Source organism: Aquarana catesbeiana, linkage group LG11, assembly GCF_042186555.1.
Source record: "Aquarana catesbeiana isolate 2022-GZ linkage group LG11, ASM4218655v1, whole genome shotgun sequence".
NCBI classification, from domain to species: Eukaryota; Metazoa; Chordata; class Amphibia; order Anura; family Ranidae; genus Aquarana; species Aquarana catesbeiana.
The window spans coordinates 220,935,389-221,007,477 of record NC_133334.1 but is presented as its reverse complement, the minus strand read 5'-3'; the positions used below and the strand labels follow the sequence as shown (position 1 = coordinate 221,007,477).

Sequence of the window (72,089 nt, the reverse complement as noted above, 5' to 3'; positions counted from 1 at the left end):
TCACTGCCTTCAGGATTTCTAAGGGCGTACATTTTTGATTTTACTCCTCACTACCTATCACAGTTTTGAAGGCCATAAAATGCCCAGATGACATAAAACCCCCCCAAATGACCCCATTTTGGAAAGTAGACACCCCAAGCTATTTGCTTTGAGGCATGTTGAGTCCATGGAATGTTTTATATTTTGACACAAGTTGCGGGAAAGTGACAAATTTTTTTTTTTTTTTTTTTTTTTTGCACAAAGTTGTCACTAAATGATATATTGCTCACACAGGCCATGGGCATATGTGGAATTGCACCCCAAAATACATTTAGCTGCTTCTCCTGAGTATGGGGATACCACATGTGTGGGACTTTTTGGGAGCCTAGCCGCGTACGGGACCCTGAAAACCAATCACTGCCTTCAGGATTTCTAAGGGCGTACATTTTTGATTTTACTCCTCACTGCCTATCACAGTTTCGGAGGCCATGGAATGCCCAGGTGGCACAACCCCCCCCCAAATGACCCCATTTTGGAAAGTAGACACCCCAAGCTATTTGCTGAGAGGCATGGTGAGTATTTTGCAGCTCTCATTTGTTTTTGAAAATAAAGAAAGACGAGAAAAAAAATTTTTTTTTTTCTTTTTTCAATTTTCAAAACTTTGTGACAAAAAGTGAGGTCTGCAAAATACTCACTATACCTCTCATCAAATAGCTTGGGGTGTCTACTTTCCAAAATGGGGTCATTTGGGGGGTTTTTTTGCCACCTGGGCATTCCATGGCCTCCGAAACTGTGATAGGCAGTGAAGAGTGAAATCAAAAATTTACGGCCTTAGAAAGCCTGAAGGCGGTGATTGGTTTTCGGGGTCCCGTACGCGGCTAGGCTCCCAAAAAGTCCCACACATGTGGTATCCCCATACTCAGGAGAAGCAGCAGAATGTATTTTGGGGTGTAATTTCACATATTCCCATGGCATGTTTGAGCAATATATCATTTAGTGACAACTTTGCGCAAAAAAAAATAAAAAAAATAAAAAATTGTCTCTTTCCCGCAACTTGTGTCACAATATAAATTATTCCATGGACTCAACATGACTCTCAGCAAATAGCTTGGGGTGTCTACTTTCCAAAATGGGGTCATTTGGGGGGGTTTTGAACTGTCCTGGCATTTTATGCACAACATCTAGAAGCTTATGTCACACATCACCCACTCTTCTAACCACTTGAAGACAAAGCCCTTTCTGACACTTATTGTTTACATAAAAAAATAATTTTTTTTTGCAAGAAAATTACTTTGAACCCCCAAACATTATATATTTTTTTTAAAGCAAATGCCCTACAGATTAAAATGGTGGGTGTTTCATTTTTTTTTTTCACACAGTATTTGCGCAGCGATTTTTCAAACGCATTTTTTGGGGAAAAAACACACTTTTTTACATTTTAATGCTCTAAAACACACTATATTGCCCAAATGTTTGATGAAATAAAAAAGATGATCTTAGGCCGAGTACATGGATACCAAACATGACATGCTTTAAAATTGCGCACAAACGTGCAGTGGCGACAAACTAAATACATTTTTAAAAGCCTTTAAAAGCCTTTACAGGTTACCACTTTAGATTTACAGAGGAGGTCTACTGCTAAACTTACTGCCCTCGATCTGACCTTCGCGGCGATACCTCACATGCATGGTGCAATTGCTGTTTACATTTGACGCCAGACCGACGCTTGTGTTCGCCTTAGCGCGAGAGCAGGGGGGACAGGGGTGCTTTTTTTTTTTTTTTTTTTTTTTCTTTATTATTATTATTTTTTTATCTTATTTTTAAACTGTTCCTTTCATTTTTTTTTTTTTTAATCATTTTTATTGTTATCTCAGGGAATGTAAATATCCCCTATCATAGCAATAGGTAGTGACAGGTACTCTTTTTTGCAAAAATTGGGGTCTATTAGACCCTAGATTTCTCCTCTGCCCTCAAAGCATCTGACCACACCAAGATCGGTGTGATAAAATGCTTTCCCAATTTCCCAATGGCGCTGTTTACATCCGGCGAAATCTAAGTCATAAAATACTCGTAGCTTCCGGTTTCTTAGGCCATAGAGATGTTTGGAGCCACTCTGGTCTCTGATCAGCTCTATGGTAAGCTGGCTGAATCACCGGCTGCATTTTCAGGTTCCCTGTTGAGACAGGAGAGCCAGAGAAAAACACGGAAGACGTTGGGGGGGGAGGGGCATTCCCTCCCACTGCTTGTAAAAGCAGTCTAGAGGCTAATTAGCCGCTAGGATTGCTTTTACATGAAAGCCGACCGCTGGCTGAAAAGAATGATACCAAGATGATACCTAAACCTGCAGGCATCATTCTGGTATAACCACTCAAAGTCGTGAATGGCGTACCTGAAGACACAAAAATGGTTAACAATAAAGCACAGTAAACGGTAAGGTATAAAAAATTGCATACCTGAAAAGCAAACATGATAAAACATAATAACAATAAAACATTGCAGAATAGAATACAGTAAAAAAGAACAGAACAAGAGAGAGAGAATAGAGAGAGAAAGAACAATAAAACGACAACTATTTTTTTTTTTTTTTATATTTTTGTATGTGTTTTTTTTTTTACACTTTTTTTTGTAACTAACTTTTATAACTGTAACCGGTTCCAGGTTCGGGTCTCTCAAAATGCGATGGCATCTTGGGAGACCCTGTGAAAGTGTGCCTAGTCTGTGCAATGCTGTACCCTACGCTAATACTCAACTAGTGCATGGTAGCGTTCAAAATATTCACCAATGCAAAGACCAGGATTGTCAGGACAGAAGGGACAATAATAGCGGGTGTCACGCCTATATCCGCACTTGCTGCAGACACGACATCTTTTTGGGGGGGTTCGTTGGGTAGGGGTACTCGGGAGGACATAAAGAAAATGCCTCTCATGCAGCCGACTGCATTTGGTTGGGGATGTGAATGGGGGAAGTACGGGCGCTGCAGAAGCGGTGGGTTCCCAATTAGGATTGGCGAATGCAGCAGGAAGGGCACTATGGGCACGACGGGCCTGTGTTTGTCTTTTTGGTGGCAGCGGGACACTACTTGTGCTTGCCACCTCACCAGCTTGAACTGCACTTATGGGACTCGCCACGTCACCAAGTGTTACTGCAGTGCTGGTTTGACTACGACCGGGGTGTACTAGGCCGCTGGTGCTTGCCAGTTCACCAAAACGCTACCAAAAAAACTGTTAGCGATCGCAAGGATCAGGCCTGACTCTGCGAACGCTGCAGTTATGCGTTTAGTGTTTTGTAAGTGTCAGTGATCGATCGATACTGCACTTGGGTGGGCTGGGCTGGGCCGGGCGGAGGGGCAAAACGCAGGTGCTAGCAGGTATCTGGGCTGATCTCGCTAACACTGCGTTTGTGGGAACCCTAAACTGCTGGGGACGCTAGTATAGATCTGATCGGATCAGATATTGATCCAATCAGATACTATACCACTAAGGGAGGCGTATGCTGCGTGCGTGGGTGTTAGCGGTACTGGCGCTAACCTGACGCTGCCTGGGGCTGGTGCTTGCCAGTTCACCAAAACGCTACCAGAAAAACTGTTAGCGATCGCAGGAATCAGGCCTGACTCTGCGAACGCTGCAGTTATGCGTTTAGTGTTTTGTAAGTGTCAGTGATCGATCGATACTGCACTTGGGTGGGCTGGGCTGGGCCGGGCGGAGGGGCAAAACGCAGGTGCTAGCAGGTATCTGGGCTGATCCCGCTAACACTGCGTTTGTGGGAACCCTAAACTGCTGGGGACGCTAGTATAGATCTGATCAGATCAGATATTGATCCGATCAGATACTATACCACTAAGGGAGGTGTACGGTGCGTGCGTGGGTGTTAGCGGTACTGGCGCTAATCTGACGCTGCCTGGGGCTGGTGCTTGCCAGTTCACCAAAACGCTACCAAAAAAACTGTTAGCGATCGCAGGGATCAGGCCTGACTATGCGAACGCTGCAGTTATGCGTTTAGTGTTTTGTAAGTGACAGTGATCGATCGATACTGCACTTGGGTGGGCCGGGCAGAGGGGCAAAACGCAGGTGCTAGCGGGTATCTGGGCTGATCCCGCTAACACTGCGTTTTCGGGAACCCTAAACTGCTGGGGACGCTAGTATAGATCTGATTGGATCAGATATTGATCCGTACAGATACTATACCACTAAGGGAGGCGTATGCTGCGTGCGTGGGTGTTAGCGGTACTGGCGCTAATCTGACGCTGCCTGGGGCGACGCATATCACCGCCAGGCGATCAGGGGCTAAACCTTTATTCGGTAATAAACGGCGGGTGCCCTGACACTATAAAAAATAAACGAACTAACCAGCGTCACCCGTAACAGTTATACGGTGATCAGTGGTGAAAGGGTTAACTAGGGGGCAATCAAGGGGTTAAAACCTTTATTAGATAGTATATGGGGGTCCCTGTCGCTATAAAACGCTGACGGCGAACCTAAATATTTACCTCCCTAACTAGCGTCACCAGCGACACTAATACAGCGATCAGAAAAATGATCGCTTAGTGACACTGGTGACAGGGGGTGATCAAGGGGTTAAAACTTTATTAGGGGGGGGTTAGGGGGGTATCCTAGACCTAAAGGGGGGTAATACTCACTGCCCTAACACTGTAACTGTCACAAACTGACACTATGCAGTAATCAGAAAAAAAAAAAAAAAAAAATACTGCTAATGTCAGTTTGTGACAGGGGGGGGGGGTGATTGGGGGGGGATCGGGGGGCGATCGGGGGTGTAAAGTATGCCTGGCATGTTCTACTGTGTGTGTTTGTGTTGTGTGGACTTACATGTCTTCTCTCCTCGGCGCTGGACGGAAACTGCCAGACCGAGGAGAGATGACATCACATCCTCTGCCTGTGTGAAACTACACACAGGCAGAGGAGGATTCCCATTGGCTGGGAGCGATCGCGAGGGGGGGGCCACGATCGGATGGTCTCCCCCTCGCCTCCCGACGCTCCCAGTCAGATGCCGACCGCCGATGGCACCGGGGGGGGGGTCCGATCGGACCCCCCGCCCGCGGGAGGCAGATCACGTACAGGTACGTGATTCTGCCTGCCCGTGCCATTCTGCCGACGTATATATACGTTAGGCGGTCGGCAAGTGGTTAAGGTAGCCCCAATTTGGTGGAAGCAAGGTCCCAAATACGTCTGTAGTGATAGATCAGGGATTCAACGTCTCCTCTTGGTTCAGTTCCCTTGCAGCCCGCCAAGATTGCATAAAGCGAATCACCGGTGAGCTGTGTTCCTTTCGTGCCTAGTAGCATCTGGAAGCGTGTGTTGTCTGTCTTATCTATGTGAAATAATTGAGATAATTGGGATGCAATATAATAGAGATTGAGATCTGGTAGGGCCATGCCTCCCATGTCTGTTGGGTTTTTGAGCGCTTGCCATGCGAGTTTATGGCTATTGTTTCCCCAGACGAAAGGTTTAAGAAGAGCTTCAAGCGATTTAAAGTATTTTAATTTGAGATAGATTGGAGTATGCCATAATACGTAAAGTATCTTGGGAAGAAGGACCATTTTAATCAGATTTATACGGCCCCATATCCCCAATGGAAGGCGAGCCCATATGCGTGTTTTAGCTCTGACTAGTGTATAGAGGGGTTCAATATTAAGGGAGATATAATCGGCCAGGTTCCTAGATATGTAAATTCCTAGATATTTTATAGTGTTTATAGTCTGTGGTTCTGGTGGTGGAAAGCTGTCTATGGGGAGGATTTGAGACTTTTCCCAATTGATTTTTAATCCAGAGAACGTTCCAAAGCGTTCTATAAGCTGAAGTGCATTTTGGAGAGAAGGGCCGGAGTCTGCAAGATATAATAATGTATCATCAGCATATAAACTGATTTTTTCTATCAGGGAACCCATCTGCAAGCCTACAATCTCAGGGCATGTTTGGACAGACACGGCTAAAGGTTCTGCAGCAAAAGCTTAAAGTAATGGGGAGAGAGGACAACCCTGCCTCGTGCCTCGACTGAGGTCGAATACCTGAGAGGGCCATCCGTTCGCCACCACCTTGGCCGTAGGTGCTTGGTAGAGTAATTGGACCCACCTGAGAAATCTGGGGCCGAAACCAAATCCCTCCAGGCATCTCCATAAATACTTCCATTCTACTGAATCAAATGCTTTTGCCGTGTCAAAGTTCAAACCTAAATCCAATTGAGAATCTGTGGCAAGACTTGAAAATTGCTGTTCACAGACCCTCTCCATCCAATCTGACAGAGCTTGAGCTATTTTGCAAAGAACAATGGGCAAACATGTCACTCTCTAGATGTGCGAAGCTGGTAGAGACATCCCCAAAAAGACTTGCAGCTGTAATTGCAGTGAAAGGTGGTTCTACAAAGTATTGACACAGGGGGGCTGAATACAAATGAACGCCACACTTTTCACATATTTATTTGTAAAAAATGTTGAAAACCATTTATCATTTTTCTTCCACTTCACAATTATGTGCCATAATCATTGTATTAAGGTAGCCCCAATTTGGTGGAAGCAAGGTCCCAAATACGTCTGTAGTGATAGATCAGGGATTCAACGTCTCCTCTTAGTTCAGTTCCCTTGCAGCCCGCCAAGATTGCATAAAGTGAATCACCGGTGAGCTGTGTTCCTTTCGTGCCTAGTAGCATCTGGAAGCGTGTGTTGTCTGTCTTATCTATGTGAAATAATTGAGATAATTGGGATGCAATATAATAGAGGTTGAGATCTGGTAGGGCCATGCCTCCCATGTCTGTTGGGTTTTTGAGCGCTTGCCATGCGAGTTTATGGCTATTGTTTCCCCAGACAAAAGGTTTAAGAAGAGCTTCAAGCGATTTAAAGTATTTTAATTTGAGATAGATTGGAGTATGCCATAATACGTAAAGTATCTTGGGAAGAAGGACCATTTTAATCAGATTTATACGGCCCCATATCCCCAATGGAAGGCGAGCCCATATGCGTGTTTTAGCTCTGACTAGTGTATAGAGGGGTTCAATATTAAGGGAGATATAATCGGCCAGGTTCCTAGATATGTAAATTTCTAGATATTTTATAGTGTTTACTCTTTGGAGTGGAATTTCTATCTGTGGTTCTGGTGGTGGAAAGCTGTCTATGGGGAGGATTTGAGACTTTTCCCAATTGATTTTTAATCCAGAGAACGTTTCAAAGCGTTCTATAAGCTGAAGTGCATTTTGGAGAGAAGGGCCGGAGTCTGCAAGATATAATAATGTATCATCAGCATATAAACTGATTTTTTCTATCAGGGAACCCATCTGCAAGCCTACAATCTCAGGGCATGTTTGGACAGACACGGCTAAAGGTTCTGCAGCAAAAGCATAAAGTAATGGGGAGAGAGGACAACCCTGCCTCGTGCCTCGACTGAGGTCGAATACCTGAGAGGGCCATCCGTTCGCCACCAGATTGGCCTTAGGTGCTTGGTAGAGTAATTGGACCCACCTGAGAAATCTGGGGCCGAAACCAAATCCCTCCAGGCATCTCCATAAATACTTCCATTCTACTGAATCAAATGCTTTTGCCGTGTCTAATGTCACTATCACCCGGGAGCCTATATTTTCGTCTGTGGCTTGTAGGTTAATGAACAGTTTCCGTAAATTGAAGGATGTGTTACGGCCTGGCATAAACCCTGCTTGATCTGTGTGAATCAGTGAAAGTATTACTTGGTTAAGTCGGAGAGAAAGAACTTTGGCTAGAATTTTAACATCTACTTGTAGTAGTGAAATGGGGCGGTACGACTCGGGGCGCCCAGGGTCTTTCCCTGGTTTGGGTATGAGGACTATAGTTGCCTCTCTCATAGATGTGGGGAGTGTGAATATCTCAAATAGGTAATTATATAAGGCTAATAGTTTGGGAACTAATATTTCACTATATTGGGAGTAGAATTCTATAGGTAGGCGGCCATCTGAGCCTGGGGATTTAGATCTGGCAAAGCTGGCTATGGCCTCCGCTATTTCTTCCATGGTGAGAAGTGCCTCGAGGAGTCCAACCTGGTCCTCAGTTAATTGAGGAAGCACCACCTCCTCAAGGAAGGAATTCATTGGGTCAATATCCGTCGGACTTTTAGATGTATAGAGGTCAGCAAAGAAATCTCTAAACATAGATGTCACTGTGCGAGGTTCAGTGATATATTGTCCGTCTGGGCCACGTAGTGAGATTACCACCGGAGGTCTATCTTCGCAATGAACCAGATATGCAAGGAGTTTGCCAGCCTTCTCCCCATGCTCAAAGCGCTTCTGCTTAGCAAAGAACAATTTTTGTCTGGCTTTCTCATATTGGAGTTGGGTCACTACTCTGGTTTGAAGTTTAAGTGTACACGCGTTTATAGGGGATGGGTCATTCACATAGGTCTGTTCCGTAAGAGAGAGTTCCGTCACCGCTTTGTCAAGTGTTTCCGCGGAGTCTGATTTTATTCTATTAATACGGGATGTGAGTTGCATGCGAGCATGTAATTTAAAGGATTCCCAAATTGACTCCACAGGGGCAGATTTGTCATTATTGTTGAAATATGACTTCCATTCATTAGTGAGGTCATCGTCCTCAGGGAGTAACGATAGCCAGAATGGATTTAATCTCCAGTTACGTATTGGTTTGTCCGTGGGTATGTTAATTGTAATCCAATACGGACTGTGATCAGATAGTAAGCGTGGGGAGAAGACTGTCTCTAACAAACGTGGTGTAAGGCTTTGTGATATTAATATAAGATCAATTCTGGACATAGAATTATGAGCAGATGAGAAGCAAGAATAGGCTCTCTTATGGGGAAAGTTTTGTCTCCAGGAGTCCACTAAGTGGAAGGGAGAGATCAATTTTGAAAATTTAGTGTCTCTATCTGTTCCTGAGGTGGGGTTTGAGGGTTGGAGTCTATCTAATGAGGGATTTAGTACGGTGTTGAAGTCTCCCAACCATATTGCTTGAACTGTAGGATATTTTGCCATGTACGCAAATCCCTGTAGGATTACATGTATTGAAAAAGGTGGTGGAATATAAAAGGCCAGTATGAGAAAAGGTTCTCCGTGTAATTTAGCTAATATAAAGACGTATTGTTCCTGTGGGTCGGTAGAAATATCGCTAAGTTCAAATTGAACAGATTTGGTCACTAGTACAGATATTCCACGTGCGTGCGACGTATAGGTTGAATGGAATGCCCATCCCACCCACGGGCGACAGAGAGCCATCTGCAATCTCCCTTCAATGTGTGTTTCGACTAACACTATAATGGCATGTTGTTTTTTAAGGAATGTGAGGGCAGCCGAGAGCTTTATCCTCTCCCGCAAGCCCCGCACATTCCAGGTGAGAAATTTCAGTGACACCATGTCAAGTAATTGTGTGTTTCGGGTGCTTTAGACCTATCAGATTTCTTAAGTAAATTGTATGGTAGCTCAGAAAACATTAGTATCACAATTTTCAATGATAAATAAGAAACCGTGATTAAAGCCTGTACCAGTAGTATATATTGTTGATTCATGTACATATTAAATGCGACATATACAGATCTGTTCAACGAATAAACTTCCCCTCCCCCCTCCCTGCCCTACAACCCTTCCAACTGTTGCGGGCATCATCCCTAAACCATTGAAAAACTCCCAACCAGGAAAAAAAAGAAAAAAAAACAATACCACTGCACAGTGAGTCCAGGGGAAAAAATTATTCGGAACCATTGCATTGTTGCGCAGTGTTGGGGCACGTTCCGTATTAAACAATTGTTGCACTGTTGTATTGCGCAATGGCATACATTATCCCAAAATGATTCTCCTGTGTTAGGTGGGGGGTAAATCTCGCTGCACTGTGCAGTTAGGAAGCAGGACCTCACCAGTCCCGAGACTCCGTCCTTTAAAGAGGGTAATTTGGGGCCATCAGAAACCCCAGGGGAAGTCGGACAGCATAAAAAGAGAACTATAAAAATAAAAAGTTATCAGAAAATTTTAGCAAAAACGAAGAGCAAAAAAATAAAAATTTTAGAGCTCTCAAACCATCAACAGGTAAAGTTTTCTACTTGCCCCACGTATCAGATTGTTTTCGGATCCACTCCTTCATCCGGCGCGCCGTGCAATAAAGTGAGTCCTTATAACTGGTAGTTTGGTTAAAGGAGCTGCGTCTGAACGTTTCTGGTTCAGCAGTTAATGTATAACTTGGAAATCCCAAGAAGTCAAGTAGTAATCTATATATGTTGTAAGCTGTCATTCATGGAGAAGTAATGTAAGATGTGTACTTACAGTCATTTCAACCAGCTCTTTCAGGGGCTGCTCTGCGTTCCAACCAGGTAATTGCTTCCTCCGGATCCTCAAAGAAGAAAGCTCGGCCATCTTGTTCCACTCTGAGGCGGGCTGGGAACAGCATAGCATATTTGATGTTATGGATGCGCAGCCTGCGTTTGACCTCTGTAAACCCCTGTCTGCGACGTTGACGTTCCGCTGAGAAATCCGGGAATATTGCGACTTTGTTGTTGCCTAATTGGATATTGCCTTTTTCTCTGGCCATTCTCAAGGCTGCATCCCTGTCCTTGTAATTGAGCAATTTTGCAATAAAGGTACGCGGGGGTGCTCCCGGTGGAGGTAATCTGGCAGGCAAGGCATACGGTGGGCCCTTTCCACGGTCAGCATGGGGGAAAAGGATTCTTTGCCATATGTGGAGACAAGCAACTGCTCCAGGAACGTGGTGGGATCCTTACCCTCTGCCCCCTCGGGGAGGCCTATGAAGCGTAGATTGCATCTCCTCAGCCTGTTCTCCATGTCGTCCTGCTTGGAGAACAGTTGTTGGCTTTGGCGCTGTATACGATCTGTGTTCTCCTGCCGAAGGGGGGGGGGGGGCGTCCTCCACGTTACTGAGCCTGGTTTCCGCTGTTTTAACTCGATCACAGAGTTTGTGCAAATCTTGTCTTATTAGAGAAATGTCTACTTTGACATCCTCTATTTGCGCCGTGAGTGAGGTTCGGCAGAGGGTAATCGCCTCCAGGAGCCGCTCCGTATCTCCCGCCGCTCTCTCTCCCTCAGGCTGTTCGGCGGCGCCATCTTCCTCGGCCTCTTCTCCCTCCTGATGGCGGTACTGGGCCAATTTCGCCGCTGCCGCCGATTTTTGTGCTTTTGACGGTGACATTGTAAGCCCGGTGTCAGCGTGGATGGTATAGCAGCCAGTAAATGTGCTGAGAGTCTTTTTGTGATAGAAGGATTAGTGTAAACAGGAGTAATGGACGGAGCTCCTCCGGAAAGCGTCCTACTCCATGCGCTGTCAGGCCATGCCCCAACCTTTTTTAAATTTTATACATTTTTATTCATTTTCAAAGCAGTATTAAACCCAAAAGCAAACATTTATTATACTGCAGCTTACTAATTCTGAGATGTGATGGCTGTTTGAGCTTTCTTGTTTAGACTTTATTTCTCCTATTTTCATCTGGTGCCCTGGCCATTGTGTCTGTTTTCCAAAAGAACAAACTCTCTTGCAGATGTATCAGTTACAAGGGTGAGACAAACCATTCAGGGGTGCGTTCAATGATCAGTTTTTTTTATGTAAAACCTTTATCCCAAAAAAGGGAAAAAGCCTTTTCCTGTAACTGCTTATAAAGTGGAGTTTTGCTTCAATTTGTTAATGTATTTATATCTGCTAGTACATCTAACACTACCCTCCCCCAGACTAACAATGCTGCTGTCCAAATGTGCCTCCTAAACTGCACTGAAGAAGGTGTGGAGAAGCCAGCAGTTTTTTAACCCTATATATTTGACCCATATCTTTATATATTCACACACTGTTTTTTTTATGTACATTTGTTGGGTAATGAATTGATTTATTAATTTTGAGCACTTGTATATTTACCTGCACGGTGTGTGTTGCCTTAAAAAGTATTCATACCCCTTTAAATTTTCCACATTTTGTCATGTTACAACCAAAAACAAAAAGTATTTTATTGGGATTTTGTGTGATAGACCAACACAGTATGGCACATAATTGTGAAGTGGAAGGAAAATGATTTCAACTTGTTTTACAAATAAGGTGGTGTGCATTTGTATTCAGCCCCTCTGAGCCAAATACTTTGTAGAACCATCTTTCGCTGAAATTACAGCTGCAAGTTTTTTTTTGGGTCTTCCAGCTTTGCACATCAAGAGAGTGACATTTTTGCCCATTCTTCTTTGCAAAATAGCTCAAGCTCTGTCAGATTAAATGGAGAGCATCTGTGAACAACACTTTTCAAGTTTTGCCACAGATTCTCAATTGGATTTAGTTCTGGACTTTGGAGCATTCTAAAGCCCCATACACACGATAGGACTTTGTACAAAAATCCAAGGGAAAGTTTGTACAAAGGGAGTTGGCCAGAAGTTTGTCTTGCATACAGACGACAGGACTTTTCCAGCCAACTTTCACATGCTGGAACTGTGAGGTCATAAGGGGGCCTGGTCCTAGGATGACATTATTAAAGGGGGCTCCCAGATTCCGATAAGCCCCCCGCCCGCAGACCCCGACAACCAACGGCCAGGGTTGTCGGGAAGAGGCCCTTGTCCTCATCAACATGGGAACAAGGTGCTTTGGGGTGGGGGGGCCGCAGGGCACCCCCCTCCCCAAAGCACCCACCCCCCATGTTGAGGGCATGCGGCCTGGTACGGCTCAGAAGGGGGGGGCGCTCGCTTGTCTCCACCCCTTTTCCTGACCGGCCGGGCTGCGTGCTCGGATAAGGGTCTGGTATGGATTTTGGGGGGGGCCCCCACTCCGTTTTTTTCGGCTTAGGGGGTTCCCCTTAAAATCCATACCAGACCTAAGGGCCTGGTATGCCTCCAGAGGGGAATTCCCCCTCGCGCTCGCCGCAGTAGGAAAATGTGTTTTTCTTATTGCAGCCAGCGCGAGATGTACAGTACCCTGTCGCCGAAAACCAGCGCGATGGGTTCGCACTGGAAACATTCTGGCGGCCGCGTACTGTAGTTTGTACAAAAGTCCGATGCTTTTGTGTACACACGATTGGACTTTGCTCCATCGGACTTTTGTTGCCGGAAAGTTTGTCCGTTCGCACAGCCTACAAAAGCCCGATGGAAACAGAAAAAGTTTGTCCGATGGAGCGTACACACGGTCGGATGTTGCTCCAAAACAGCTAATTTGCATGTTTGTTGTCAAAAAGTCAGATCGCGTGTACGGGCCTTAACACATGAATATGCTTATGCTTTGATCGAAAACATTCCATTGTAGCTCTGGCTGTATGTTTAGGGACATTGTCCTGCTGGAAGGTGAACTTTCGCCCCAAAATCTTTTGGAGAGGTTTGATTCTAAGTTTGCCGTGTATTTGGCTCCAACCATCTTCCCATCAACTCTGACCAGCTTCCCTGTACCTGCTAAAGAAAAGTATCCCCACAACATAATGCCTCCAACGCCATGTTTCACAGTGGGGATGGTGTGTTCAGGGTGATGTTTGTTTTCTGCCACGCATAGCTTTTGCTTTTAGGCCAAAATGTTCGTTTGGTCTCATCTGACCAGAGCACCTTCTTCCACATGTTTGCTGTGTCCCCCACATGGCTTCTCCTAAACTGCAAATGGGACTTCTTATGGCTTTCTTCTTGCCACTCTTCCATAAAGGCCAGATTTGTGGAGTGCACGACTAATAGTTGTCCTGTAGAGAGAATCTCCCACCTGAGCAGTGGCTCACTGCAGCTCCTCCATGGTTACCATGTGCCTCTTGGCTGCTTTCCTGATTAATGCTCTCCTTGCCCCGCCTGTCAGTTTAGGTGGACGGCTATGTCTTCATAGGTTCGCAGTTGTGCCATACTCTTTCCATTTTTGGATGATGGATTGAACGGTGCTCCGTGAGATGTTCAAAGCTTGGGATATATATATATATATTTTTTTTATACCCTAACCCTGCTTTAACCACTTCCTGCTGCACGCTTGTGGGGGTGCGCATTGCGGCGATCTGTGGTGTGGTGTGTCAGTCTGACACACCGTACACCAATCTCGGTAAAGAGCCAGCGGAGGCTCTTTACCACGTGATCAGCCGTGCCCAATCACGGCTGATCACGATGTTGACAGGAAGAGGCATTGATCAGCTTTTCCTCACTCGCGTCTGACAGACGCGAGTAGGAGAGCCGATCGGCGGCTCTCCTGACAGGGGGGGTGGGTCTGCGCTGATTGTTTATATGTGCAGCCACCCCCCCCTCAGGTGCCCACACTAGACCACCAGGGAAGCCCCCAGCATGTGGATGGCCAGGCACATCCCCCATGGCCATCCACATGTAAAAAATATGCCCAAATATGCCAGTGCCCCCAAATGGGCACTGACTGGCACCTCTGTGGCAATTTAAAAAACAGGGAAGCCCAGCAATGCCACCTATCAGTGCCACCCATAAGTGCCCATCAGTGCTGCCTACGAGTGCCCATCAGTGCCCGTCAGTGCAGCCATATCAGTGCCCGAAGAAGAAAACATACTTATTTACAAAAAAAAAAAGTAACAGAAACAAAGAAAAACTTGCTTTTTTTTCAAAATATTCGGTCTTTGTTGTGCAAAAAAGAAAAATTGCAGAGGTGATCAAATACCACCAAAAGAAAGCTCTATTTGTGGGAACAAAATGATAAAAAATTTGTTTGGGCACAGTGTAGCATGACCGCGCAATTGTCATTCAAATTGCGACAGCGCTGAAAGCTGAAAATTGGCCTGGGCAGGAAGGTGTCTAAGTGCCTGGTATTGAAGTGGTTAAACTTTTCCACTTTATCCCTGACCTGTCTGGTGTGTTCCTTGGCCTACATGATGCGGTTTGTTTACTAAGGTTCTCTAACAAACCGCTGAGGCCTTTAGGGCCCTTTCACACTGAGGCGGTTTGCAGACGATATTGCACTAATAATAGCGCCTGCAAACCGACCCGAAAGTGCCGCTGCTTGTCTCCAGTGTGAAAGCCCCGAGGGTTTTTACACTGGAGCGGTGCGCTAGCAGGACGGGAAAAAAAAGTCCTGCTAACAGTACCTTTGGAGCAGTGTACATACCGCTCCTGCCCATTGAAAGCAATGGGACAGCGCAGCTATACCGCCGGCAAAGCACCTTTGCAGAGGCGCTTTGCGGGGGGATTTAACCCTTTCTCGGCCGCTAGTGGGGGGGTAAAACTGCCCCGCTAGTGGCCGAATACCGACGGTAAAGCGCCACTTATAATAGCGGTACTTTACCGCCGACGCCGCCCCCGGCCCAGTGTGAAAGGGCCCTTACAGAACAGCTGTATTTATACAGAGATAAATTACACACAGGTGGACTCCATTTACTAAATAGGTAACTTCTGAAGGCAATTGGTTCCACTAACCAGGGGGACTCCCAGATCCCAGCCCCCCACCCTATGTGAATGGGTATCGAGTACATCATACCCCTACCCATTCACCAAAAAAAAAAAAGCAGTGAAAAGTTTAAAAAAAAAAACAAAACAAAACAAAAAAAAAAAAACCACAAGAGCCAGTTTTTGATAATTCCTTTATTAGTAAAATAGCTGATCTCCCGACGCCCTCGCCATTTTCCGCCGCCATTTTCTCCCCAAGCGGTCATCTCCCGATGTCTTCTTTCTCCTCACTGGTTACCCACTAAAACAAAAAAACGTTGGTCTTTTCGCGACGCTGTCTTCCTCCGTTCTTATGTTCCCCATTGTCCAGCGCCTCTTATATAGGCATGGGGCGTAGCCATCCTATGACATCGCCCAGAGAGCGTCGCATGTCACAAGGGGTGGGCACTCCAGACAACGTTATTGCCTATATAAAAGAGGTGACAGAGAGCGGGGAATAAAGGTAAAAAACTTAAGATACATGAAAACTGCATGCAAAAACACAAACGCTGATTTAAAAATGCAAAATGCACTGAAAAACGTGCCTGAAAAAACACATCAACCGCAGCTGCATAGGTGTGAACCTAGACTTAAGGCATCAGCTCACTAATACATTTTGAACAATTTCATGCTCCCAACTTTGTGGGAACAGTTTAGGGATGGCCCCTTACTGTTCCAACATGACTGCACACTAGTGCATAGACAAGGTCCCTAGAGGAAAATGTCTTGTTGATGTCAGAGGAGAATGGGCAGACTTGTTTGAGATGATAGTGTGTCTATAGGAATGTTTGACCATTTTTCCAGAAGTGCATTTGTGAGGTCAGGCACTGATGTGGACAAGAAGGCCTGGTTTGCAGTATCCGCTCTAGTTCATCCCAAAGGTGTTCTGTTGGGTTGAAGTCAGAACTCTGTGCAGGCCAGTCAAGTGCCTCCACCCCAAACTCACTCATCCATGTTTTTTTGGACCTTGCTTTGTGAACTGGTCCAAATCATTTCGTGAAGGGGGGGGGGGGGGGGGATTATGGTGTGGGGTTGTTTTTCAGGGATTGGGCTTGGCACCTTCATTCCAGTGAAGGGAACTCTTAAGGCATCAACATACCAAGACATTTTGGACAATTTTTATGCTCCCAACTTTGTGGGAACGCTTTTGGGATTGCCCCTTCCTGTTCCAACAGGACTGCACACCAGCAAGGTCCATAAAAACATGGACAAGCGAGTTTGGGGTGGAGAAACTTGACTGGCCTGCAGTCTTGAGCTCAACCCAATAGAATACTTTTGGGATGAATTAGAGCAGATTCTGCAAGCCAGGCTCTCATCTACATCAGTGCCTGACCTCACAAATGCGCTTCTGGAAGAATGGTCAAACAATCCCATAGACACACTCCTAAACCTTGTGGACAGCCTTCCCAGAAGAGTTGAAGCTGTTATAGCTGCAAAGGGTGTGCCAACTCAATATTGAACCCTATGGACCAAGTCTGGGATTCCATTAAAGTTCATGTGCATGTAAAGGCAGGCGCTCCAATACGTTTGGTAAAAAAGTGTATATATATATATAAAAAAAAAAAAAAAAAAAAAAAGAATGCACACACTAATATATATATATATATATATATAGTGTGTGCATTCATTTTTTTTTTTTTTTTTTTTTTACAAATAGCCTGAAAGGGACCATCGGGCTTTGAAGTCTCATGTAGAGAGTAGGCCACTTTGACTGAGCTTTGGGAGATACCTCATTTTATTTAGATTGCTGGGTACTAGAGCTGCACGATTCTGCCCAAAATGAGAATCACGATTTTTTGCTTAGAATAAAAAGATCACGATTCTCGCAACGTAAAAAAATTTTACATTATACAAAAAAAGGCTAACTTTACTGGTCAGATTTTTTTTTTAAATTCATTAAAGTATTTTTTTCCAAAAAAATTGCATTTGAAAGACCGCTGCGCAAATACAGTGTGACATAAAATATTGCAACAACCACCATTTTATTCTCTAACTAAAAAAATATATACGTTTGTGGGTTCTAAGTAATTTTCTAGCAAAAAAAAAAAAAAAATTGTTACAATGTTTATACTTAAAGCGGGGTTCCACCCAAATTTTGAACATTATCTCTATGCATTCTCTTCCTTGCCTAGATGCTGACATGCTGTGTAAAAAAATTTTAATCGCCGTAATTACCTTTTTTTTTCTAATCTTCTTAGCACTTCCTGGTTTTCCTCCCATGGGAGTAGGCGTGTTTCTAGAATCTCCCAGACCTCCCACAGTCCCCTGGGAGCTAGTCACAGGCTTCCCAGCATGCATTGTGCAACAGCGTCATCACAACATCTCGGTGAATGCTGGGAGCACAGCATTCACAGCATCCAGGAAATACATGCTTGTGGGCTTCAAATGCCCACAATGAAGATGGAAACCGCCTTCAGTGAATTTTATAAGTTATTCCTTACAACGAAATCGGACACAGGCGGACTTATTACACAGAACATGTGAGTAGATAATCATGAGAAGAAAAGTTTGTGAATGAACTCCAAAAAAAAAAAAAAGATAGATAGGTGGACCCCCGCTTTAAGTTCAACTGATAAAGAAGGTTTTGTTTCTTGGCAGACTGCCTGGTTTTTCTCTTCCTTTCTTTTGAGGGCTGTGGCTTCAGAAGAGCAGAGAGAATTCTTTGCATAGAAAGAATTGTGAAACACTTTAGTCAAGATCACGATAACGATTCTTGACGATTAATTGTGCATCTTTACTGGGTACTATTGTTCTCTGTATCTGCTAGTTTTGCCACAGAAAGGGTTAATGCTGTGGGACATGAGTGCTGATGTCATCCACTGGGTGGAGGGGTCCTGCATGCTCTGCCATCATGCCCCTGCTTGCAAAGATCCACACTGAATTTCAATCCATTCCTGCCGCCTACAGGGACTTTGATCCCTTTTGGCCAGTTGATCCTTAACTACTACAAGCTGTGACTTTTGTGAGAACCTGAGGCCTTACTTCATATACCAAATCTATAGGTTATGTGCAGACTGCCTTGGGTTTCCCAGATTTGCTGAGAACTGTAAGCCCAGACCGCCATAGATTTTAGACCAGCATTGTGCAGGTACAGAACTGCAGCATCATCCCCACCTATGTGAGAGGAGGAGAGAAAAAAAAAAAAAAAGAAAAAAAAAAAAAAAAAAAAAAAAAAAAAAAAAAGAAGAAGTGTCACCAATATAGCAGCATTTTTTTTTTTCTGAGCCCAAAGGTGTCAGTAAAGGGATGAGACAAACCATTTAACACTGACACAGGTGCTTACAAAAAGGTCAACTTTTATTTATGTAAAACCTTTATATATATTAAAAAACAAAACAAACAAAAAAAAAAAAACAAAAACACAAACAAACACACACACACCCCCCCTCTATTGCTGTAACTGCTTAAAAACTTAACTGGAACTGGTTTTAAATTAGTGACTAGCAATGTAAAAAATCTACTAGTCCATCCAACCCCACCCTCTCCACTAATTGATAACGCTGCTGTCCAAGGGTGGCTACGTTGCTCCTTCATAGAAGCCCCAATTCAGCCACCACATCCAATAATTGGTAAGCTGCAATATATACAATTTTTGTTTGTTTGTGGGTTTATTTAAAGTTTAAAAAAAAAAAAAAAGTTTCAGCAATTGTGTTAAAAAGCAAAATAGAAGAATAGTATAAAGGCGCGGGTCTACTTTAACACAAGTAAATGCAGCATGCTTGACGGAGACTGGCAACCAATCAGTAGCAAAAACTTTTGGTACAAGTTCTTAATATCACAGGATTTTTTTTTTTTTTTAAAGTAACTGCACAGTTACAAGTCCATGTCCTACCTTCCCCCCACCCCTTAAAAGGGAAAAAAATTAAAATAAAATAAAAAGTTGTCCTTGCAAGTGTGATTCCTGAATGTGAGGATTTGGTTTATTATAACCGTTTGGTGCACCTTCAGTGTTCTGATGAGAAAGGCTGCAGGTTCTGCATCCCTTTAAAATTAACCCTTAGCGAGCATTTCACCAAAATTTACATTTCTATTGCAGAGGATGCCTAAAGTTTTACTTGCATCTTCGTGCAGAGATCTGAGAAAAATTAGTACATCAACCTCATTGGATGACTGAAGCCAATTAAGCTGGTCACTTTGAGATTCCCTTAGTGGATGTGTTGATAATTCACTTTACAAAAGAATAGCAAATCAAAAGGAAGTAAAAAGAAAAATACCTCGCAGAATTTTTGCTTGCACGCTCCCTTGTAAAAGTGAACAGCCTATTTGCCTTTAGCAATTCAACTCAAATAAAATAAGCAGGGAATGACACTTCCAAGGGCATTTTGTGCACAGAACACCTCCAGTCTGCCATATTGCATTGCATTGAATTTTTTTTTTATTATTACAGTTCACAAAATGACAAGGACTTCAGAAATGGAAAACTATTTTTTAATAAAAAAAAAAAAAAAAAAAAAAAGAAGTACAAAATGTGTCATCTTGTAGTTTTATATGCTATATTATTTTAATAAAAGTGGAATTCTCATTAACTATATTCGATTTTAAATTAATCTGAAGTCAATGCCAGCCAAAAACGTTTTACATTCCTAATATAGTGGGTAAGGGTGAAAACTTACATGTTTATTTGCTCTTCATGCACTTCCACTCATTTATGTACAGAAAAAAAAAAAAAAAAAAAAGAGAAAGGGGAAGGCCAGGAGACATGGGTTGCTAGGTCAAAAGGCAACAAGAAAAATCCAATAGATGTTCTAATCCTGATCCACTTACTCCACAACTAGTAAAAAAGTTTTTTGGAGCTGGTTTAAATGTTTCAAATGATTGTCTCAGTGAAATACCAGCTGCCAAACACCCGCTTGTGTCATAGTCTAAACTTGTCCTGTTTACAGTTCACAATCCCAGTCTTATCTCCCAAGTGTCATCACCAGGCAGTGACCCCATGAGACACTGCAGAAACTCAGAGAAAATGCAACACACACACTTACGAAATGGGAGTAATAGGAATACACAGAATTTCATAACACTTACTTTTATTTAATTAAAAAAGATTTCTACAAAAACATTATATAAAAAGCGGTTCCCCTGCATTACATGTCCCAAGTGGGCTGCTAGCAGCCACACACAATCCATCTGTGCAGGGGGGAGCCAGTGACCCTGACAGCTTGCAGTTCTGCACTGCTACCAGAATGAAGTGGAGGCGCTGTCCTCTTATCTCTGAACTTGCTAGCAAATCACTTCTTCTGTGGAGTGCTTAGCTTCTGCATTCCCTGAATCTTCTCCAGTAACCCAGTTACAAAGGCCTGTTGAATAAATAACAGTTATTAGTGGCATTTCCCTTGGTCCATTATCCATCACAACCTAATTATTACCAGGTTTCCAAAGCATTCTTACAACCCTATGTAAGAGAACAGTGAACTCCAGCTAGGGCTGCTCTGGTATTACAGTATTGCCTTAGCTATTCAATAGCAATCTTAAGCTGGCTACACACATTACAAAAGCGATTATAACATTACTACACTAGTTGCTAAATCTAAAGGATAGGAGGGTCTTTCTAAACAATGTAGTCATCTTACATACAGTCACATAGACCCACAGTTAAATTTGTTCAGCAGACTCTGCTGAACAAGAAAATGGCTGTGATCAGCAGCTGACAAGATCGGTACCGGTCACGCACTGCGTTTATTCATAACTGAAGCATAGTAAACATTGTTTACAAGGTTTCATTTTGTGAATGAACAGGAAGCCTCTGTACAGCATGCCTCCTGTTCATTTATTCATTCAGTGCAGAGAAGGGGATTGGGGATCTGTGTCCTCAATCCATTTCTCGGTCTCAAAAGAGATTAGAGATCTGTTTAGATCCTTTTTACCAAGACCCCCACCCCCACACAGGGCTGTTAAAAAAAAAATTTAAATGCGACTCCTTCACCCAGGAGTCACAAGTATTTGCTCCCAGCGAGATTACATGCACAATGCCAATGTTTTTGCGAGCCATTCGTTGATTCGTGCAGGCAGCTGTACGCAAACAGGGCTGCTCATAAATCCCTATATGCATGTAGCTTGGAGGGGGCACAAACACCTTTGACTCCTGGGCATCAAAATGCGTGCCTTTGTGTTGCTGTACGGCCCTCTGTGGCTGTGTGAACAAGGCCTAAAAACACAAAATATATGTGCATTGTAACACTGCACTACAATGTATGCCTGTATCGTTTTATTATAACGTACACCAATGCAGCACAGCGATTGGGCATACCATAGGTGACAACCAACCTCCAGATTGTTTATTTACAGTTTTGTGTACCCTTGATTTTCAGTTTCACAAAAAGGTACAATTAAAAAATGTACAAATATTACATTTTTATTTAATCAGTACAGTAAGTTTTGGTGTTAGCATCTGGTAATAATGATCTTGTCTTATTTGGTTGTTTAACGAAAATATTTTTCATAAACATTTGCGCAAAAAAAAAAAACAAAAAAACAAAAAAAAAAAAAACAAAAACACAAAAAAACAAAAAAAAAAAAAAAAAAAAAAAACCCACACACCACACACACCCCATCCTTTGCCTTCTGAATAATGTATGGTTTGGGGGATCTTTTGCAAACAGAAAGCTGTAAAGGGAAATATAAAGAACAATGGAAAAAAAAAAAAAAAAAAAAAAAAAAATTGCATAAAGACGGTCTAGTCACCTGTGTTTAAGAGTAGGGGCCAAGGCCTGGCAGCAAAAAGGGTACCCCCCCCCCCACACACACACACAAAAAACCCAAACAGCAGTAAATCATCCAAAATAGTCCAGTAATGTGAATTTTCTGCAGGCACAATGCTGGTCTCCCAGAATTCTGTGCTGCAGACACTTCTACACTGGGTACACTGATAAGTCTGTATTCAGCATTAGAGCCTTCAGATGAGCGTTCCAATCAGATCTGCCTGTCAGCTTTCCAGTGGGATCTAAATGGAAGGAGGAGAGAGTATGAACATGTGGGTGTAAACAGAAAGGTTTGCGTCCTTTTCTGTTGCCGCCGCCCCCCCCCCCCCTGGACGCAAAAAAGGGATGTACACAGATGCACTTCTGTTTACATCAGCCTGCCTAGAGACTTAACATAGGTCAGTCTTTAGTGCGATGCAATTTTCATCCCATTCTTTTGAATGGGCTGAAATCCTATCAAAAAGCAACGCATACAATACTTTTAAGAATACACTGCAACCGGATTACATGGTACTGGCAAGCAAACGCACTGTGTTTGGGGTGTTGCTAGGAATCGATTGACACCCACAGCAGATCACACCCAGTGCATTTGGAATGTGGTGCAGAAACCACAAACAGAACGCAGGTTTCCCGCACCACGATTCCGGTGTGAATGGGCACTCAGGCTAGAGAGAAGAAAACAAAAAAACAAACACACACACAACCGATATCCATCTCATTCTGCTCATAGATCCCCCAGTGATCACATTGGACACAGAATATTATTAGCTTTACATTTGGGTTTATAGTTTACACATGCACTGCCCTTTCCAGCATGGTGTCAAATGTGCAGCTGGGGGAAAAGAACACACTACATAGAAGGTGAACACTCACCTCTGTTGGTTTGTAGCACTCATTAAGAAGTTCCTGAAAGAAGAAAACAAACATGTCATTCAGCTGGAGAGGAGTCCGCTGACCCCCAGCCCTCTCCCCTGCCCTCCACTCACCTTCACCCTCTCTCCTCTCTGCTCATCCGTCTCCATGTCTAACAATTCATCCACATCAATTTCCAGTTCTGGGATTTCTTCTTCCTGTGCAGACAAAACACAATGGCAATGTAAAAGCTGCAGCCATCATCAACAACAACCCCACCTCTCCCCCCAGTGAGATGTTTTTTTCCTTCAGGAAAACACGATTACTGAACCTCATGCAACTAAGCCAAAATTTGCATCGAAGTCATACGAATCGGTTTGAACACCAAATGTGTCAACCGTCTGTAATATGAAATCCACCACTATTCATACCCTATGGACAAAAGGCTAAACTCAGGAAAAGCAGAGAATTTAGGAAAATGTACTATGAAATGACATCGGGTGTGATTTTGCTAAAGGCATATAGACTGTTCACTTGCAAAGGAAATTTTCTCAGAGCTTAGGGAATGTGGTGAAGGTTAATTGGGAAGAAAATACTCAATCACATGAAAGGTAATAAAATACGGTAAATAAATTTAGCTTACACATGGGTGATGGAAGTAAGCAGAGCTTCAACTCTTTCAGCTTGGGAGCTTTTCCCTTGTATGCCGCAACTCCCCTTGCAAAGCAAAGTCTTATTGCCTTTAATAAATCAACCCCACAGACTCAAACCTGGTTGCTACCGGTAAGAGTTTCATTTTACTTTGCTTCAGTTTTATAAATTATTCAGTGCCTGACCTTCCCAGGAATCCCCAGCTTCTAGACAGAAATGAACAGATCTGCTGGAAAGCATATACAAACTGGATACTCCTACATCCATTAAAATAGGCATAATCATCTGGGTACATCAGTATGCTCAATTTGTTGCCCTATATGAACTAGGGCAGGAGTCCCCAACCCCCAGGCCGAGGACTGGTACCTGGCCGCGCGGCAGGAGATTGGCGGCAGGCATGCTCGATTTGTATCGGCGGCTGCCCGCATTGCCCTGGGGTACAAAACAAAACACAAATCGGTCTTGTTGGAAAAACCCTCCTACCAGGTGCAAGGTGACGAGAGATGAATGGATGCAGAAGCCCAATGATGTGAGGTGGAGCTCTGTGCAGTGACCCACTCACTGATAGAGTTTTCACAGGAGTCTCTGCAGTCAAACCTCTCTGCAAATGATCGGTAAATACAGGCGATTAGCAAAGAGGTTTAACTTTAGAGATTCCTATTAAAACCCCCCATCAGTGAGAGGCAACCATATCACCCAGCCCAAATCTCAACCCGACCGAATGTCAGAAAGCATTGCCCAGTTCAATGGAAACCGTCCGACATTCAGCCCATGTGTGCAGCAGCCGGTCCGACAGAAGCCGGCCGCTCTGCTGGCTTCTGTTGAAGGGTCATGACCAAAAAAGGTCTGGTGGCAGGCTTCTGATCAGCGCTCTCAGCCAATGGTCTGAGAGCGCTGACCGGAGTGTTCTGGCAGGCGGGCCTTCCCCCTGTAAGAACACAACAGAATAGCAGGAGAGATCGCTGTACTAACACCGTTAGTACAGTGGCTCAGACCTGAGCTGTCAAGTTTTTTCAACCCAAAAAAAAAAAAAAAACACCACACACACACACACACGCTAGCTAGTAGTGTGTACGAGGCATTACTCTCCAGCATGCCAAGTCATTTTCAATGAAGACACCTTTGCAATGACTGCAGCAAGTGAAAAGAACTAGGAATTTAGCACCAAACATTTCTATTTAAAAGGGAACAATTTTGTATTAAAAACCTCAAACAAAAAATTAATTACAGCATTACAGTAGTATGTATAAGGGATCCCTTCACAATGGCAGCTAAACTACACAATGATAACCCAATAGTAGTCAATGCTAGAAAAGCCAAAACATAGAACAGAGTAGGGCATGACAAACCAATACATACAGTATCAACATACCATATATACAGCCAAAGCAAAATGGGGGGGGGGGGGGGGGGGGGGAAGAAAAAAAAGGGAGAGATGCAAGAAAACAGACACCCCATAGAAGGGGTGAGTGTAGAAATGGCATGCCCATCATTTCTAGGTGAAAACCAGTTTATTAAAGCGGAACTAGACACACCTTGGCTCCAGCGATGCAATGTCCTGGAGCTCCCTACTGACATCTTTTAGCAACACTAGCTTCCGGGTATCGAACGCTGGCCAGGGAAGGGGTCAGTCAGGAGTTTGCTGGCTTCGGCAATGTCAAATTTCTAAAGCAAGCTTTGCGTGTGCAGCTCTCTCTGTACAGGGGCAGACAGGCAGGTAGGCAATTATAATGCAGAAGAGACAATGGGGTTGATTTACTAAAACTGGAGTGTGCAAAATCTGGTGCTGCTGTGCATAGAAACCAATCAGCTTCCAGGTTTTTTTTTTGTCAATTGAACAAACTGAAGTTAGAAGTTGATTGGCTACCATGCATATCTGCACCAGATTTTGCACTCTCCAGTTCTGCAGTTCTGGTAAAACCAACCCCAATGCATGTCTCTTCTGCATTAAAAATCCTGCCCGTTCGGCCATATTTATTTATGCCCTAAAGTTCCACTTTTAAATCTCACCTGGAAAATCCCTACGATGCTTAGCACCATCTAGTCACCAAATGAGGCATTTTCTGTATTAAAATCAAAGAAAACAAATCATCCAGTAAAGTAAATTGAACTATTTTTTTTTTTTTTAATTCAGCATGCTAACTGGTTATATTTTTATTTTTTCCCCCCAGGGAAGAACATGCTAAAATGTATGCTGATGAGCATTAAAAGTGCACATCAATGAACAAAGCTACCTGCCATAACTTGCATTTAAATAAATAGCATAAGGCCTCATTCACCAGGGGGGTGGGGTTACACCCGTAGTCGAATGGGCCATGTGTTTATGCGGCTCGAACCACCAGGTGCTGGGTGCAAGAAGCCTATTCATGTCTAATGGGTTGCAGCAGCTGCATGGACACAGCTGCTCATCTCAATATGACAGCTGGGCAAGCGAGCCACCCCAAACAGAGTACGCACTTGACATCGCTCACCTGCACAGATGTCAACTTGGGACAACTGGCTGTTGGGTTTGGTGGGATTTAGCTTAATAAAGCAGTTTTCACTTCTGTGGTGTGTCTGGGTTTTGTTAGCTACTCAGCATGAAATATCCATCTTAGACTGGGTCTGTTGGTGAGCACTAACATAGGAAGTGTATTCAGAGTTTAAAAGAAAAACTAGTTTTAAATGGAGTACAAAATCAGACATTTAAGCTCTACCTGAAATCCTTTAATGGACTTCCTGTGTCACATTTTCATAATAATTCTTCAGATACATATTTGTATAATCTTATGCTAGTGACTTCTATGTTTAAGAGAGAAGTGTTTAGGACAAAAAAAAAAACAAAAACAAAAAAAACAAACCCTCACCCACATGGATGCAGCTTCGGTCCCCAGACGCTCCCAAGACTGAGAGCTGAGTGAGCAAACACCACTAATTGCTCAATTTTCAGGGAGCTGGTAACGGTCATTCACCGACTCTCTGCTCCTCCAGCACTCACTGGAGTGCCAGGCTGTGGAGGGGGCAGGAGCATCTGGCTCAGGCTCTCAGCGGCTCACAGAGGTTGAGCCAGCTGCCAGTACAGGCATCTGGGTGGATCCTGACCATACGGTCGCGATTATTTTCAGAGTCTGGACTGGCTCTGTGATGTCAGCTGAAAACGAGTTACAGGAGTACAGAACAAAACTGCACTCCTGTAATCCATAGAAGTACAGCCTATAGTTCTCCTTTAAATCAGGACCATGTGCAGTAACCGATAAAAAAAACAAAAAAAAACAAACACAGAATAAGACACCTGTGGCCTTATTCAATAAAGCGTTCAGACTTCAGCAAAGTGAATTCTGATTAGTTGCTATAGGTTACTGCACTTAGCAAATAAAAGTTGTTCACCTTTTTAAGTAAATGCATCTTTTTGCAGGTTAGCATAGCACCCACGATCAGCAGGTCACAGGTGTAATTTCCGGCTCCTGCAGACTGTTAGTGTAAGCTGTCTGCCCATACCTCATATGGCCAGGCAATTACAAAATGACAGGAAGGATCAACTACCAAGAACGCTCATCAGCACCCTGGTAGTTCACTGAGAACTACAGGCTGTCAGCCGCAATATATCAAAATAACAGCACCACAGATACGTGTGCTCAGGTGGACAGCTGCTGCTGATTGTGAACAACCACTCCATGTCCGTTTCGTCATGCGACGTCTTGCTGCTGCTCCTTGAAGACGTTGCATTACGAAACAGACATAGGGAGGGCTGAGAACGCTGCATGACATCGCGTAAGGCTGTTTCACGCTCGCAGTCCGTGGCATATCCGGAGGGGAATAGCCAGTAGCGTGTTCTTCCCTAGTGCCAGGTAGGCACTCTGCAAAATGTGAGTGGAATACGGTTTTTATACAATTGCCTGTAATACAGTTTTATACTATGGGGGCCTCCCTCCTTCCTTTTTATTTTCCCACATTGCATGCCAAGATCTCTGAGAGAAGAACCCCTACGAACTTGTGCGAATTTCAGCTGGTAATCACTGGAGATCGGGCTTCATTACCGACTCAAAATATCCATTTGGCGAGTCCATTTTTGTGTGGGTGGTGAAGGATTAGTGGAACTCTTGGGAACTTTTTTTTTTTATGCAAAGCTCAGTTTTTTTGAGAGTGACGAAAGTTTCAAATATCAATGGAGCACTTGGTGACTTGTTTTTTGTGGCCAACATATTTTTATTATTTTTAGTATATTTTACACAAACAACAAAACACATATACATACACAAATTAAATAAAGTCACTCAGAATACATATTTAACCTTAAAGTTATAGTTATTGAATCATAAACATAAGGAAAAAAAAAAAAAAAAAAAAAAAAGGGGGGGGGGAGCAAACAAAAACATAATAGGTGGTGTCTCACATGAAATCATAGTATCTCTTGTCAAACTTTAAAGTTGTTTTAACCAAGTAGAGTATGTATACTCAAACTGCGCTAAATTTTTGAAATTGATAAATTTCCAAATTAGTTTTTAAATGTTATCCAAGTCTGCCACACCCCATTGAACTTCTGTATAGTACCCTTATTTTCAGCTACAAGTTTCTCCATGTGCATAATACTATTAAGAGTCTCAAGCCACTCTGGGATTGTAGGAACTATAGGGGATTTCCAATATCTTGGTATTAATTGTCTAACTGCTGATAAGAAAAAACAAAGGGATTTTTTGGCTTTAGGTAATAGTTGAGGTAGGAAAGAAAAGAGCCAATTCAGCAGAATTATTAATCAATTCACCCACAACATTATATAGATTAATTACTTGATCCCATAATTTATAAATAGGAGGGCAGGCCCACCATAAATGGGGTAAAATTATCTATAGCAACATTACAACGCCAACATCGATCTGATCGCTCTGGGAACATTCGGTTTAAAATTGACCGGAGTGCGATACCATCTAGAGAGCAATTTAAAATTGCGCTCTTGGGTGTCACAAGCTAGTGAAAAATAATGAGCATTTTTAAAAATGTGATCCCATTCTTCCTTTTGTATTAACCAGCTCAATTCCGGCTCCCATTTGATCGCATATGGTGGTAAACCAGGTGACTTGAGAGTAGATAGTAGCATATATGTCTTAGATATAGTGTGTGTTGGTGGATCTAAAGATAGACATAACTGCTCGAAATCTGTAAGCGGTCGATGGATAGATTGTTTCGGGGTCAAAGTGGAGTAAAAGCTTTGCAATTGCAAGTAAACAAACCATATACCTTTCCTCTGATCATGTAAAGTTTGAAAATTTATGAATGGCATAAAGATACCCTCCAAAATCGTATGTCTGATCTGGGGCCAATAAGATTTGTCCCAGCTTAAGATAGCATTTGAATGCATACCAATAGGAAGAGAGGGATTATCTATTAAAAAGGAGTAAGTGGAGCTGGGATGGAAGACAAAAAGGAAATATTTTTAAATAATGATGCCAACACTCCAAAACCGTATAGGTAAGTAAAGGCCAAGAGGAACGTGAACCTATATCCTTAGAACAAAGCCATAAAGCAGCTTTAGGGTTCAATGGAGAAGAACCTATTTCTAATTGTACCAATTGTTTATCAACGGAATGGTGGAACCAGTCTAAAACATGAGAAAATATCACTGCTTTATAGTAGCACTCAAAATCTGGCAAGCCTGCTCCTCCGCGATCTTTGGATCGACAGAGTGTCTTCAGGTTAATTCGAGGTTTAGCGTTTTTCCAAATAAATTGCAGTATTCATTTATTCCGTTTTTTGAAAAATGTTTTTAGGTAGTTGAATAGGTAAGGTTTGAAATAGATATAAATATTTTGGAAGAATATCCATCTTAATGGAGTCAATACGACCAAACCATGATAGAGAGCTTCGTCCATGACAGCAATTCGGCTTGTGTTCGAAGCAGAAGTGGAAGGAAGTTTAAATCGTAAACAAGAGTCTGATCTGTTGGGATCTTAACTCCTAGGTATTCCACTGCTATTTCTTGCAAGTGAAAAGGAAAAATAGCGCTGCCAGTGAAGAAACCTCATCTCTGGGCAATGAAATGTTCAATCACTCAGATTTGGATAAAATTTACCTTAAAATTACTTCAGTATCCGAATAAATTAATTTCTTTTAAAACAGAAGGAATACTAATCTTGGGCGATGTTATATAGAGTAGGACGTCATCTGCATACAGTGAAGTTTTGTAGTCTGTATCATTGATAGTTATACCATGTATAGAGGGATTTTTACGTATAGCTATTGCCAAATGTTCTATAGTGATCACAAAGTAAAGGAGATAGAGGGCACCCTTGACGTGTACCGTTGTTAATCTCAAATATATTAGAGAGAATACCATTTGTTCAAACTTGAGCAGAAGGATTTCTATAGAACGCCATAATTTTATTTATCAGATTATCCCCCAGACCAATCTGGTGAAGTGAGTGAAACAGAAATCTTCAATTTAAATCGATCAAAAGCCATTTCAGCATCTATTGATAATAAGCAAGCCGGAATTTGTCGTTTCTGCGCCAGGGAGATCAATAAAAGAGTCTTGCTAGTGTTATCTCGAGTCTCTCTGGTCTTCATAAAGCCAGCTTGGTCTGTATGAATCATCCAAGACAATAATGGTTGAAGTCTATTAGCGATAAGTTTAGCATAAAACTTTATATCTTGATTCAACAATGAAATAGGACAATAGCTATTTGAATTTGTTTCGCCTTTACCCGATTTCAAGATAACAGAAATGTAAGCCTTCAGTATTTCCGGGGGGAAAGGGTGACTTGTTTTTTGATGCGGACTACACATGATTTTAATAAGAAATCTTTTCCAATTATTTTTCTATGGACTTATGCTAATAATTTATTATTAATATATTGTTCATTAGATTGCTTGATTTTCACTTATTGATGCACTAGCACTTGGTTTAACGCACATTTTTTTTTATATTTCATAGATTGTTTGCACATTAGAATTTTTATATATCACATTGAGTACTTTAGAAATTGTGGTGCGGACCAGCGCTACTCTTAAAGCCCGTACACACGATCGGACTTTTTGACAACAAACATGCAAATTAGCTGATTTGGAGCAACATCCGACGTGTGTACGCTCCATCAGACAAACTTTTTCTGTTTCCATCGGACTTTAGTTGGCTGTGCGAACGCACAAACTTTCCGGCAACAAAAGTCCGATCGTGTGTACACAAAACCATCGGACTTTTGTACAAACCACAGCACGCAGCCGCGAGAATGATTCCAGCGCGATCCCATCGCGCTGGTTCTCGGCGACAAGGTACTGTACATCTCCCGCTGGCTGCAATAGCAAAAAACACATTTTCCTACTACGGCGGGTGCGAGAGGGAATTCCCCTCTGGGGGAATACCAGGCCCCCCGGCCTGGTATGGATTTTAAGGGGAACCCCCTATGCCGAAAAAAACGGAATCCCCCCCCCAAAAATCCATACCAGACCCTTATCCGAGCACGCAGCCCGGCCGGTCAGGAAAGGGAGTGGGGAGGAGCGAGCGTCCCCCCTCCTGAACCGTACCAGGCTGCATGCCCTCAACATGGGGGGTGGGTGCTTTGGGGGAGGGGGGCGCCCCCCCCGCCAAGGTACCTTGTCCCCATGTTAATGAGGACAAGGGCCTCCTCCCGACAACCCTGGCCGTTGGTTGTTGGGGTCTGCGGGCGAGGGGCTTATCAGAATCCGGGAGACCCCTTTCATAAGGGGGCTCCCAGATCCAGGCCCCCCACCCTATATGAATGAGTATGGGGTACACCGTACGCCTACCCATTCACCTAGGGGGGGGGGGGGGGAAACACACAACACTACACAGGTTTTTAAAAGTAATTTATTAGGCAGCTCCGGGGTCTTCTTCCATCTTCAGGAGTCTCTCCGGCGTCTTCTCCCGGTGTCCGGTTCTTCTCTGCTCTCTGGCCTCTTCTCCGGGGGTCCGTTTCTTCTGCCGGCTCCTCTATCTTCTGCCACTCTTTTGCTAGCGGTGGCCCAGACCTCTGCGTTGTCGTCTCTTCTTCCAATGTTGACACGATGCCCTCTCCTGTTGTAATGCTGTCTGAGCGCTCCGCAATGACTTATATAGGCGGTCCCGAGGCATGCTGGGACTGTCGTCATAAGGGGGCGTGGTCATGTAATCCGATGACCCCGCCCCCTTATGACGTCACAGTCCCAGCATGCCCCGGGACTGACGTCATAAGGGGGGCGGGGTCACCGCCTATATAAGTCATTGCGGAGCGCTCGGACAGCATTACAGCGGGAGAGAGCGTCGTGTCAAAATCGGAAGAAAAGAAGAGGGAAGAAGACGCAGAAGTCCGGGCCACCGCTAGCAAAAGAGCGGCAGATGAGGTCGAATAGCGGGAGAAGGGGCCGGAGAAGAATTGGACACCAGGAGAAGAGGCCGGAGAGAGCGGCGAAGTCGGAAGAAGACCCCAGGAGCTGTCTAATAAAATTACTATAAAAACCTGTGTAGTTTTTTTTTTTGACAGTTTTTTCCCTAGGTGAATGGGTAGGGGTACAATGTACCCCATACTCATTCACATAGGGTGGGGGGCCGGGATCTGGAGGCCCCCTTATTAAAGGGGGCTCCTGGATTCCCATAAGCCCCCGCCCGCAGACCCCGACAACCAATGGCCAGGGTTGTCGGGAAGAGGCCCTTGTCCTCATCAACATGGGGACAAGGTGCTTTGGGGTGGGGTGGGGGGGGCCGCAGGGTGCCCCCCTCCCCCAAAAGCACCCACCCCCCCATGTTGAGGGCATGCGGCCTGGTACGGCTCGGGGGGGGGCGCTCGCTCGTCCCCACCCCCTTTCCTGACAGGCCGGGCTGCGTGCTCAGATAAGGGTCTGGTATGGATCTTGGGGGGACCCCCCCACACCTTTTTTTCAGCGTAGGGGTTTGCCATAAATCCATACCAGAACTAAGGGCCTGGTATGCCCCTGGAGGGGAACCCATGCCGGTTTTTTATTTAAAATGTGGCGTGGAGTTCCCCCTCAAGATTCATACCAAACACAGTGCCTGGCATTGGCGGGATCCAAGTCGGATCCCCGCACCAGTATGAACACGGCTCGCAAGGTGTCAATCTCGCCGATAAAAGCGCCGAGATTGACAAAATATCAGACAATACAGAAGTTGACCAAAGGGTGGTGGTAAAGAGCTGAAAAACCACGTGATTTGGTAAAAGTTGGCTGAAAATTTCTGCAGTGTGTATGCAATACAAACTTATGGCCAACGCCCTTTGTACAAAAATCCAAGGAAAAGTTTGTACAAAGTCCTATCGTGTGTATGAGGCTTTATAGTGTATTTCGTCAGCTGCAATGGTAGTTCTCCCATTCATAGAACTCTGATTGCATGACGTGGCCAGGTGGGCAGAGGAGGCTGGTCAGTTAGTAACACGTTACACCCTAAATATGGCTGCAACATGTTACTAAAGGTGAACTTATCCTTTAACCAAAAAAACTCTTTATTGGATGAAGGTTCACAGGTTATGAAAGTATAAACTAAAAATTTTTATTTTTGGATGGAATGGAGAGGATTAGAGCACTTGTCAGATTTTCATTGCTGTCTTTATGCCCATTAGGGAAATTTACCCTCTCGATTAGGGTCTTCCAATGTGGACACAAAAGGGAATTCTTTGGGGACGCCGGGTCACCAGAACAAATATTCAGGGATTTACTCACTGGACAAAGAAAAAAAAAAAAAAAAAAAAAAAAAAAAAAAAAAACACCCCGACAGGTGCTATGACTCTCCCTTACTCTATCCCAAATAAAACATTTTGCCTATAGTTCTACTTTAAGCCAGTCTGAGCAACACCAAATTTTGTTTTGTTTTTTTAACCGCTTGCCGCCCGCCGGCTGTCATATGATGGCCAGGCGGCGCGGCTCTCGTTTTGGGAGGGCGTCCTATGACGCCCTCGCCTTCCCGGCCAACCAGGGGGCGCTGGCGGCACTCACGCATGCCGCGTCACTGGGGATCCGAGGTGCGTGCCCGGCGGCCGCAATGTCAGCCGGGCACCCGTGATTGCCCGGTAACAGAGCAGGACCGTGGATATGTGTATGTAAACACACAGATCCACGTCCTGTCAGGGGAGAGGAGACCGATGGTGTGTCCTCAGTACAGAGGAACACCAATCGGTCTCCTCCCCTTGCGAGTCCCCTCCCCCTACAGTTAGAATCACTCCCTAGGAAACATAACCCCTTGATCGCCCCCTAGTGTTAACCCCTTCCCTGCAGTCACCTTTATACAGTAATCGGTGCATTTTTATAGCACGGATCGCTGTATAAAATGTGAATGTCCCAAAAATGTGTCACGTGTCCCATATGTCCGCCATAAAATCGCAGTCACGATAAAAAAAAAAAAAAAAAAAAATTATTCGCAGATCGCCGCTATATATATATATATATATATATATTTTTTTTAATAAAAAGGCTATAAATCTATCCCCTATTTTGTAAACGCTATAACTTTTGTGCAAACCAAATCAATATACGCTTATTGCGATTTTTTTTACCAAACATATGTAGAAGAATACATATCAGCCTAAACTGAGGAAAAATTTTGTTAAAAAAAAAAATGGATATTATAGCAAAAATTTAAAAATATTGTGTTTTTTTTCAAACTTGTCACTATTCTTTTGTTTATAGCGCAAGTTAATAGACATGTAGTCAAAGAACCACCAGATCAGGAAGATTTCAGCAGGTTCCCACAACCTATTAATTTGAACGAGGCTGGGGCACTCTCTCTTTATGTCCATCAGTCTAAAGTAGAGATCTGTCCATCTATGGCCAGCATTACTAAAGCAGCAAGCACAGCCTTAAAGAGGAAGTAAACCCTAATGGGTTTTACTTCCTCTTGGTTTCCCTGCAAAGGTAAAGCATAATGGGCTACTATGCATCGCATAGTAGCCTATTATGTGTCACTTACCTGACACAGGAGCCTGCGATGTCACCGCTGTCCCCTCTGCTACAAAGCGTCCATCTTCTTTCTGGGTAGCGTGGCCCGGCGCTGTGATTGCCAGAGCTGCGATGACGCCACTCCAAGGCATGCGCACAGGAGCCACCACTAACGGCATAGCGCTGATAGCAGCGGCATGCTCAGTGCGCCTGCGTGCCGCTGTCTACGGCGCATGTGCCGTAGACAGCGGTGCCTGTCTTTTTGCAAATATCTCTTAAATCGTGTAGGAGATATTCCTTGGACCTACAGGTAAGCCTTAATCTAGGCTTACCTGTAGGTCAAAGTAGTCTGTAAGGGTTTACAACCACTTTAAGGCCTTGTTCATGTGGGCGCCCTTAAGCGTGCGAAGGGCTATGTCTGCCTGTGCGGGATGCACAGGTGTATCGCGCAACTGCGTGCCAGTGCATGCCAATTGAAACACAATGCCTGCACAGACACAGTTGCTTCTTCCAGTTTGGCATCTGTGTGGATGGGGGGTGCATGTACCCAAGACAAATTGAGAGCAGCTGTGTCCATGCAGTTACTGTATCCCAATAGACATGAACGGGACTGCCTGCGGATGTACAGAACACCTGTGTGGGCAAACATCCCTTTACATGGGTGTACGCTTAAAGTACAAGGCCTTAGATACAATGAAACCCCATACGTCCATTTAAAAAAAAAAAAAAAGAAAAAAAGAAAAAAAAACAACGTTTGGACACCAAATGATATTTAAGTAATGTGAAGAGTTTCTGAAATGTAACTCTCCCATTAGTGCTATGTGTAATAATAGGGAATGCACACATTTCCTCAATTAAGTCCGCCATGATGAGGTCATCAGTATTGTGTGTGTGGGTGGGAGTTCTCACAAGGTCCTGACCAGCACATCAAGTGACTCAGCACTAGAAAACTCATTCATAGGCATGTAACAGATGCTGGAAATGGGAGCTTTGGATTACAATCCTGCTTTAAGCTGATCAGCTTCACATACACAACCAATACACATACAGCAAGACTGTGGGGTTTCTTGAACCTTAGGTAATGAGTCAGTTAGCTGCAAGTTGTTGTGAAGCAGAATTTTAGATCTGCAGGAAGAAATGTGGAGACCCTACCCATAGAAACCAGACTGCATCGTTCTTAATGCAGAACTTCAGTACCACGCAGTACCAGCTGCACTCCATTAGCACCATAATCACAGCTTCGGGTCCTGGCAGAGGCCTTCAGCACACCTGTGCCACATGCAAGTGTTTTTCTTTTTGAAGTGAAAATTTTTGAACGTAGGAATTCACCAATAGTTAGCTATGCACATACAGGGAAAATCCGACACGTGCAGATTGTCCAAAGGAATCCCCCGCATGTGCAGATGTGCCATAGGGCTCGCTCGGGACCCAAAGTCGTGCGGTTTTCCCTCTGACCATCAGCACGTGGGATTTTCCAAGCATGTGATAATATAGACTAAAAGTGGTTGTAAAAAGGCAGAAGGTTTTTTTATCTTCATGCATGAAGATAAAAAAAAAAACCTGTGTGCAGCTCCCCCCATACTTACCTGAGCCAAACTCTATCCAGCGATGTTGCAGGACAGACTCGGCTGCCTGGGACTCTCCCTCATTGGCCGAGACAGCAGCTGAGCGCCATTGGTCAGTCAGTGAGTAAATGAGAAAAAGAGAGGGTGTGTCTTATCTGCGGCACCGTGTCTGTATGGATGCGCAGATCTGCGGCCCGGGAGCCCTCATAGCAAGCTGCTTGCTGTGGGGGCACTCAGGAGGGAGAGGCCAGGAGCGCCAGCGAGGGACCCCAGAGGAGGAGGATCAGGGCTGCTCTGTGCAAAAATCACTAAACCACAGCAAGTACAACATAACAGATTTGTTATTTTTAAACACAAAAAAACAATGCTTTAGTATCACCAAGTTAATACTTTCAGTCCACTCAAAAATGACATGTCATTTAGGACTCACGCACACTGGACATTATTGCAGCTGCTGTTCGGGGCGTCAGGTTTTTTTTTTCCTGCCCCCAAACGCCCCTGCATGTTAGCCTAATGCCTCGTACACACGATCGGACTTTCCGCCAACAAAACTGTGGAATTTTGTCTGAAGGACGTTGGCTCAACTTTTACATACCGTCACACACATGTTGGCCAACAAGCAAGAACGTAGTGACATACTATGTGGTTTTTCAGCTCTTTAGCGCCACCATTTGGGCTCCTTCTACTAACACAAAATTAGCAGAAGTTTGGTGAAGGTTGATTCGTGTTTTTCTTTTTGCGTTTTTCAATTAGTTTCTGAACGGCCGTTCGTCAACCAGACATGTTGCGGAATCCGAGATAACCTGTTATTTATTATTGGCCTTGGAGTTATTGCTTTGACATTATTTTTTTGGTTGAATAATGATTTGACATCGTATATTTTCGGATGCATAGAATGCACTTTTTGGTTAAATTCTATTGGCAGATAGCATGTCTACATTTTTTTTTTTTTTAAATGCACAAATAACAAAATAAAATTGGGTAGAATAATACTTGGCTATGTGCTTTACTTCAAATGACAGTTTGGGAGTAGGCAGTTACATTTTAAAAAAATACAATGTGAAATTGACAAGGGACACCAACATAGTTGTATCTTTGTTCTTAAAAGCTACGGGATAATGGTGTTGTGGTAACTTGCACAAATAAAGAAAAAAAAAAAAAAAAGCCTTTGAAAATTTGATTGCAATAACTCCATCAGTATCACCAGCAAAGCAGCTTCATTATTATCCCATTAAAGAAGAAGAGAATTGTGCGCTGCATTTGGAGATTTCATAATTTGCCACGTCACGAATGTTAATTCTCCATTACAAACACTAGTTTACAAGACCGACCGCTTCTGCTTCTGAGCAAGCGTGTTTGTACTCTGGACTTTTGTTCGATGGACTTGTGTACACACGATCGTAAAGTCCGACAACACACATTTGTTGGCGGAAAATTTGAAAACATGCTAGCCAACATTTGTTGGCGGACAGGCCGACAACAATTGTCCAATGGAGCATACACACGATCGGATTGTCCGCCAACAGCCTGACATCCAACCTTTCCCGTCTGAAAGTCCGATCATGTGTACAGGCCTTGTGTCTATGCACACAGACTTTTAGCAGCATTTAGAGGCAGGAACAAAAACCCACTGCCAGTGAATTCAGAAGCAGAAGAGTTTTTTTTGTTTTTTTTGCCAAAAAAGGGGAAGAAGGACGATGCTGCCTAAAGGCACTTAACACTAGGCACATTTATTGCTTGAGTGTTAATTCATTTCACTGACCAGAATAATAATTTGTACTGGCCAGTGAAATGAATTAACACCCACTGAGTGAGGCTAAAGCGGACCATCAGTCATTTTTTTTCATCTTCCTATCTCTTAAATCTTCTGCCCTTGTGGTTTTAACTTTGGATAGTAAACCACTTTTTATCTGCCAGTAAATACCTTATATAGCCCACTTCCTGTTTGTCTGGTAAAAAGCCTAGGCTTATGACATCATGCACAGCTCTCTCTCACTCTAGTGAGTTTGCCAGGAAGGGAGGGGGGATGAGTCATAAAGAGGGCCAATGAGAGCTGCAGGTGTGTGTGTGTGAGTGAATCCAGTTCTGGCGATCTGCACTTATAAAAATAAAGTAAGCCTCCCATGATGGATTTTATGTACTATAAATCCAGCTACAGGCCAGTAACCTCTTCATGGTGGTCTTGTGGGAAGAGAAGACGGTATCCTTCCAAAGGTAGAAGACGGTAGTTAAAATGAACTGGGGCTGGCCAACACAAAATATAAAAGTTTTGGTGGCATAGACAATTGAATCAGCTAATGTTTATGAATGTGATAAAATATAATGATAAAAGGGGAAGAAGTGCACTCTGTCCAGTGCCCCCACCCAACTGGCACATAGTCTATTCCAAGGTTTTGAGGGTAAAGATATTTGGAGAACTAATCATTACCAAGCAAGCCACAAGTGGGAACAAAGTGCACCGCATATTCTTATGCGCGTTAATGTGGGAAGTGTGCTAGAGGCCTGGAGGCACACTTCATTACTTCAATAAATTACGCTCTCCCCGAAACAAGAACAGAACCAAAAGTGAACTTATGTACAACAAAATACAGAGCCAACGACAAAAGCATTAGAATGTTACGCTGGGTACACGGTCTGAAAATCAGCTGCAGGAACTGGCCAACTTTTGGTCAGTGTACACAGCAGTCTGTCCGACAGAAGCCTGTCTACAGCCAGCCATACCTGGATTGAAATTGGAGATTCGATCCATCTATTGGCACGCTGATTGACTTGGGTACAACCAGTACGTCAGATATTTCACATACAATTCTGCTCCGCCCGCAGAACAAGATAGTGTTGCGGGAGGCATCCCCCCCCCCCCCCCAATCAGCATTGGCTGTTGAGCAATCTTCTTTCCTTCCACCGATGGAAGGAAAAAAAAAAAAAAAGTAACCTATGCACTGCTTAATGACCAGCTTTAGTTGAATGGACATGCTGGAAAATGAGCTTCCAATCAGCGCTTGCAGCCAATGTTAGAATACAATAAGCCAGCAGGGGAGATAGTCACACCAACATTGCTTGTGTTGGTACGGCGATCCATCAGGTTTTTTTTTTTTTTTTTTTTTTTGTTTAACCTGCTGAATAGGGGAAAAAAAACAAAAAAAAACCCAACACACAGTGTGTATCAGGCTTTAGAAATGAACAGTTGCATCCCAATCCATGACCCCCACCTGGTAGAAAGCTCAGATGCCAGCATTGTACTGTGGTAAGGCTCTATGGCAGCAGACATGCACTGTGAGCTACTTGCCTGTGCTCCCTTATTTTGATTTACAGGTGGTTGGTTTTGAAGGGCAGGATAAAAATGGAGGGGGAGGAGGATGTACAATATCTCTGCAATACATGAACATTTTTGTGCATTCTATTTATCTTTGAATCTGCCAGAAATGCACTCAGCTACTATGTACTGTAGTGGGCTGACAACACGGCATTTTGTGGACTGAGTGCTGTCATCCACCGTTTTGTGAAACTACTCAACTACACCCACTCTCAGATCTCTACAATGTGAAGGATAATCATTCTGTAGTCCAACATGGGGTAGACGATACTAAGCTAAGCAGGGCAATAACTTCTCCGCAGGATGTGGAAACAAAAAGCAAAAAGATCTGAACAAATTAATGGGGTGGGCAACTACATGGCAAATGAGGTTCAATATAGAAAAATGTAAAATAATGCATTTGGGTGGCAAAAATACGAATACAATCTATACACTGGGGGGAGAACCTCTGGGGGAATCTAGGATGGAGAAGGACCTGGGGTCCTAGTAGATGACAGGCTCAGCAATGGCATGCAATGCCAAGCTGCTGCCAACAAACAGAATATTGGCATGCATTAAAAAGGGGATCAACTCCAGAGATAAAATGATAATTCTCCCGCTCTACAAGACTCTGGTCCGGCTGCACCTGGAGTATGCTGTCTAGTTCTGGGAACCAGTCCTCAGGAAGGATGTACTGGTAATGGAGCGAGTACAAAGAAGGGCAACAAAGCTAATAAAGGGTCTGGAGGTTATTAGTTATGAGGAAAGGTTGCGAGCACTGAACTTATTCTCTCTGGAGAAGACGCTTGAGAGGGGATATGATTTCAATATACAAATACCATACTGGTGACCCCACAATAGGGATAAAACTTTTTCGTGGAAGGCAGTTTAACAAGACTCGTGGCCACTCATTAAAATAAGAAAAGAGGTTTAACCTTAAACTACGTAGAGGGTTCTTTACTGTAAGAGCGGCAAGGATGTGGAATTCCCTTCCACAGGTGATGGTCACAGCGGGGGGCATTGATCGTTTCTTGAAACTATTAGATAAGCACCTGAATGACCACAACATACAGGGATATACAATGTAATAGTGACATATAATCACACACATAGGTTGGACTTGATGGACTTGTGTCTTTTTTTTCAACCTCACCTACTATGTAAAAAATGCCTAAAAACCACGGCATGTAACATAACACAGGAGATGTGCACAGGATCAGGACAGCTGTGACTGAAGATGATCAAAAGTGGTTTCTTTTTTGCAACAAATTGATAAAAAAAAAAAAAAAAAAAAGGAGGAAGAGGAAAAAAAAATATATTGTTAGATATGGTTTATTATTGTTAATTGTTGCAGTACACACACGGCAGCCAGGCCTAAACAGGAAGTAAACCCCGAACACTCTCTCTCTCTCTCTATATGAATGATAAAAACATTTTTCACTCATGGTTAGTGTTTGGCTGAAGCCATTTATTATCAATCAACTGTGTTTACTCTTTAAATCATAATCACAACAGAAACTACCCAAATGACCCGATCAAAAGTTTACGTACCCTGGTGATTTTGGCCTCATAACATGCACACAAAGGGGTTTAAATGGCTATAATAAATAAATAATAGAGCTGCACGATTCTGGCTAAAATGAGAATCACAATTTTTTTTTGATTAGAAGATAGATCACGATTCTCTCACGATTCTTGCGGCGTAACATCATCTTTCACATTAAAACAACAACAATTAATTGGGCTAATTTTACGGTTTCATTCTTTTTTTTATTCATTGAAGTGTATTTTTTCCCAAAAAAATTGCATTTGAAAGACTGCTGGGCAAATACAGTGTGACAAAATATTGCAGCAATTGCCATTTTATTCCCTAGGGTCACTGCTAAAATATATATGGTGTTTGGGGGTTACAAGTAATTTTCTAGCGAAAAAAAAAAAAAGTACTAGTTACTTACCGGTAACTGTCTTTCTAGGAAATCTTCCAGGACGGCACACCTGAGAGATGAGAGGCTCCTCCCCACAGGAAACACAATCAATAGCTATTTTAAGTCCCCATCCTTCCCCTTGATCCTCAGTTTGTAGAGAACTCCTGAACCTGGTTCACAAGGGAAATCATTCCTCATAGGCACTCACCTTCTAGTGTTCTTAAATTTTCCCTCCTCCAACGGGTGGGAAGTAGGCCTGCCATCCTGGAAGATTTCCTAGAAAGACAGTTACCGGTAAGTAACTAGTACTTTTCTCAAGTCATCTTTCAGGACGGCACACCTGAGAGGATAATCAAGTACCTCAGGCCTACCTTAGGATGGGACCACTGCAAGACCCTCTTGGCGAACCTCGGTTCTGCGGTGAGCTTATACCTTCATCAAGCATATGGAGTGAAGGTACTTAGCTGGATCATGCGGCTGATCTGCCGGTCTACTCCACCGATGTCCCTGCCTTCTCTGCTTCGGATGCAGGATCTAGGTGGAGTGGCTCTTAAAGATGGAATCAGAAAACATGTTTAACTTGTAGGTTATCAATGTTGCCTGTCACACATCTAACAACCATGGCCTATTGTGCCTATAGGTGCTGCTTAGAACCACTAAAAAGATTAATCAGAGACCTGTGTTGTAAGACAAGGACACTACATTGATCAACAAGGGGGCCTGTCTTAACACAACCCTGTCCAGGAAAATAAAACTGACAAAAAAGGGGGGCCCCTGACAGACAACCTTTTTTGTTCATTTTTATCTTTACGTCAGCAAAGACTGAAGGGAAACCTACTTAAGGGAAATAGATTAACAGAAGCTTAATCCCTGGGTTTAAAGGCATGCCCAATCTGGGCATGAGCCTACTCAGGAGATTAACATCCATAGCAGGAGTAGAACACACATATTGCTACATCTAGTTTTGCTAGAAGGGCGAAATGAAGGACATGCACCGAGCTGTAACCTATTTGGTCGGGTATACATATTTATACTTCATCTTCAGACCATAATACTCCTCTGAACAGAACTTCCTAAGTTCTTATTAAACAGGGCGATTCATTATCGCCTTTCTCCAGTGACCCATAACCCTATTGGGCTTCAACCCTAGGAAATGGTTCTGGCATCCCTGAATGTAAGAGGTCGAGGCTATCTGACATGTGACATCTGCAGCCAGAACTCCTGGCCCTACCACGGAAGAGAAGGCTGAAATACAAAAGGTGATACATGGTAGGTCATAACTGATAAATACAGAAAGGACGGGAACCCCCTTTACAGTGGTGTTTTACTGATGTACAGCAAAACAAGGCCATAAGACAGAAAGACCCAGACTTCTATGTTACGTATTTATGACGAACCACCAAGTACAGTTATAAGACAATCCTTCCTGTTATGCAGTTCTGTAGTGCAGTTACACAGAACCAACACAGAAAGAACACAAGCAACCTACAGCATTGTGTTTTTCTGAAGTGCCATAGGGTAAGGCAATATGAAACAGAAAGCACCAACAAGCTTCAATGTTGAGTATTTCTGCTGTGCAGCAACATAAAAACAGAGAAATAACAGAGAGCCTTTACAGCTGCAATCTTTCTGGTCTACTGCAAAATAAGGCAATAACTCCACAATGAGTATTCCTGCTGCGTAGCAAAACCTCAACCAGAAGGGCCGGATAAGCTTAGGGCTCCCACACCCGTGCGACCCAACCTGCAACTTGGGACTGCAAGACGCATGAGAAGTCATATACTATGGCTTCCACAGGGTACCATTCGTGACTGTGCGACTCCAGCAGTCCCCTGCTTACGGAACCACAGACCTCAAGATTACACAGGTCGCAGGAAAGGCAATTTTCAGGTCAAACAAGCAAGGGGTCCCCATGCTGTGGCTCCCTGGAGGAGTGCAGCCAACAGCCCCCTACTGTGTATCCCCAAGAAACAGCAAGGAATATCAATGAGAAACACCACTTACTGCTGTGCCTTTCTGATATACGGACGATAAGGCAGTAAATATAGGACATACAGGACACAAACAATGTTCAATCTTTGTGTATGTCTGATGTGTAGCAATATACCAATACTGAGCAGCGATGCCACCATCCTCAATGTGTCTCCCTGCTGAGCAGCAAAAACAAATCAGAAAAAGACAAGCAACCTTCACTGCTGTGTCCTTTCTGATATGCAGCCAATAAGGCAGTAAATGTAAGACATAAGAGACAGACATCCTTCAATCTTGTATATGTCTGATGTGCAACAATTCTGAATAGAGATAGCACATCCATATTCAAGTGATTTGGCATGCGACTCAACATGTCAAATCGCATGCCTAAAATCAGCAGCCATTGCTGTTAATAGCACTGTCTGAATCGGCACAATGCCACCTTGTGGTGCTGCACCGATTACCAAAGGCAGTATATGTACTACCCCTGGCACAGGTTCAATTTGTACTTCTGTTATGGAGCCCAACAAATCAGGACCATCAATCTTTCCTGCTGCCTTTCTGATAAGCAACCAATAAGGCAGTAATACAGGACACAAAACCCCACAGACAGACCTCAATCTTGTGTATGTCTGATGTGTAGCAATAGAACAATTATGAGCAGAGATGTCACAAGACTCAATGATGTGCATTTCTGCCGTGCGGCACAAAACCAGAAAGTACAGACCACCTTCCCTGTTGTATTTTTCTGATCTGTAGCCAAACAAAGCAGTACCCTTAGGATATAAAGAACACCAAACAAGCTTCAGTGCAGTGCCTTTCTGATGTACAGCAATATACCCCTTATGAGCAGAGAGGTCACAGATCTCAATGTGTATTTTTGTTGTGCCAAACACCCCAGCAAGGACAAACCTTCACTACTGAGGTCTACTGGTGAGCGGCCAAGAAGGAGTCATGGTGTATCCCTTTATGAAATAACCAAACAGGGGCAATTTATTTCATAGGCATAGCCTGGGCTGTAGATACTAACCCTTCACCACCAGTGAAGGAACAAATCCTAAAGTGGTTGGACACCTTACTATAGGAGCTGTTGTCCTACCTTACCTCCGTAGACTGAGGAAATGCAAGCCAGCTCATACACAGGTGGGGATAATCAGTAACTAAAGTCTCAATGAGCCCAGCCCTAGAGACCAATTTAAGACCTCTAGAAAGGGTGGTTACCAATTTAGCCTGGAGGTAAATAGCCACCTGCAGGCCTTAAACAAGCAATCATGTAGCCATCTAGCTCTTGCATATGTTTGCACAGAAAATCCTTAATCAAAGGATATAGGAAGCAATTTATGGTAAATCGCCTTTAGATCTGTCACTGAGTGGACTGTAGCCCAAACCAACAAAAAGGTTTTTCTTACCTCCTGCACTATAATATAACCACAGTGTAAAGGTGGAGTGGGAGGTTGGAGCTTATGAAAAGTTACTCATAGCAAGCAACCCCCAAAAGGAGGATCTGTCACAAGGGAACCCCTACCGTGCCACACAGAAGCTTGGTCCCTGCCACATCGTTGAAAGTTAGGTCAGCTTTTAAGCATCTTGGAGCAACTTCAGATTCCTAGCAGCTGGGCTAATAGGGCCAGATAACCTAGTGCACCTGCTGAGCAAGGGAGCTTACTCCTGAATCCTTTAACCATTGCACCATTAATAACTTGTTCAGTGGTATACCTGGCCAGTAAGGAACTCTTTGTTCTACCAGGTCACCCCCTTTGCTATATTCACCCCTACTAATGTACCACAACCGGGCATGTAGGGAGAGGCTGGCAACCTACTGTTATGATAACCACAGTGTCTCTGCTATAAGAGGGAGCTGTGGCTGGTGGTTTTAGCAGTAGCTTCTGGGCTATTTTGTTATGCAGACCCCAGGTCCTGCACTGCACCACTCAGTATACAGGGGGAAGGGGAAGAAATGCCTTAGCCTACCTCTTTCCCATCCGAGGTGGTTTAGGCACACTCACTCCTCTGCACCACTTGTCCACCATACAGCATCTCTGATGCAAGAGGGAGCGGCGGCTGTTTTTTTTAGCAAAAGCTTCTGGGCTATTTGAATCCAGACCCCAGGGAAGATTATCTCAAATGCCCAGAAACCATCTGGCTGGATTAGGGATTTTGCAGCTAAATTCCCAAAGTACTCACCGTTGCCGTCTTCCCCTTTTGCCACAACCACCGGGCTTGCTTTTCCATCCTTATGGTCCACACGCAAGGAGGATAGCCGCCAAAGTGCCCCCCACCCCCAACTGCTGTCCCCGTAGGGAGCTGCAAGGTTAGGCTGTGTCCTGCACTGTACTAGTCAGTATATACACATGGGGGGGGGGGCCAATGCCGTACGTTCCTCATTCCCATCTGAGGTGGTTTAGGCAGACATCCACCATAGTGAACTGTTGCCTCCTTGAAAGGAGGATGTGGGCACCTGCTCCTGCTGGCTCTCAGCCTTCCCTCCTGGGTAAGAACGCGGGTCATTCAGGCGGCACCCTCCCCAGCAGCCCACGCAAGCTACCAGGGGCCCAGGAGTCAGGGGATAGATCTCCCTGGAAAGAACCGATGGCCAGCACCCCCGTCTGAACGGGCGCCCGGACAGGTAAGGGGGGGAGACAGGATAAAGGCCCCTGAAGTTCTGGGGACACCACTGTACCCAGGGGCCTTCAGCTCTCAGGGGGGCTCTTCCAGTTTCTGCTGCCCCCCCCCCCCCCCCCGAGGAAAGGATAGGGGAACCCCCCAGGAAGGATAAATATATCCTGCCAGACCCAGAGGCTTCCCAGGCATTTGGTCCGGCTCCCAGGGGGAGACCACCAGCCCCAGGCTTCGGGTCATTTGAAAAAAAAAAAAAAAACAGGGAGAAACACAATCAAAAACTGAGGATCAAGGGGAAGAGTGGGGACTTAAAACAGCTGTTGATTGATTGTGTTTCCTGTGGGGGGGGGGAGCCTCTCATCTCTTAGGTGCGCCGTCCTGGAAGATGACTTGAGAAATATTGATTTTAACTTAAAGTGGATGTAAACCCGAAATTTTTTTTTGTTTTTTGTTGTCATAATGTAGAGTATAAGATTTCCTATCATTTGAGCCCAGTCTTGCTACACAGAGTTAATCCAGCTCTGAACAATCCTCTTTTATTGTTCAGTGAGATAAAACTTGACAGAGAAAAAAACTTTGTCAAATCCTCCCCCTTGCTGTGAGTGACAGGTGATTTACATATCGCATTAGCCTAAGACATGCATTATTTTTTAATTCCCACCCCAACTCCTTTCTTCACCAGCTCTGCAAGGATTGGCTGTTCCACACCTCAGCACGATTTGGCATGCTGAAGTCATGTGGTTACTTTCCTATCTTTTCACTGGATGTTAAAGATCATAGCAGAAGTTCAGTGTAAGAAATACACAGGAGAAAATGCATATTGACAAGGGGAGTGTAGAGGTGGGCGGGGAGTCTACTGACATCACGACTCCACCCACCGAGCTCCAGACAACAGACCCACCCACAGAATATGCAGTTTTTCGGGTCTCATAACAGACAGAGGGGGGACATTTGACAGGTGAAGATACATGCAGGAGGCATGTATATCCTTATAGATAACCCCTATGGCAGTAGTTTAGAAAGGATGACATTGGATTTCCATCCACTTTAAAGGGGTTGTAAAGGTAAAAATTTTTTCACCTTAATGCATTCTATGCATTAAGGTGAAAAAACTTTTGACAGTACCGCCGCCCCCAGCCCCCCCGTTTTACTTACCTGACGCCTCGAATCTTCGCTCCTCGTCCTCGTCAGCTTCATTGCAGCTCAGCCTGGTCGCTGATTGGCTGCAGTGGATGGATTGAAAGCAGCGCAGCCATTGGCTCGCGCTGCTGTCAATCACATTCGATGACGCGGCGCGCCGGGGGGCGGGGCCGAGTGATACAGCGAGCGGCTATAGCCGCCAGCTGTATCACGGGAGCGCGCCCGCAAGCACTCACCACCGTGCGAGGGAGCTCGCATGAAGGTGGTAAATGCTTGCGGGGAGGAGCTGAAACAGCCGCCGAGGGACCCCAGAAGACCAGGTTCGGGGCCACTCTGTGCAGAACGAGCTGCACAGTGAAGGTAAGTATAACATGTTTGTTATTTAAAAAAAAAAAAAAAAAAAAAAAAAAAAAAAAAACAACTTTACAACCCCTTTAAGAAAGAGGTGTCAGAAAAAGATTTAGACTTTAGGTGGTTAAACTTCCTGCATTTACACTTGTTGAAAACTTGGCAGATTGCCCTGAATATTTATTTACACAGAAGTTCTATCCCTTTGATCTAAGAAGGAAGCTTAGTTACAATGTTTCAAGTTATAAACTTGGCAGACTGCCCAGATGCTTTCTTTTGACAGCTGAGTGAGTAGATAATCTCTGCACTTGTTTATATGAAAGAATCCGCAAACTCAGCAGGAGAGATCATCAGAGGGGGTGAATCGAGATCATGATTTTTTAAACGATTAATTGTGCAGCTTTAATAAATAATAATTAAAAAAAAAAAAAAGTAACCATCCTCACCTGTGTATATATGGAGTTGTCTAGGCTATGGGGGTACCTCATCCTTTATAGAATTTTGAAGAATAGAACAGATATAGCAGACTTTACTGGTACCAGTTGTTAAGTGAGGTATGTAAAAATAGCCTTGTCACAGTGAAGGACAATCAAAGCAAAATAACAATTATCTTTATTAATAAAGATATTAAGTATTATTTTGCTTTGATTGTCCTTCACTGGTAGCGGTAAAGTCCACTATATATCTGTCCTATTCTGGACTCCTGACAGACCCTTGCATCTTTCATCCAGTGCTGCAATAACATTTCTGGATTCTGAATCAAGGGGAAAGAAAAAGAATTGTCAAAGGATCTGCAGGAAAAGGTAGTTGAACTGTATAAAAACAGGAAAGGGATATAAAAATATATCCAAGGAATTGAGAATGCCAATCAGTGTTCAAACTCTAATCAAGAAGTGGAAAAACTAGGGGTTCTGTTAAAAACTAACCAGACCAACTAATATGTTCAGTCACAACTGTCAAGAAAATTGTTCGGGATGCAAAGAAAAACCCACAAATAACTTCAGGTGAAATACAGGACTCTGAAAACATGGTGTGGCTGTTTCAAGATGCACAATAAAAAAGGCACTTAAAGAAAGATGGGCTGCATGGTCGAGTCGCCAGAAGAAAGCCATTACTACGCAAATGCCACAAAGTATCCTGCTTACATTACGTTAAACAGCACAGAGACAAGCCTCAAACCTTCTGGCACAAAGTCATTTGGAGTGATGAGACCAAAATTTAGCTTTGGCCACAACCATAAACCCAACATTTGGAGAGTCAACAAGGCCTATGATGAAAGGTACACCATTCCTACTGTGAAACACGGAGGTGGATCGCTGATGTTTTGGGATGTGTGAGCTACAAAAAGGCACAGGAAATTTGGTCAAAATTGATGGCAAGATGAATGCAGTATGTTATCAAAAAATACCGGAGGATCATTTGCATTCATCAGCCAGAAAGCTGCGCATGGGACGTACTTGGACATTCCAACATGACTATGATCACAAAAAAAAAAACCAAAAAAAAACCACAAGGCCAAGTCGACCTGTCATTGGCTACAGCAGAATAAAGTGAAGGTTCTGGAGTGGCCATCTCAGTCTCCTGACCTCAATGTCATTGAGCCACTCTGGGGAGATCTCAAACATGTAGTTCATGCAAGACAGCCCAAGAATTTACAGGAACTGGAGGCTTTTTGCCAAGAGGAATGGGCAGCTTTACCATCTGAGAAGATAAAAAGTATCATCCACAAATGACTTCAAGCTGTCATTGACGTTAAAGGGGGCAGTACATGGTATTAAGAACTGGGGTATGTAAACGTTTGATCAGGGTCATTTGGGTAGTTTCTGTTGTCCTTACGATTTAAAAGAGTAACCAGTTAATTGATAATAAATGGCTTTAGCCAAACACTGACCATGAGTGAAAGAAAAGTCTCTCTCAGCTCGTAAGAATGCCAGTGTGCTGCTTTGGTTCACCCCCCTCCCCTCATGTAACGTCTTATACAGTCACAAGGGGAGAATCGGAGAAGAGGGCACAGTATCGCGAGGCTTTTTTCTGTGCCATTCCCAGTGGAACTAAATAACCCGGCATGTTGAGGATATTAAAAGCGGCTACGGACAGCGCATGGCCCGGTGACGTCATTACAGATTACAGGACGGATTCTGAAGGAACTAAGAGCAAGTGAAATTTCACAGGCAGCAATCTGCAGCCTTATCACTGGAGATTATAATGAGTGAAAGTGGAGATGTTAGAACAACTTTAATAATCAATCATTAATAGTGAGGCAATAGGAGAGCCCAAAGCGTTCCTTCTCAAAGTTCGTATTCCCTGAATTTTAGAATTCCTGGAGTATGTAAGGCCATATTCAGATATCACGTTTCAACAATGAGTGTTCCCACTTGTGATTCAGAAAACATGATTAACACCCATTTCCGCATGTCAGGCATAAGACAGCACATTCACTTCAATAGGCTGCCCTATGTGCCCCCCCGCTTAAGAATCTCCAGCTCCTTTTAGGGTGACAAACTTAGCGCAATGTTTAATTGTGCATTTTGCAGCTATTACTGTGTGACAATCGTGGCAGAATCACACCACACTTGGAGTGCCATTAAGAATAATGACACCCATACACGTGCAGTGTATGGATGTATTTACCCATAAAGAATTTTGTACACATGGGAACCGTTTAACCTGTTTTTTTGCAGCTAAACACGTAATCACAAGTACAGATATGTATCTGGGAAGTATAAAGTTAGCTTCTATTCACCAATTTCTCCTGTGTTAAAACAGAGAAGGCCCGTAGGGATGAGGCCCTAGGTGTATGCCCAGCCCAAACTTTAAAATTAAGGTTTTTTTAATAGTTTAGAGCTCCTGTTGGGTTTTACTGCTATCTGGATTCCCATTAGAGAGACTTTTCCCTCAGTTAATTTTTGCAATAGTGGTTTCAGCAGACAGAATTTCAGAAAGATCTCCAACAGCAAAAAAAGACAGATAAATATCTTTTATTAGAGTGATGAAAGGCTAGAACCCCTGTCAGCTTTTCATTGTTGTGTTCATGTTACAGATTTCCCCTTACTTCCTGTCACCATGACAGTGAAGGGAAGTCTTTCTAACGGAGCCCTGAATAGCAGTAAAACCTCAAAAGGTGGAGGAGGATGCTTTGATTGGACATGTACTCTATGGTAAAACTTCTGTCAGGTTTTTAATCCAGTCTATCCAACAAGTGGGTGTAGCAGCCCCCAGGGGCCACACAACGGCCCAGCAGTGCTCGCAGCCCTCAGGGGCCCACACAACAGCCCCATCTTTCTCATGCCCTGCTCCTAACATGTACTAGGTAGACACTAAAGGGAAAAAAAAAAGTGACATCCTAACTGGCCTTGTCCTCCATTCACCTGATGCACGCTTGGGCTGGAGGGATCAGAAGGACAGAGTTATTGTGAATGAGCCTGAGGGCACCAGAGCAAATTAGGTTTTTACTCTCTTCACTACTACACTTTAAGCCAGGAACATGGGGGAAAAAAAAAAAAAAAAAAAAAAAAAACCACCACACTACTTTGAGAACAGAAATAATTCTGCGAGCTACAATGAAGCTTTAGTCATTACTGAAAAGTTACATCATGCCCAGCATGGAGAAACATGACATGACAGGAAAGTATGTCTACAAGAGGAGATTTATAGTAGAGGGTCATACAGTCTATGCCGTGGCAGGAAGAGGTAATAAATACAGATCTTGTGGCTAGTGACTCACTTCCAGTACTCGTGTCTCTGCTGTGCAGCCGCCTCCAAATATACCACATAACGCAGCCCAACTACAGAGATAAATATAAAAATACATCTATCGACAAATGAAAAAAAATGACTAGCCTTATGCAAGCCTAAGTTATATACATTTTTTTTTTTTGTTTTTTTGTTTTTTTAATGCACACACATATAGTGTTTGCTGTGGTTTACTCAGTACCCACAGCATTTATAGGGCAGTCAGCCATGAAGGCACAATCAGTCTGCTCTCAGGGCAACAAACCTTCCGAGCATGCCGTTACATGCCAACCTAGCAAATTTATTTCAACTGAGAGGGGAGGACGAGCAGGCAAATGCTACCAGGGAGACTGTCATCTTTTAGCTGTAAGCTGCTGCGACAGTCATGTCATGTCTATGAGCTTGCTCATGGGTCAGCTCAGATTCAGGAACATTTTGTGGAATAAAAAATGTCAGCTCTAGGATTAGGCTCTTTCAAGTGAAATACTTCGGAGAGAAACCCAGGCAGCTAGAAAGAGGTTTTTACAGTTGGACTTTGCCATGTAGCAATTTAATCCCAATGTGGTTTCTACTATAGTCACATTTCTAACATTGTAATTATTTAGCAAGGATGCCCACTGTTGACAGACTAAAAAAAAAAAAAAAAAAAAAAAAACTAAATCCAATGGTAGTATAGGGCCCATTCAAGCTATGGGGCATATAGCTTGAACAGATCATCCCCAGACTGTATGTAAAATACTGGAGGGGCAATGAAATGCTTTAAATTGGCAATACTGTACAGCATGCTGCTGAGAACCTGAGCAAGCCGCTTTCACCCCCTCCACAGTCAGATGCTGTAAGCGCTGGACGGGCAGAGCAAAGAGCGGTGATCGCCAGTCACCGCTCTCGGCTTAGTAAGACCAAAAGCTGAGCAATCACTACTGTGTTCTCAGTCGTGGAGCTGGCAGAGGACTCATGCTGCAGCCATCCAGGGGAGCACATATGCTTATTTTTTCCAATCCCACACGTCTCCCTTAAGTAAATGTCATACCTGCCATCAATGCTCACTAACAGCCTGGCTGAAAAACTAATGGTAGAGTCCCGTGGGGTGTCTTGTATGTTGGCCATGCTCCCTCATTCCAGACCCGTGCACGCGCAGTGCTGCCCCCCCCCCCCCCCAGTCACTACCATGGCTGAGTTCAGTGCTGCTGCAACAGGGGAGGACTAGCACATGCACAAGACTTGAAAGAGGGAGAGCATAAAGGAAGCTCTACAAATACTTAAACCCAGGCACCATGTGTGTATGGAATTAATAATAAATAAATAATATATATATATATATATATATATATATATATATATATATATATATATATATATATATATATATATATATATATATATATATATATATATATATATATATATATATATATATATATATAGACCCCCTTAAATTTTTCACTCTTTGTTATATTGCAGCCATTTGCTAAAATCATTTCAGTTCATTTTTTTTCCTCATTAATGTACACACAGCACCCCAGATTCACAGGAAAACACAGAATTGTTGACATTTTTTTGCAGATTTATTTAAAAAAGAAAAAAAAAAAAATAATATCACATGGTCCCAAGTATTCAGACCCTTTGCTGTGACACTCATATAATTTAACTCAGGTGCTGTCCATTTCTTCTGATCATCCTTGAGATGGTTCTACACCTTCGAGTCCAGCTGTGTTTGATTATACGGATTGGACTTGATTAGAAAAGCCACACACCTGTCTATATAAGACCTTACAGCTCACAGTGCATGTCAGAGCAAATGAGAATCATGAGGTCAAAAGGAACTGCCTGAAGAGCTCAGATACAGAATTGTGGCAAGGCACAGATCTGGCCAAGGTTACAAAAAAATTCTGCTGCACTTAAGGTTCCTAAGAACACAGTGGCCTCCATAATCCTTAAAATGAAAGATGTTTGGGATGACCAGAACCCTTCCTAGAGCTGGCCATCCAGCCAAACTGAGCTATCGGGGGAGAAGAGCCTTGGTGAGAGAGGTAAAGAAGAACCCAAAGATCACTGTGGCTGAGCTCCAGAGATGCAGTCGGGAGATGGGAGAAAGTTGTAGAAAGTCAACCATCACTGCAGCCCTCCACCAGTCGGGGCTTTATGGCAGAGTGGCCCGACGGAAGCCTCTCCTCAGTGCAAGACACATGAAAGCCCACATGAAGTTTGCTAAAAAAAAAAAAAAAAAAAATAAAAAAACAAAAACAAACACCTGAAGGACTCCAAGATGGTGAGAAATACGATTATCCGGTCTGATGAGACCAAGATAGAACTTTTTGGCCTTAATTCTAAGTGGTATGTGTGGAGAAAACCAGGCACTGCTCATCACCTGTCCAATACAGTCCCAACAGTGAAGCATGGTGGTGGCAGCATCATGCTGTGGGGGTGTTTTTCAGCTGCAGGGACAGGAAGACTGGTTGCAATCGATGGAAAGATGAATGCGGCCAAGTACAGGGATATCCTGGACGAAAACCTTCTCCAGTGTGCTCAGGACCTCAGACTGAGCTGAAGGTTTACCTTCCAACAAGACAATGACCCTAAGCACACAGCTAAAATAACGAAGGAGTGGCTTCACAACAACTCTGTGACTTGTTCTTGAATGGCCCAGCCAGAACCCTGACTTAAACCCAATTGAGCATCTCTGGGGAGACCTAAAAATGGCTGTCCACCAATGTTTGCCATCCAACCTGACAGACCTGGAGAGGATCTGCAAGGAGGAATGGCAGAGGATCCCCAAATCCAGGTGTGAAAAACTTGTTGCATCTTTTCCAAAAAGACTCATGGCTGTATTAGATCAAAAGGGTGCTTCTACTAAATACTGAGCAAAGGGTCTGAATACTTAGGACCATGTGATATTTCAGTTTTTCTTTTTTAATAAATCTGCAAAAATTTCAACAATTCTGTGTTTTTCTGTCAATATGGGGTGCTGTGTGTACATTAATGAGGAAAAAAAAAATTAACTTAAATGATTTTAGCAAATGGCTGCAATATAACAAAGAGTCAAAAATTTAAGGGGCTCCGAATACTTTCCGTTGTGTGTGTGCGCGCATGTGTAAAATATATATATATATACACATACATACACATACATACACACACACACATATACACACACATATATACATACACACACACACATATAAGTTTCAATGGGTTTGAATTAAACATTATTTACCCAGGGATTTTAATCACTCACTACAGACAAACTAACCATCCTACCCGGCCATCCTGCTTGGTCAATGAGCGACTCATACCCATCTCCAGTGGACCCCCCCCAATTGTGCTTGCTCTCATGTAGGTCTATAATTTCTTAAATAAAAATGTATCGACACAGAAAGAGGGAGAGTGTTCGCTCCAGTGATGTGAAGAGCATGCCCATCATATGAGGCGTCCCAAATCACAGGTGGAACAGCGTGGTTCTCTCCTATCAGTTTTGAAGCCAGGCTGTGGGTAAGCCACAAGGGGTGCAGATATTGTACTTAAACTGCACATATTAAAACTACAAAAAGGGTTTTGAAAACAAAAAGGGGCCCCTTGACTGCACAGTGCATTTTTATTAGAGAGGTTAACTTAAAAGCGTAACTCCACTTTTATTGTGAGGAGAGAAAAAAAAAAAATAAAAAAAAATAATAAGGGGAAAGAAAAACCCCCATGTACAGAATGCTTCCAGGTTGCCATATTGCATTGCCTTTTATTAGAAAGTTACAGCACTACAAAAAAAAAAAAAAAAAAAAAAAAAAAAAAAAAAAAACCACAACAAACAATTACAATATCCTCTCCCCCCCCCCCCCCCCCTTTTTTCTTTCTTTGACATTTTTTACCCCACACAAAAGTGGAGTTACCCTTTAACCATTTAAAGCAGCTAGAATGGTGAGTGATGACTTGTTTTAAAAGCCTTTACGGCTTGCTAAATATGTAATTAGCAATGTCCATAATCTGGACACTGGTGGCGCTTTAAAGTTTTCACTCTATTTCAACTAAGAAGGTTTAAATGCCCAAGGTCAAACAGGTCAATGATTTTCCATCCAATGTTGATGAATGTGTTTGAAGAAATGCACAACCCACTTAGTCACCAGGCAGCCTCACACGTGTTCTCTGCATCTCTGTGGTGTGAACCAAGTCCATAGCCATGCTCAGTGTCACAAGCAATATACAATATATTGGCCTAAGTATTGGGACGCCTGCCTTTATATATTACTATTCTAGGGCTGCGTCCCTATGCTGCTAAAAGTAAACATTTTAGAAAGTGCTGTAGATGGTCATGCTCATGGCAAACAAAAAAGGTGAATAATTTCCAGTAAGGCACCAAAAGGACATTGCAAAAACTGTGCATAGTAAGCAAATAAGGAAAGCAATACTAATGAATACCATTTACTACGTACTTAAAATTTAAGTTCCCTACTTTAATATGTCAAACTTTTCCCAAAAGGTAAGCATTACAAAAAAAATAAATTAAATACATCCCATAAGTCTGAAGACCTAAAAAACACTTATTCATGGTGTTTTCTGTTAAAGAGGAGTTTCTTTAGATCGATCAAATCCTTCAACCAAGATTTTGTTACCAAGGATTCCAGCATTACTCAACGCATTTTTCTATTTTTTTTTTTTGCCCTTTTGGATATATTGGGATGAAGTTTGACTCTTTTGGAAAGTTTATTTTTATAATTATTTTTTCCGGGTCGGGGAGGTTCCCCCTCACTTCCTGTCCCAACAGCTGAGACAGAGGCAGAAATAGAACAGAAAATCTTCCCAGTGGGAATAGGAGCAGCAATAAGAATGTCTGAGCGCTTTGAACCACTTTCCAGTTAACTAAAAAAAAGTTTTTATTGCCACTTGTGTCTTGTAGAGAACAACTCAACTACTTGTCCTTTTCACAGGGGGGCAGGACGTGAGGTGCCATCTTCCCATCAAGGACACAGACAGCAATAAAAACCTGAGAGGTTTTAGCAGTTCCTCATTCCATGCTTTGAGGTGTGGTTAAATCCCCCCCCCCCATATGCAGTAAGGATATACCCACACTTCATGGGTCAAGTGCTCAATTTTTCCAGGGGTGAGCACAAAGTTCATAACTGATCCCTTGATGCTCCAGAGAACCAGAGGGTGGACTCTACCTGTCTATGTAGCATGTTCTGTAATCTGTGCAGTGCAGGCACTGCATGCATGGAAAAATATTTATTGTGATGGAGAGGTCATTCATCACTGGGACACGCAATAGACCGACCCAAAATAGGATTGAATTCTGTACATGAAAAAAACAAAAAAAACAAAAAACACACCACACCTGTCCGATAGATGTGCTGTCTCAATTGGTGAGAAAGGAAAGCGTAGAAAATTCTTTGCTCACCAGTTGACAAAGAGCTGGTCTCAGACAGTTATTTACCCCCATTGTATGCTAGGGTCGTGGTTAGAACATTGATATGCTGTCAATGGATTTAATATCAGGAAGTTCTCCTCCAGTTACATTCTCCAAAAATAGTAATATAAATTAAAAATGCAGCAGGGATGGTGGGTGCCCCTCGTGGTCTCAGCAGCTGTACAGTCTGTTAGAAGAACTGGACTATAGCTGGGGGAGATTGTACCTGTGGCGGGCCACAAAGCATGGATTTGACCAGATTGTGGACAAGGTAGTATAATATTTAAGGAGGGGTGCCGACAGGGAAGGGGAACACAGACTTTAGTTTTCTTTATTCCACAGCCCACTATGCTTGACCCTTGAAATCTCCAGTGACGTGGTAAGGTCTCATTTCATAGACCAGGGCTAGGCAACCTGGGCTCTCCAGCTGCTGTGGAACTACAAGTCCCAAAAAGCTATGACAGCCACAGGCATGACTCTTTGAGGCAGAGGCACAATGGGATTTGTAGTTTCACCAGAGCTGAAGTTTTGAGGTTGTCTACCTCTACCACAGAGTATAGTAGTAGACAGTCATCGGAGGTCTACACACACACACACACACACACACACATATACATATACATATACATATACACACACATATACATACACACACACACACACACACAATACAGCGGGCTTAGCTTAAAAAGTTATCCCTGAAAGAGAAATGTTGAAAGCTGTTCACATTTAGGTTACATTCACGAAAGTAACTGGGACTGCAGTTCTTGTGCGTTTTCAATATATATCAAATATTCTGTGAATGTGAGGGCACATCTAATCAGCCTATAAATTATCTGGGTGCATTTAATGCAATAACATACTGTCATCACACCCCATTACTAGTTTATAACATATGCACATTGAAACGCAAAAGGCAATGTAGCACAAATTGTCAGGTGTGTGAGTAGGACAAAATGTGTCAGCTATAACTCCTATTAGAAAGCCTCAATCCCATGTTCATTGAATAATCTACTGCTACCGGTTGTAGATCACAATAGGGCTGGTCTTTATGGAAGAAAATAAAACTGGAAAAATTGAATAAATTAATTTTAGATAATATATAAAAAATAAATTTATTTTTCCAGTTTTATTTTCTTACTCAAAGCCATAAAGACCAGCCCTATTGTGATCTACAACTAGTAGCAGTAGAAAATATAATTCCATACACACATCTCTCCCTATCAGTGTTTATTTATTATATATTACTTCCAGCATAGGAATACATCATGTATCCCATTCACACCATTGGCGCTGGGTCTGAAGTCAGTTCCCACCGCTGTGGTGTGTGCTGAAAAAAGTTCTGCATGTCAACATTTTCCCACCACAACACTGACACAAACAAGCAAAACGCCACTGCGGCATTCTCTGCATTAAGGTTAAAAAAAAAAAAAAAAAAAAAAAAAAACAAAAAACACACACACACACACACACACACACACACACACACACACACACACACACACACACACACACACACACACACACTTCCAAAATTAGCTCATCACCTGCCCCCCTCTAAATACTTACCTGAGCCCGAACTCGATCCAAAACTGTGCCCACAAGCAGCATTGCTCCTCTCCCTCTGCTCACTGAACATGAAGGCAGCAGCGGAAGCCACTGGCTCCTGCTGCTGTCAATCAAATCCTGTGAAAAGACAGCTGGGGACAGGGCCGAGTGGTGCTGTGTGTATAGACACACATAGCTTGACTGCCCCCACAGCAAGCGCTCTTCTGGGGCAGACATTGAAGAGGAAGAGTGAACAGCGCCAACGTGGGACCCAAGAGGAGGTTCGGGGCCGCTCTGTGCAATACTACTTCGTAGAGCAGGTAAGTAAAGACATGTTTGTTATTTAAATTAAAAAAAAAAAAAATCCCTTTTGCAAATTACAGATACATCCCTTTTCCAAATATTAAAATAGTGTTTATATCTGAAAGTTTTATTTTTTTTTTTTAGGTCCAACACACACACACACACACACACTGTACTGGTTACCCCCACCTGCACTGCAAGGGTTAAATATTCATTAACTCTGTGGAGTAAAAAGAAGAGGCTGTATTACTCTTTGCTCTGGCAGGCCCCAGCGCTCTTCTCTTTTCACCAACACTTCAGGCTGTGGGTTGTCCCTCGCAGTCACCATGTACAATGCAGGCCTATTTGCAAGGGTCGGTTTTTCCTTGTGCCCGGAGGTCTCTTGAAAACCGAAGGCTGCTTTCACACTGATCCGCTGCAAAAACCATGTGCCTTTTTTGCCGCATTTGTGGCGCGGTTTTTAAAAAGACAAGTGACTCAAAGACCGCACAAGGGGGAAAAAAAAAAAAAAAAAAAAAAAAACACTTCAGGGTCCAGACTCCACACTCCACACTCGCTCCCCTCCATTAAAATAAGTTGCCCATCACCAAACTAGACAATGACAAGGTCAAATAGGACAAAGTGGGGGGAGACTTTAGTCACTAAATACTATTATACCAATGCAGAAGTATGAACGTCCTGTAATATTCTGACATTCACATAATTAGCCAGCATTCACCCCCCCCCCCTCTGCGTCACACAACACACTCACCAACTAGTCTTACTGGATCCTCCTGGGGGGGGGGGGGGGGGGATCTGCATTTTCCACACAGGTCTGCAAGTGCATGCGATTCAGACTGGCAGTAGGACACAAACTGTATACAAACCAATGCAAATAGGGAGATGGAATCAAATGAACAGAGTTGTGAGTGTGCCCGCTGGAGTAAACTGTCCCCACAGGAGGAAATGTAACCATGTACATCTAAACAAAGAAAGCGGTCATTACGCAGGCGTTAGCAAGAATTCCCAACACTCTGGAGACAGAATGAAATTACTGAGTGGAAGACACAACAGTTGCTGGAGCCAGTGTCACATTTAACAGCTCCCTGTAAATCTGTGACAAATGGCTGTGAAGTTACATGGCAATGTGTCCTGTAGGTACACCACTGCACTCCAATCAAGGATAAACGGTACCTACGGGGAATAAATGGAGGCTGGCCAGGCATGCCGGATCTGGCTGCCATCCCCATTGTTCTCACAAAGATCATTCTACAGACACACAGATTGGCAGAAGTTGTAGGTCTGTCTATGGAGAGGGGTTGCCAGTCTGTCTCAGAACAGAATAGTGATCCATTTCTCCTCCAGGCATGCTCAAATCATACCAACCATGAACAAACATTTGTCACCTTAACATTCTACCAATGTCAGTCTGGAGTATACAGAGCACGTGTTATGCACAATTACATTTTTACATAATAGACATGGTATTCTGCACTAGTTTACTTTAATATTAAAGTGATACTAAAACACACACTGTTTAATTTACATTGTCCCTTTCATTTCTCTATATGGGTGGCACTGCAAAAATAAAAAACCCACAAGCAAAAATAAAAATTCCAATAAATTGTTGTAAATTGTCATACAAATATATAGATTTGAAATGAAATCTTTATTATTTTGTGGCAATAACATACTGTGGGCAAATTTCTGCCAGTCACAGGCTGTCACGCGCCCCCCCCCTCAGCCTGTGTCTTAGAATAAAGCTCCATGCACACTGAAGCTCATAAAAAAAAAAAAAAAAAAAAAAAAAGACATTTTTGGGAGTTTGGGCGTTTTTTTTTTGTTTTTGCTTTTTTTAACAGCCCATAAACTCCCCTCATGTTATCCTAGGTGTCCATGCACACATGGATGTTTTTGGATGTATATCAGCAGTGGAGTTCACAGGCTCACGTTTGAGTCGTTTTTCTGATCACAAAACACGCCAAACGCTCATAAACATCGATAAACGCTCAAAAACGTGGCTCACCAGTGTTTAAGGTTTTTGATCCATTGGAAAAAAAAAAAGCCAACGTGGAAAAACGCTAAAAAGCCGTCACCACTGTGTATATGCCCACATGCGTGACTATAGAAATGCTCAGCATAGAACCTCACTGAAAAAACTGAGCATGTGCAGAGCTGCCACTACAGCTGCAAAATCCCCAGTTAAATTGGGGACATGGACAGAAGGGGGAGATAGCGAACAGCAGGATCAACCAGGTTTTTTGCAGAATACAGAACACAAATCTCATAGTGACTGAGCGAGTATAAATAGCATGTAACAGGACACTTATTGAGTGTTTAGTTTTTTGTTTTTTTTTTCTTAGGATGTGGGTTTAGTGACACTTTATATTAAAAATACATGAATAAAATAGTGGCCAGACTCTCCACTACAGTTGTCCTTTTCCAGAATGAATGACACCCAGCATCATTGAACCCACTTCCTTTGGGTCCAGGATGTCAAGGACCCGCCCCCAGGTTCAGGTTGCTGGGCCGATAGGAGAATGCTGCAGGAACGGTACCAGGTTATCAAGTAGTGCAAAGCAGCATTAAAAACGAGATAGATTAGACACACATAGTATCTCACAAAAGTGAGTAAATCCCTCAATTTTTTGTAAATATTTTATTATATTTTTTCATGTGACAACACTGAAGAAATGACACTTTGCTACAATATAAAAGTAGTGATTGTACAGCTGGTATAACAGTAAATTTGATGTCCCCTCAAAATAACTCAACACACAGCCATTAATGTCTAAACCACTGGCAACAAAAGTGAGTACACCCCTAAGTAAAAAATTTCAAATTGAGCCCAGTTAGCCATTTTCCCTCCCCGATGTCATGTGACTCATTAGTGGTACAAGGTCACAGGTGTGAATGGGGAGCAGGTGTGTTAAATTTGGTGTTATCGCTCTCACTCTCTCATACTGGTCACTGGAAGTTCAACATGGTACCACATGGCAAAGAACTCTTAGGTTCTGAAAAAAGAATTGTTTCTCTACATAAAGATGGCCTAGGCTATAAGAAGATTGCCAAGACCCTGAAACTGAGCTGCAGCACTGGGGCCAAGGCCATACTGCGGTTTAAACAGGACAGGTTGAACTAAGAACAGGCCTCTCTATGGTCGACCAAAGTAGTTGATTGCACGTGCTCAGTGTCATTTCCAGAGGTTGTCTTTGGGAAATAGACGTATGAGTGCTGCCAGCATTGCTGCAGAGGTTGAAGGGGTGGGGGGTAAGCCTGTCAGTGCTCAGACCATACGCCGCACACTGCATCAAATTGGTCTGCATGGCTGTCATCCCAGAAGGAATCCTCTTCTAAAGATGATGCACAAGAAAGCCCGCAAACAGTTTGCTGAAGACAAGCAGACTAGGGACATGGATTACTGGAACCATGTCCTGCGGTCTGATGAGACCAAGATAAACTTATTTGGTTTAGATGGTGTCAAGCGTGTGTGGCGGCAACCAGGTGAGGAGTACAAAGACAAGTGTGTCTTGCCTACAGTCAAGCATGGTGGTGGGAGTGTCATGGTTTGGGGCTGCATTAGTGCTGCCGGCACTGGGGAGCTACAGTTCATTGAGGGAACCATGAATGCCAACATGTACTGTGACATGCTGAAGGAGAGCATGATTCCCTCCCTTCAGAGACTGGGCCTCAGGGCAGTATTCCAACATAACGACCCCAAACACACCTCCAAGACCACCACTGCCTTGCTAAAGAAGCTGAGGGTAAAGGTGATGGACTGGCCAAGCATGTCTCCAGACCTAAACCTTATTGAGCATCTGTGGGGCATCCTCAAACAAAAGGTGGAGGAGCGCAAGGTCTCTAACATCCACCAGCTCAGTGAAGTCGTCATGGAGGAGTGGAAGAGGACTCCAGTGGCAACCTGTGAAGCTCTGGTGAACTCCATGTCCAAGAGGGTTAAGGCAGTGCTGGAAAATAATGGTGGCCACATAAAATATTGACACTTTGGGCACAATTTGGACATTTTCACTTAGGGGTGTACTCACTTTTGTTGCCAGCAGTTTAGACATTAATTGTTTGTGTGTTGAGTTATTTTGCAGCAAATTTACACTGTTATACAAGCTGTACACTCACTACTTTCCATTATAGCAAAGTGTCATTTATTCAGTGTTGTCACATGAAAAGATAAAATATTTACAAAAATGTGGTGTGTACTCACTTTTGTGAGATACTGGGGGTTATTTACTAAAGGAAAATCCACTTTGCACTGCAAGTGCAGTCACTGTAGATCTGAGGGGGACATGCAAGGAAAATAAAAAACAGCATTTTAGCTTGCACATGATTGGATGATAAAATCAGCAGAGCTTCCCCTCATTTCAGATCTACCCCTTACATTTAGAGCGACTCCACTTCCAAGTGCAAAGTGGATTTGCCCTTTGTAAATAAATTTATATATATATATATATATATATATATATATATATATATATATACACATATATACACACACATACACACACAATTAAGGGATAACGTATTATATATGGCCTTGCATAGTGTGGATGTGGAAAACTAGCTTCAAAGTTAACCTGTATACGGCAGTAAAAGTAGACGGCCTGCTTTACCAGCAGTAGAATATCTATCCTGGACTTAACAGATCTCACCAACTCACACAAGGCTTACATCTTCCTCCCCAATTCTATGTGACAGAACTCAGGCCTGGCGATTGGCCAGAGGAGTGTCACATGATCCTTCATACCTAAAAGTACAGAGTTGGTCACAGGGCTCCGGTGGTAGAGGAGTGGGGGAGACAAGCACAGGGTGCTTATTGCATCTGTTATATAATAAACCTGTGATTTACAGTGAGGCGAAGTCATGACCACGTTAACCTCAATAGTCCTAAAAACAGAATATTTGTCTGCGATGCTTCAAAAAGCAGGAAATCCCTAAATACAACTATTTACAATGTACACAGCAGGACGACGTTTTATGACTCTATGAATGTTGACTGTAAAGAATGACACTGTAATGACTAACAGAAAGGGCAGAGAAACACCAAATGTTATAAAAAGGAGCCTGTGGAAGATTACTAAAAACATTAAAGTAGAAGTTCAGCCAAAAACTTAACTCTAAATCTAAAGGCGGCCACATTCTAAGACTAATCCATCAAAAAAAAAAAAAAATTAAAGATATACATATCTTTTCTGCAGCCAATCCAGTCTCCACACTGAGGGTGATGTCACTTCCCAGCCAATGTCGGCTGTCTTTTCTACACGGACGCTGGAGACTGGATCAGCTGCAGAAGAGGTATGTATACCAATTTTTGCATCACAGGGTTAGATGGGTTAGTCTTAGAATGTGGCTGCCACTAGATTTAGAGTTAGTTTTTGGCTGAACTTCCACTTTAAAGCCTCATACACACTACTAGCAGGTTGAAAGGGGGGGGGGGGGGGGGGGAACTCAGATCGGAGCTGCTGTACTAACAATCTGATGTTAGTACAGTGTTCTCCCCTTCTGTGCTATTGTGTTCTGATAAAGGGGCGCCCCGCCCCCCACCTTTTTCAGTCAAGAGAAGCTGGTTTCTGTTGGACCGGCTGTCATACACGAAGGTCGAATGTTGGCCGGTTTTTATTGAACTGGCTGATGCCATCTGACTTTCGGCCTGGGTGTATGAGGCTTAAGGCTCCAGTCACAATAGTGTGACTCCCAGTGCGACATCGGAGTGCAACTTTACACTCTCTGAAATAACAGTTGCATTAAAGTAGTGCAGAAACCTTCTCAAAACTGCTGCGACTTTAAGTCGCCCCGATTAGAACAGGTGTCATTTAGAAGACCTTTCATGCTACTTTTGATTTCCAAAGTCACAAGACAAGTCGCACAAGTGTGAATGGAGCTTTGATCTGTTCTCCATTGTTCATCCCGTCCACAACAAAACTAGTATGTAGCCTGTGTCTCCATCTCATGACTTGGATAAGGGGGAACTTCCCAGACACATCCAGCCTGAGACGTCACATCCTCCATCCTTCCTGGTGTTCTCCTCCGAGGACAGGAACGGTGGTCTGCACATGTCTGACATGACCAGTCATTGTACCCTCTACTCCTATTAGGATGTATGGGTGGAAAAGTCTTCCTGATCTCATTACACATTTTTTTTTTTTAGCACAAAAGTTCCTGCAGAATGATGAGTAAGGCTCCATGCATACTAGTGTTTTTTTTAAGCTCCTAAAAGTTGTTATTAGCAGCATCTAGGAGAAAAAATAGATTTGTAGAGTTTCTTGTAGCTTTTTCCTAGCAGAAATGCTCCTAATCGCATTTGAGCCCCCCCCCCCCCTTTTTTTTTTTAAGGAACTGCAAAAATGCTGACGCTGCTAAAACTCTGTTAAACGCTCTTACAAAAAGCCATTACCAGCATTTATTTATTTTTTGCAAAAAAAACAAAAAAAACAAAAAAAAAAAAAAAAAAGCTACTGCACATGGAGCCTTAAAAAAAGTAAAAACCACAGCACAAAATTTTAAGAGAAACAATTTTGCATTATAGCTGCATCTGGATCGTGTGTGTTCAGACGCAGATTTTCAGATTGTGCGTTACGGATCAGAACGCAGTGTATGTGTACAGACTTGTGCGGACGTCTTCACTGAAAACCATGAAGCTGTGTTCTGATCTGTAAATATAAATGTGTTTTTTACCATCTGTGTGAATGAAGTGTAGAAACTGCGGAGAGTCACACGTGTTCTGATCCAAATCACCAACACTGGAGGAGTTCAGTGACTGGAGGGAAGGGGGAACTGTAGACACATTGTAGAATGTGCGTGTGGTTAGAGAATCGTTTTTATTAAAGTTATATTAAATGATACATTTTATAATGAGGTCATCCATTAATAAATGATAAAAGGTGACCTCATGGTTAGAAATGTCCAGGCAAAGTTTATGGAGCAATGAAATGAGATCCCCCCCAATCACATGCGGATGACAGGTGTCACCAGCTGTCCCCAGGGCTCAGGGTGTCACCCCCCCCACCACCACTCCTGCCAGGATCAGAAGACTGCCAGTACTAGAGGACAGTGACTGATCACCCCCCAGGGATGGGCACTGCCCCCCTATCTCCTGGCGGGGGGGTATAATCTCATTGCCCCAACTAATGATATGATCCCATGTATGATCCCATGTATGATCCCATGTATGATCTCATGTATGATCCCATGTATGATCCCATGTATGACCCCAGCAGTTGTTGCCCCCCCTCCCCGGGGTGTGTGAGTGTCGCCCTCACCTGGCAGTCATAGAGAAGGACCAGCTGGTCCAGGATCCATTCCTCCAGCCGCAGCCTCTTCCTCAGCTCCTTTCGGTCATACTTGACGGTGACTTTCCCCGGATGTCTTCTCTCCGGGGGCGGCTCGGCGGACTCGCTGGGGGAGGATTGGAAGTAGACCCGGGGACTGGAGGTGGGGTGGGGGCTGGAGCCGGGGCTGCTGAGGGCGGCCATGAGTCCGGTGATCTCCGGGGAGAGAAGTGACGGCTGGGCGGACAATGGCGGGGAGGCGGAGGGGAAGTGTCAGTGAAGGATCGGAGGAGATCAGCAGAGACGGACACGTGTGTGTTGGAGTTGTGGGACTTCTCCGATCATTTCATAGCAATGTGTGATCTCCCCGCTGGGAGCCGTACTCTGTCCGACAGTCAGACGATCGTCCCTTCCATCCCTCTCCGGTCTCCTCTATCCCCCCACGTGGACTCTCCCCGATCTTCTCTCCGCTCCTCTCCTCTTCTCTATCCTTTGTTTCTATCCGTCTGTCTCCGATCCGCCCTCTCCACGCCCCCTTCATAGACCCGCCCCTTCTGGGCGGTGCCCTCTCTGACATGACATGTCCTCCCAGCTGTCACATCATAGAGATTCACATCCCATGTGTGCGGGTATACACCCTACAATCTGATTGTACACCCACCAATATATACACCCTACAATCTGATTGTACACCCACCAATATATACACCCTACAATCTGATTGTACACCCACCAATATATACACCCTACAATCTGATTGTACACCCACCAATATATACACCCTACAATCTGATTGTACACCCAACAATATATACACCCTGCAATCTGATTGTACACCCAACAATATATACACCCTACAATCTCATTGTACACCCAACAATATATACATTCTGATTGTACACCCAACAATATATACACCCTACAATCTGATTGTACATCTACCAATACATACACCCTACAATCTGATTGTACATCCACCAATACATACACCCTACAATCTGATTGTACACCCACCAATATATACACCCTACAATCTGATTGTACACCCACCAATATATACACCCTACAATCTGATTGTACACCCAACAATATATACATTCTGATTGTACACCCAACAATATATACACCCTACAATCTGATTGTACATCCACCAATACATACACCCTACAATCTGATTGTACATCTAGCAATATATACACCCTACAATCTGATTGTACATCCACCAATACATACACCCTACAATCTGATTGTACATCTAACAATATATACACCCTACAATCTGATTGTACACCCAACAATATATACATTCTGATTGTACACCCAACAATATATACACCCTACAATCTGATTGTACATCCACCAATGCATACACCCTACAATCTGATTGTACATCCACCAATACATATACCCTACAATCTGATTGTACATCCACCAATACATACACCCTACAATCTGATTGTACATCCACCAATACATAGTTACATAGCTAGTAAGATTGAATAAAGACACCAGTCCATCCAGTTCAACCTGAGTGAGTGTGGGTGAGTGTCTACAATTGTCCCCATCCCTGTACATTGTGTCTCATTAAGATGCTCAACCATTATATTATCATTTTACTTAAGGTACCCATATAGTGCTGTCAATAAATAAATGATAATACATTTACATACATACACCCTACAATCTGATTGTACCATCTACAAATATCTATCTACAGCCAGGGCCAGCCTGATTGGGTGCCCTCATACTTTAGTAGGTGTAAAGTTGATAGTGCAGGGATGATGAGGTCAGCGATCAGCCATAACATTATGACCACTGACGGGTAAAGGGAATCTGAAAGTGGGTGGGATATATTAGGCAGGAAGAGAACATGTTGTCCCTGAAGTTGAAGTGTTGAAAGCAGAAAAAAATAGGCAAGCGTAAAGCTGTCCATAGATGAATCAAAATTCAGGATCCAGGCCAATTTCCATCCATGTGTACCACTGCAGTTGAACAGAACTCGATCTACTGATCAGCTTCCTTCATCCACACTGTCAGATAACAGCAGCTCAATCACAAGATGCGGCTAATGCCTGCAGTGCTGATCTGTGTACTCTGATGGGGTAAGTATCCCAGCTGTAAGAATACAATAGCACAGCAGGGAGGATTCCCCCATCCAGCTTGAACATGTGGATTGGTTTAGTTTTTCTCTTAAAAAAAAACAGAACCATGTATGGCCAGCTTAACCACCACATATACTGGCAGCAGGGCAGGCACTCTGCACCGGATCATGTACCTTGTACGTTATGAGCGCGCTCCCACTGCCCCGGCTGTGCAGCGATTGGCTGCAGCACGAACCAATCAGTGGGTGCCGGCCACTGAATGTTTGCCGGTGTTCTGCAGAGAAAGCTCCCCTCGGCGGATAAGGACCCCCCTCTACTGCGCAGGCGCAGCGCTTGCGCAGTAGGAGCCGGCGGAAATAGCCAAAGCCGAATACACTAGAAATCAGCTGTACATGGCGCCTGTAAGAGGGCCCCTCGCGAGCTCGCTACACTTGCCACGCTTCGGGTACGGCCTCGCTTCGCTCGGCACTTTTTTATTCTCCTTCTAGATCCACTTGGATGGTGGGGTTTCAACCTGGACCCAGGGCGCAGGCGCCGTGTACAGCTGATTGAAGTTTTTCATCTTCGGCTATTTTCAGAGGCTCCTAGTCGTTCGTACTGCGCAAGCGCTGCGCCTGCGCGGTACAGGGGGGTCCTTATCCGCCAGGGGAACTTTCTCGGCAAGACACCGGCACCCGACGATCATCTCCTGTAATTACAGAAGAGAGCCCTGTGTACGTAAGCAAACCCAGGGCTCTCTTCTGACAGCAGCAATGTGTTGTTTTTTGCCCCTGCAAAGCAGGAAAAAACAGAACATTGCTTAGTAAAAACAGCACACACAGTAAGACATGTTGGGCACACAGTTAACCCTTTGATTGCCATAGATGTTAACCCCTTCCCTGCCAGTGTCATTAGTACAGTGGCAGCGCATATTTTTAGCATTGATCACTGTATTATTGTCACTGGTTCCCAAAAAAGTGTCAGGTAATGTCCGATTGTCTGCTGCAATATTGCCGTCCTGCTATAAGTCGCTGATCACCGCCATTGCTAGTAAAAAAAATAAATAAAAATATCCCATAGTTTGTAGATGCTATAATTTTTGGGCAAACCAATCAATATACGCTTATTGGGATTTTTTTTTACCAAAAAAGTCCTACAAGCAGCATCTTTGGGGCGTTGAGGGAGCGGTGAATTCACCGCTCCTAAAACGCACCTGCCATTGAAATCAATGGCCAGCGCCTGCAAAGCGCTTTGGCAGCGGCGCTATGGCAGCGGCACCTTGCGGGCTCTTTTAATCCTTTGTTCGGCCGCTAGCAGGGGTTAAAAACGCCCCGCTAGCAGCCGACAAATCGCTGCAAAAACTACAGTAAAGCCACCACCGACACCCCCCACGTCCCAGTGTAAAAGTGCCCTTACATTTTCATTTTTTTTATTGGATATGTTTTATAGCAGAAAATAAATGTTTTTTTTTTTTTTTTCAAGTTGTTGGTCGTTTTTTGTTTATAGCGCAAAAAAATTAAAACCGCAGAGGTGATCAAATACCACCAAAAGAAAGCTCTATTTGTGGGTAAAAAAGGACATACATTTTATTTGGGTACAGCGTCGCACAACTGCGCAATTGTCAGTTAAAGTAACGCAGTGCCGTATCACAAAAAATGGCCTTGTCATGAAGGGGGGGTAAATCTTCCGGACCTGAAGTGGTTAAAGTGGAACTTTAGGTAATAAATATAAATGAGCGGACAGGCAGGATTTTTTAATGCAGCTCACTGTCGAAATTCAACAATGGCGAAGCAGATGGAACTCCCATGCATGTGTGACATCATCCACCACCAGCCAATGAAAGCAGCCGGCGTTCGATACCTGGAAGCTCCAGGAGGTCACATCTCTGGCGTCAAGGTAAGTATAGTTCCACTTTCAAGTGATTGTAAACCCTCACCTTGTAAAACAACCTATTCAGTTTAAAATACAAATGAAAGGTTAAACATTTGTATATAGATATAAAAAGAAACGCGCAACAACAACACACTGGAATAGATCTCAGAAGAAACTACACTCCGAACTCTTCAAAACTACATTATCAAACAAAATACTTTTGCTAAACTCAAACCTCTCAACGGAACAAACACTCAACTCCCTAAAGGTATTACTACAAACAGCAGACTCAGTGGAGCCAAAACGCAGAACACTCATCCACAAAAAAAAACTCGAGATGGTTTAATGGCACTCTCACCCTACTCAAGCAAGAATGTAGAAGAGCTGAAAGAGCATGGAGAAGAAATCCTACCAAGGAAAACCATACTAACTACAAAGCACTCACTGTGAAATACAACAAGGCAATCTTCAAAGCCAAAAAAGAACATTTCTCTGACACCATCTCAACTGCCTTAAACCGTCCGCGGGAACTTTTCAAAATAGTCGCTCAGTCAATGAACCCGACCTGCTTAGAACCCCCAGCAAACGATACTCAAGAATTCTGCAATGAGTTATCAGATTTCTTCATCGACAAAATCGACAACATTCGGAAATCAATTCATCAGAAAATAACAACCAACCTCACTCAACCAAAGCAAAAAGAGGATATCGACACGAACATCACTCAACCACCAAATTTCTTTGTCCCCAATCACCACTGACACAACTAAAAAGATCATCAGAAGCCTTCGAGACAGCACATCACCAAACGACATCATTCCCACTAAACTCCTGAAAGAATGTTCCGACATCTTGGCCCCTACCCTAACACACCTCATAAATCAATCATTCAAAGAAGGGACTGTGCCAACCTCCCTCAAGCAAGGCATCGTCAAACCCCTGCTAAAGAAACCCAATCTCGACCCTAAGGACCCTAACTGCCGCAGACTGACTGATAACAAGCCTCAACACCATCTCCAAGATTATGGAGAAAGCAGTAGTACAGCAGCTACAACGCCACTTGGACACACACCAACTCCTGGACCCTCTGCAATCAGGCTTGTGCCCAGGCCATGGCACAGAAACAGCACTTCTCAAAATATGGGACGACGCCCTTGAAGCAGCAGATGACGGAGAATCGTGTCTCCTGGTACTGTTAGACCTCAGCACAGCATTCGATACAGTGGACCACAATACTCTACTTGTCTGCCTCACAGAAGTTGCAGGAGCTACAGATTCTACTCTAAAATGGTTTGCATCCTTCTTAGAGAATCGCTCTCAGATAGTGAAACTAGGAACATTCACCTTGGAAACCCGGGCAATCTCCTGTGGAGTCCCTCAGGGCTCACCCTTGTCACCAATGCTATTCAACATCTACATCCGCCCACTTCTCAATATCATCAGGAAAACGGACCTCTGCTTCCACTCATACGCTGATGACACCCAACTCTACCTTCGCATCACCGGACAAAAAGACCTTCATCAGCAATTAGAGAAATGCCTCACTTTAATAGATGACTGTATGACCATTAGCTCCCTCAAACTCAACGGATCAAAAACAGAACTTCTTCTCCTATATGCTAACAAAAATTCCGAAATAAAGACTCTGTGGCCACCTCCCACCATCCTCGGACAGACCATCTCTCCGCGCACCAAAGCCATCCCTAAAGAGCCTACACTGGCTAACCGTAAAGAATCGGATCACATTCAAGACCCTCTGCCTCACCCACAAATGCATACAAGGAAACGCTCCGCTATATCTCCGGGAGAAAATAAAACACTACACACCTAATCGCAGTCTTCGATCAGCTAACCAAAACCTCCTCATCATTCCCAAATACCGCTACAAAGCAAAGGGAGAACGAAGATTCTCAGTCCAAGGACCTCGATTATGGAACGCTCTTCCAACCAACATCCGCATGGAAGAAAACCATCAGGCCTTTAGGAAAAAACTAAAGACCTTCCTTTTCTAAGAAGCTGACAACAGAGAATGCATCTAGCGCCTTGAGGCGATTCAGTTCGCATTTGCAGCACTTTACAAATCATTCATTCATTCAAAAAACGTTACAAATACCTTTTTTTCCCTTTTTATAAAAGTGATCACATTCCCTCTGTTCTCATTTGCATATGAACTGGGAGAAGAGAAACAGCGGTACACTGAACTTCCCAGTGAAAAGCTGTGTATGGCAAGGTGCCAGGACAAGTCTGATCATTGGAGGAGTGCAAGCTGAATTCCCAGCACAGCTAGAGAGCTGACCACGGTATGTTCTCCTGTTTAGTGTGGTCATTTTTTTAAGAGGAAAGCAGAAGTACTGGCAGGAACACCAGAGATTTCACATAAAATACAAAGAGAACAGGATACTTTCTTATACAAGTATATGGTACAGCAGGCACAAATCAGGGATATGAAATGTTGGAGTTACACTATTATTATTATTCTTTAACCACTTCAATACCGGGCGCTTTTACCCCCTTCCTTCCCAGGACAATTTTCAGCTTTCAGCGCTCTTTCAATAAAAATTGCGCGGTCATGCAACACTGTACCCAAATGAAATTTTGATCATTTTGTTCACACAAATAGAGCTTTATTTTGGTGGTATTTATTCACAAATCAGTTTTTTATTTTTTTGCGATATAAGCGAAAAAAGAGCGGAAATTTAAAAAAAAATAAAACAATATTT

At 43.5% G+C, this 72,089-nt stretch overlaps 1 protein-coding gene across 1 annotated transcript; it reads right to left on the bottom strand.

Moving 5' to 3' along the window:
* Positions 1–20,277: 20,277 nt before the first annotated feature.
* Positions 20,278–65,962, bottom strand: PPP1R14B (protein phosphatase 1 regulatory inhibitor subunit 14B). The gene is made up of 4 exons (XM_073605357.1): positions 65,408–65,962; positions 22,952–23,035; positions 22,839–22,871; positions 20,278–20,564 (listed from the first exon to the last, which is right to left on the bottom strand). The coding sequence occupies exons 1-4, from the start codon at positions 65,618–65,620 to the stop codon at positions 20,496–20,498; spliced, it is 399 nt and encodes a 132-aa protein (XP_073461458.1). The 5' UTR covers positions 65,621–65,962; the 3' UTR covers positions 20,278–20,495.
* Positions 65,963–72,089: the final 6,127 nt, after the last annotated feature.

Bases quoted from the DNA above. Each gene is read 5' to 3' on its own strand.
- PPP1R14B (XM_073605357.1), bottom strand. From the start codon at position 65,620: ATGGCCGCCCTCAGCAGCCCCGGCTCCAGCCCCCACCCCACCTCCAGT. The intron at 23,036-65,407 runs GTGAGGGCGACA...TTGTCTGCACAG, and splicing joins TCCTTCTCTATGACTGCCAG to GAAGAAGAAATCCCAGAACT. The intron at 22,872-22,951 runs GTGAGTGGAGGG...TTCTTCTTTCAG, and splicing joins AGAGAGGAGAGAGGGTGAAG to GAACTTCTTAATGAGTGCTA.